The 72,089-nt window shown below is 36.1% G+C and overlaps 2 protein-coding genes and 1 pseudogene across 2 annotated transcripts; 1 reads left to right on the forward strand and 2 right to left on the reverse strand.

Annotated features, from left to right (window-relative positions):
* The first annotated feature begins 5,738 nt into the window (after positions 1-5,738).
* On the forward strand, positions 5,739-7,306 carry LOC150037602 (uncharacterized; annotated as a pseudogene).
* Positions 7,307-24,074: 16,768 nt separating this feature from the next.
* LOC120070743 (neuronal acetylcholine receptor subunit alpha-5) lies at positions 24,075-26,021 on the reverse strand. The gene is made up of 2 exons (XM_039022614.2): positions 25,748-26,021; positions 24,075-24,316 (listed from the first exon to the last, which is right to left on the reverse strand). Exons 1-2 carry the CDS (start codon positions 25,913-25,915, stop codon positions 24,269-24,271), a joined length of 216 nt encoding a protein of 71 aa, XP_038878542.1. The 5' UTR covers positions 25,916-26,021; the 3' UTR covers positions 24,075-24,268.
* Positions 26,022-29,756: 3,735 nt separating this feature from the next.
* LOC120071387 (uncharacterized) lies at positions 29,757-40,555 on the reverse strand. The gene is made up of 21 exons (XM_039023643.2): positions 39,975-40,555; positions 39,681-39,819; positions 39,142-39,473; positions 38,799-38,880; positions 38,415-38,718; positions 37,357-37,415; positions 36,740-36,829; positions 36,237-36,328; positions 36,010-36,108; positions 35,834-35,911; positions 35,462-35,546; positions 35,323-35,381; positions 34,991-35,060; positions 34,786-34,877; positions 34,601-34,663; positions 34,381-34,447; positions 33,317-33,520; positions 31,647-31,763; positions 30,649-30,801; positions 30,211-30,513; positions 29,757-30,129 (listed from the first exon to the last, which is right to left on the reverse strand). The coding sequence occupies exons 1-20, from the start codon at positions 40,382-40,384 to the stop codon at positions 30,418-30,420; spliced, it is 2,691 nt and encodes an 896-aa protein (XP_038879571.1). The 5' UTR covers positions 40,385-40,555; the 3' UTR covers positions 29,757-30,129; positions 30,211-30,417.
* Positions 40,556-72,089: the final 31,534 nt, after the last annotated feature.

The raw sequence follows: 72,089 nt of genomic DNA on the forward strand, positions 1-72,089 counted from the left end.
ATTGCAGAAAACTCTTTGGAAGAGATTCTAGAATAAAACCAACTTGGCTTCTCTCATCCATCATAACGCCGTTTACTTCTGCCATATTAAAGTGAACCATCATGTCCAGGACATGTTCATGAATTGAGGTCCCTTCTTTCATGCGACTATTGTAAATGTATTTGATAGCATCATGCCTCAGGGTGAATGACGGTTGTCTAAACATCCTCCTCAGAGATTCCATAATCTCTTTGGCAGTACTCATATCCTCGTGTTTCTTCGCCAAAACATCAGACAAGCTGGCGAGAATATAAGCATGGGCTTTATCATTCACCCTGATCCATCTATCAAACGCTTCCCGAACAGTTCGGTTGGAATTAGAGCTAGGAATGGATGGACATTCCTCTGTTAAGACAAATCACAAATCATCTATCATGAGTATCGTGTTCAAATTTGATTTTCATGTCACATAGTTATCCTCAATCAGTTTGTTTGATGCCAACAATTGTATAATTGAACTCGTCATTCGAAAATTATAAACAAATTCTATAAATGAATTGTTTTTAAATCCAATCAAGTTTTAGCAAAGTGATAATATACCCATAATCATTATTTTTGCAATGATACTTAAGTAATTTAGAACAAATGCTACCGAGGGGCAGTCAAGAATTCCTTCACAAAAGCAAGACAATTCTTGACCAAATACTATCTCCAGAATAACTCATATTTCGATAGTCATTTAGTTATTGTTTTCGGTCAAGCTCATTACTAACACTTAGTAGGTCTTGTAAGTGTAGACCCGCCATTTTTAGATCTTATAGAACGGTATGAGTATGCCTCCGAAATAGAAGACAATACCCAAGACAGAACTATAAGACCCTATTCATTTTACTGAAGCCTGGGTTGTTCCGAATCCTATGTTACAACCCTCTGAGGGGATCGCCGCAGTTAACGACTAGCTAGTGCTGCCTAAAAACAATAGCAGGTGCAACATAGGAATCTTACGGTTCAAACTAATGGAGGAGACCGTAGGGCAATGCTAAAATATTTCCTTCACCCACTTACTATGAACGACTTCCCTCATTCACCTTGTTATTGACCCATGAAAACACTTTTTGAATGGAGCAGTCGAGGTAAAATCGACACGAAGCCGAGCATGGATCTCACGGTGTGAACTCTGGAGGACGTGAGAGCTAATAACTTTTATTCTCCCACTGAACTATTCTAAATGTTTGGGTAAATTTTATACTTAGGTTCTTTTCAGCTAATAAAAACAATCCTAAGTCTAGATGGTTTATCCAAGTACAACTTTTATAAATGGATTTAAACCTATGATGTCTAGGTGATAAACCATTTTTATTACCCTACACCGCTCACGAATACTCATAAAACTGGTTACCCACACTCAATTATTCGGCCATAATCCCCAAGTAGGAGGTGTTTCGTAGACCGTCTACTTAAGTACCCCCAACCTTCGATGGGATTATATACTGGTTGAGTTTGTAACCCTAGTTTTACAAGTTTAACGACCTATTTTAACTATTAAAACAAGTGGTTTACCTAAGTGAGCATGCAGTTGTTCTTTGTTATGGATTTTAAACGTCTAACCCAATTTTATAATAACTTACAAAATTTTAGACATGCTAAACATCTGCAACATACAACAAAAGCATTCAATATCTAATATAACTATTATATTAAATAAAAAAAAAACCTAACATGCATACTAAATATTATAACATTTTATAATATACTTTCAATGCATGTAACATGCTGCCTATGGTGGGATTTTAAATCTACATGGCATACTGTATGCATATACAAGATTTATTTAATTATAACATACATCACATGTATAAATAATTAAACACAAACTGATATGGCTTTAGTTTTGGCACAAACAAGCAAACAAAAACCTAATTATTAAAAAATAGCTTCTGAACAGCTTCTGAACCGTCTAAACCGGACCAGCCAAGTCTAAACTGGACCATAAGAGAACCGATTAAACCGGCTACTCTCGCTCTCGCTCAACATCTCGCTAAGTCTCATCGTTTAACAATGACGACCATCGTCATGCGTTTTTCCTGATCGTTTAGTGTTTGCGTGATCATTCAATAACTATCGCATAGCTCCTGATCAAACTACACGATCGTGTAGTGTCTTCGTACTATCGCATAGTGTCATCGTCTAATGCCGAAGAATGCTACACGATCACTTAGTGTCCAACACTATCGTGTAGCTCCATCGTTTAGCGCAGACAATTTACTACACGATCAATTAGCGCCATCGTCTAACGCCTGAAGTTGGTCGTTTAACGCGCGCACAAGGTAAGAGATCGCTTAGGGCTATCGCATAGCTCTCAATGCATCACCCAGCTGTTGCACATAGGTAAATGATCGCGTAGTGCTATCGCTGAGCATCTTTACACATCGCTTAGTTGCCATATAGAGGTAAACAATCATGGTAAGCAATCGTGCAGCGCTATCATATAGCTTTTCACCCGAAGCTACACGATCGTGTAGTGCCATCGTATAATAATACAACGCATCGTTTAGCTCCCACAGGTACACGATCGTCTAGCGCACAACACCTCAATGATCAACGCCCAAAGCTATACAATCGTTTAGGTTTTCTTCACATCGTTTAACGCATGAAGTTAAACGATCGTCTAGCTACTGAAGCTCAACGACAACATGAATAGAGGTTGATTTTCTAGAATCTGCAACTCGACCTCTTCGCTTATTTCTTCGATTTACAGCTTAATTCAATTCTAATGACTCCAAATAAATTATAGACTCTTGGGAACACATATAAGCTCATCAAGCAAGAGCCAATTACAAATTTAATTGAGAAATCAAAGAGAAATTAAACGCCAAAACTCAAAGAACTATATCAGTACAGCAGTTTCATATAACTCATATAAAACACCCACCAAACCAAAATTAAACTAAATTGAATGCTTATGTGATGCTCTGATACCAGTTGTTGGAACATACCATCATCTATATATATATTTGTTCATTTTTTTTAATTATTATTATTATTATTATTATTATTAAAAATAAGATAACAAAAAATCCTAAATCTTATCTTCTTCATCTTCCTCACTTATTCACCCCTAAAATCTCTTTTTCACCTTTTCGATAGTGTGGAATCTCATCATTTGGGTATAGATGTCGTTGGTTCAACAACCCTTTTTTGAATTCCATCGTCTAGGCTAGCTTTTGACGACCAACCTCACCAGTCGTCAACCACTCACACACATGTTTCTTGCTTTTGTTTCTACTTTGAATATCGTTTTCAACAATAACATTCTATGATTGATAGTTTTTAAAGTTGCTTTAAAGATCCTATGAGCAAAATGGTCACATGGAATGAAGACGATAAAACTCCTAACAATTGGTTTGATGTCAAATGCAATCATATTTCCAATAGTCACATCGTCATGAAGTTCCAATTCCTTCAAATACTCACTTGTCATCAACAACTTCACTAGTACAATCAACTTTACTCTTTCTCACCTTAGAGGAAGTCCATCATTGTAGACATCCATAAGTTTATAATGATCCTCACCACCTAGTTGTCATTTTTCCTCACATACACGCGTTCTATAGGCAGTTGGAAACATTAAGGATCATATTGGGTGATTTTTAATTTTTGCTTTTGGAATGTTCAGATACTGTGTATTTGTGGTTCTATATTTAGGTAGGGTGGATTTGTGATATTCGGGTTGTTTTTGAAGTAGTGTATCTTTGCATTCTCATTTATACTTAATTTTATTGTTTTAAGATAGCTTTGTCATTTACTAATGAGTATTTTCTACTACATAAATCTGTTTTGCTACTTTTATAATTTTGAAATTTTTTTGTCATTTTTCCAAATGAAATTTTAAATTTTGTTATTTCTTGTCAGCCCAAACATGAATGAGTTTTCATGGGTCTTACATGGGCTTGGACCTAGTTACTCTTGGGCTTAATATCTTCTTGGACACAAATCATAATGGGCTTGAAGTGTTTTGGACTTTCAACCCGACTGATTTTTATTACTCGACCCGATCCAATTTATAATTTTCACAATGGACTTGGGCTTTCATGACAACTTGAGATTAACCAAAATTTATCCTTCAATAAGAGGTAACTAAAGCCCACGGAAAGGGGAATTGGAGTGTATGGCGGTTTTTGAGGTTTCATTCTGAAAAATGGAAAAATCGCCCAAGAATAAGAATTATGGCAACTTATGTGACATGCACATGGCCGCAAATTTTAAGATTCCTGATTTGCCTTTGACTTGTTCGTAGAAGTTGTTATTGACGAAACTACAAATATCGGATAATTCCAAAAGAGAAAACGGGATCGAGATATATGTTCAGGGTAATTGTTGATATTCGTCAAGGACAACTGTCTTCCTAATTTTGCTCATATAGTTAACATAATCTCTATATTTTATTATTATTTTAGATTCTATTTAACCATTTTTTGAATTTATCTCACCTTAATAAAATATCCAGATTTTAAAACCAAATTTATATTTGAAATATCCATATATTATTAAAACTTCTTTCCTAATTTTTCTCATATAGATAACATAATATCTAGATTTTATTATTATGTTAGATTATGTTTAACAACTTTTCGAATTTATCTCACCTTAATAAAATATCCAGATTTTGAAACCAAATCTATATTTGAAATATCCATATATTATTAAAACTTATTTTATCCATATAATTTTTTCAAATCTCTATATTGTTTTTCTCACATTCTTAGTAAATTAGGTGTATATGCTATTTTTATATTATTTTAACGTTTTGGGAAAACAAATATCAATTCCTAAAAAAATGACCATGTGTTGATTGCACAAGAATCAATTGGATTGTTGCTCCATCCATTGCCATAACTTTTGTTACGTACACAAAAAGTTTCATCGATTTAGGTTTTCTTGCTAATTCATTAACTTTTGCTACTGTTTTTCTATGACTTTACAACAGGTTAGACTTCTATTTGATGGTCGATGGGATGAGAATTCTCAGTACCATGAATTTCAAGACTGTGAGGCACATATTCTATCAAATTCATCGTTCCAACAATTTGTGGAATATATCCAAGGTAAACTTTTTCCCTCCAGTGAGTTAACTATATCTCGTTTGACAATGTACCGATTTGGTTCTGCCAATTCGAATCTTGTTAGCATTGTCGAAAATAAAGATATTTTGTGGTTGATGTCAATATTATCAGATTCCCCCCAAATTGATTTATGTGTAGTGGGTGACCATGTCTCATCTATTGCCCCCAAACACTCGAAATACACTGTATTTGAATAATGAATCAGCAAACATTGATCAATCTTTCCAACATTCTGTGGGCAACACTGAAATCGTTGATTTCCAAGATTTTGATGTCTTTCAATCTGGTATTCCCATTAGAGTACATTTACTTTTGACTAGTAAGTCTGTATTGAAGAAAACAATTTATTTTCTTGCTCTTAAAAATAGTTTCGAACTTACTACTACTAGGTCAAACAAAACTTTATTTGAAATTCGTTGCAAGGATATGTCTTGTGGGTAGTATCTACGTGTATCTATATATAGAGGGGTGGTGTGTGGATGGTTCAGAAATACATCGATATCCATAAATGTTCTATTGACATTGTTAAAGATGGTCATCGGCAAGCAACATCTTGGATTGTTGATGAGTGTACAAAGCCATTTTTTTTAAATGAATGACAAAGTCTCATGCCAACCGTGTGATGTTGTAAGCTATATGAGATGACAATATGGTGTAAATATAAGTTATGATAAAGCTTGGAGAGATCGTGAGATTGCCCTCAATTCCCTCAGGGGGGGACTCCTGAGTCCTCATACACCGGTTTGTCACCATTTTCAGCTAAGTTTATTAAAAACAATCCTGGTATGTTTCTCGTCTATATTTAGTTTAAACAATTATATACAATCAACTTTGTCTTGTATAATCAATCTAAATGTTTATTCCTTTCAAGAACATATGCAGCACAAGAATCTGATGGTGAAGGTAGGTTTAAGTATTACTTTATGGCCCTTGTTGCTTCCATAGATGCATGGAAATTTTGTTTTCATATTATGTCAGTTGATGTTGCTAGTCTAAAGAACAAATTTTTTGGGACATTATTGTCTACTTCCACACTTGATGGCAATTCGCATGTACCTCTTGCATTTTTCATTGTCAATTCTGAGAATGATGCATCATGGTCTTGGTTTTTTCGTAATCTTAAAGCTATTTCTGGGGATTCTAACGACCATGTTATTGTGTTTGATGGTCATAAAAGTATAGCCAAGGGTGTTAGTTCTGTCTATGATTTTGCTAAACATGGGTTGTGTGCATTTCATTTGTATACAAACCTTGTTAAGAACCATAAGTCATATCCAATTGAAGACACTTTCCATATGTGTAAAAGAGCATCTACAATTGGTGAATTTGAGTATTATATGAGGCAGATGGATGAGGTTGCTCCGTCCATTAGGCTTGAATTAGAGGATGTTGGCAAATCCAAATGGGCTAGGGCATTTTTTCGGAGGAAAAGATATTTCTTAATGACAACCAATATATCTGAATGCATGAATTCAGCTTTAAAGGAAGCATGTGAATTACCCGTTATTGGTCTCCTTGAATCTATCCGTAGTTTGGTTCAAAAATGGTTTTACAAACGTCGTAGTCATTGGAGTTTTTAGTATTCTGAATCGTCATCGCATGCAGAGAACATTATTCGATCAGTTTAAAGGATAGTAGGTCAATGGATGTAAGTGTTTTTTTAGTTACACAGTATTTGTATTCGATTGAGCCTATTATTCATAGTAAAATTGTAAGTTTATCGTTCCTTTCTTTTCTTTTCTTTTCCTTTTTTTTTATTTTTTTATTTTTTACAGTTATACCCCATTAACCAGTATGAATTTGAAGTGCATGATCGCGCTAACCAATTTGTTGTTAACATTCTAAACCGTACTTGCTCATGTTGGCGTTAGGACCTAGACATGATTCCATGCTCTCATGCATGCATTGCATTGTCTCGTAGGAACCTTTAACTATAATCATATGCACATGATTTTTATCGTGTTTCCAATCTACGTTTGTTATACAGAAAGAAAACGTGACCTATTGGCAATATTCAAAAATTCATTGCAAGTCATGCAGTTGGCAATAATCCAGTTCTTCCTCTTAATGTCAAACATCTAGTTGGGAGGCCTAAGAAAAAAAGAGTCACGTCTTGTTTAGAAAACAAAGCTACAGTCCACTGTAGTCGGTACGGTAAGAGGAGTCATAATTATAGGTCTTGCAAGGATCCAATACGACATTGAATGCACCTACAATGTTATATCTTTTAGTATTGTTTTTCTTTACTTTGCAATTTGTTTCCCTCTTCAAACAGTTCTTTAATGTTCAAACTTAATGCCGTTTATGAAAGGAATTGTTATTTGCATTGATATGGCAGCTTGTTATCTTACTTTTATATAGATAGTTCAGTCATTTGTGTAATACTTAAATGTAATTTATGTTGGTAATTCAGCCATTGTATTATTCAGAATGGGCATAATTAAGCTGAAAGTTTTAGAATTACAGTGTGTTTATGAAATAAATCCAAAATATTCAAATTGCATACCAAAATAGTAATGATATAATAATGATTGTACATGGAACTGAAAGTTAAATAGTACTAATTTATGTTGGTTGTTCAGTTATTTGTATTATTCATAATGGAAAATTGAGCTAAACGTTTTAGAATTACAGTGTGTTTGTGAAACCAGTTCAAAATATTCAGATTATATATAAAAACAATAATGATATACCAATTATTGTATATGGAATTGAAAGTTAAATATTACTAATTTATATTGGTTGTTCAGTCATTTGTATTATTCATAATGGGAAATTGAGCTAAACGTTTTAGAATTACAGTTTGTTTGTGAAATCAATTCAAAATATTCAGATTATATACAAAAATAGTAATGATATACCAATTATTATATATGGAATTGAAAGTTAAATATTACTAATTTATGTTGGTTGTTCAATCATTTGTATTTTTCATAATTGAAAATTGAGCTAAACGTTTTAGAATTACAATGTACTTGTGAAATCAATCCAAACTATTTATTGATATACCAAAACAGTAATGATAACAATTCCAAATCACGTGATATATTCATTGTTCATTTATGTTATTGAGGGTTGGAAATTAAGATGCATGCTTTATAATTACAGTGTGTTTGTTGTTACTAAACTTTATGTGTGTGCAATGTGAAAAGTTCAATTCACCTACAAATAATTTATGTATATGTCCTTTCGACGATTGAGACTTTAACAAGCCCATTTTATCGAGGTTATTTAGTATAAGGCTAGCCAGACAAACTCGTAGAAAACAACTGCCACAAATCCAAAGCTATTATATTTTCAAAATCCAAAATAGTTAAACTGTATACCAAAACAGAAACTATATCTGTAGGATTGTATCAACAGCAACGGAAGAACAAGGATCATCTAAGCATTCAAATTCACTAATTTTGGCATAATATAAAGCATGCTTCTGCAAGAAAATGGGTTTCAAGACATAACTCTTGTAGAACTTCTTCAAAGCTTCTTCTCCAGCTACAATCTTCTCCATATCTTGTTGTAGACCACCTCAAGATCTTCCCTATTATTCTCTTGGTACTCTAGATTGAGTTGTGGGACTCAAAACAAGCTTGAATCAAGGGATGAAGGAGAAAAGCTCACTACAACAATCTTGTTGAAGAACCATTCTTCAAACCAGTTTTTCTCTCAAAGACTCTATGGATTGCATGCCCGATTTTCACTCCAATCTTCTCATTATATTGCAGATCAATATGCAAAAAGAAGAGTTGCATGAGTAGCAGCTCATGCTTGGAGAAGACAAGGCCAAGACAATGCAATATGTGTGAGCTACTTGGTGATGGATAATGGAAAAATCCATTTTTCCATTTTGTGTTTTTGTTTTCTTTTCCTTTTTCAATTTTATCTCAAAATCAAAATTTTGATTTTTAAAAAATAAAAAATTAATTAATTTCATAAATTAATTATTAAATAAAACTTAATTAATTTAATATCAAATATTAAATTAATTTTAACACATATCTATCTTTATATATTTAAATCATATTTAAATATATAAATTCTCCTATTCCGTTTAATTCTAAAATTAAACATAATTATATCTCATATAATTACTAATTCCCTTAATTCTAATTTGAATGTTTCAAATTGACTTATCACGCTATTCTACAACTAGTCCATTACGAGCTAGTAGGGGGACCTCGCGGACTTACAGATCGTGGGCTCCAACGATCCGAGATTAATTGGCTAAGCTCATGTGGACATAATATATCTACAGTGAGAGGAGTGCAACTATTGGCTTTAGTGGAATGACCCATTAGTTAACGAATGGGATTAATTTGGTCTAATGAGCTTAGCCAATTAATCCTCATTCGTTAACTAATGGGTCATTCCACTAAAGTCAATAGTTGCATTCCCCTCACTGTAGATATATTATGTCCACATGATTTAACCATAATCAGCAAGTCGACTCTTCACAGGTTGTTCGTAATAACAGCTAGGTCAAATATCTGTTTTACCCCCGAGATTACATCTTATTCCTCAAGTCCCTACTGATCCTCTAATGAACAACTGGTTTGTGATCCAATCACCAAACCAAACTCTCTCAGCCCAGTGAGAGGGTGGGGCCACTTGTTCAAGACCTAGATTCAGTACTAGAGAAAACAACCTTTCTCCTATCCCTAAATCGGGTAGGCATGAACTCCATCTTGCACCCTATGTCCCCAGCTATCTATTCGATCTTACCCCTGAAATGGGAGTCTTATTGAGTCGGCGCTGTTGAACCAACCCTCAACTATGCAAATCTAAGGGCAATCCCGAATAAATAGAAGTTCATAGTTAGCTCAAGATTAAGATCGAGTTACCTAGGTCATCTAGGTGAAATAGTCAGTCTTAAACAGTAAACAGCGTTATAAAGTAAGAGTGACTTATTTCTTGGTTCTGATCTTATGCAAACTCATTACATAAGACGCCCCCACTCCTCATGTCATAACATGTACGAATTAGGATCACATCGTATGTAGCACTTTACAACTCTTTGTAATAACTACAAAGTGGGCCGCATCCAATGGTGTTACCAGAATAAGGTACCCAACCTCATTCATGTACCATAGATCATTTTGACTATTTACTCGAACCTAATCCACTCTTATGTCTCCACATAAAGTTCAAATACTCATACAATAGTCATGGGTCTTAGTTTATTGGATTTAGACTTTCATACAATTTATGAGATCAATAACAAGTATATTGATAATAGAAAATGTTTATCATTTTACAAACTGCGAGTTTTTAGGACATAAAATCCAACAATATCAACATATCCAAATCATTCCTTTCATTCAATACAGGAACCAAGACTACTAAAAAGTTCTAAAGTTAAAATATATATCAAAACAAGATTATAGAATTCGCCCATATAGCTGGCACAAAATCTAAATGTATTTTACTTTCAAAATCCAAAACAGGAATGACATAAAAAGCCAAAATCCCTTGGTTTACTCATTGCAAGATCAGGTTGGCTTAGGTGCAAGTCAAATGATGGGCCATCCGGGGGTGTATTTTCATCTGAGGTTTTCATATTATCCCTCTTGCTGCATCTATCCATATGCTTGTCATTGGTGGACTCGCATCATTCACTTTTGGCAGTTTCCTTTTTAGTTCCCGTTGCCTTGATCTTCTCTCCTCCTCTTGGTTAGCCATCATGATCAACTTTTGCTTAATTACGTTTAATTAACAACATTTAATGACCAGTTAGTTGTTAGGACTTAATGAATTATAATAGTGATCAAACTTACAAGATCAGTTGTTCTTACATGTTTGAGTATGATCCTTGTAGCAGGGTTATTTTCATCAATGTTGTACAGCTTATCAGTCATTTCCAACTTCATTATGACCTTTAGTTAGTTATTAAAGAGATAACATTTGTTATAGATATGTAGAAATACACATTATATGTTCAAGATCTACATTAGTTATAGTATTATACCTCTTACTTTTTTGGTTGTTGGGGTGGACCCGTGCACCACAATGGATGTACCTTTTGAAGGATCATAGTTGTTGAAGTTTTAGGAGTGTGATTCTATTAACATGTTAAAAAGTTCAAATAATTTATTTAATATGGGGTTAAAAAATAATAATTACCAGGATTGTACAGTTTTAAAGAAACATACCAATATTGTTGTCTTTCACTTGTTTGACATCTCATGCTTCTTGTAAATCTCCTGTTCATCAATTGATCAAATCACTTCGTTGATTTCTTCATCAACGCCTTGATTGTCCTATCTCAATCAATTTTGCTAGTCAATTTCCATGTATTGTTAAAAGGTATATTCTGCAACATGCTTATATCAACTCACCTTGACCTCTGGTTCTTTACTTCCTTTTTCTTCAGACTCCTTGTTTTTATCTCCATGGCATGCTTCTTTGTGTACTGTTGATGGTATTTTCAATCCATGATCCTTGTTTTCTTGGCCTTCTTCGTCCTCGTCATCATCTTTTCTTCAAACTATTGTGGGAGCATCAGAAGCATCAACTAACTCCTTCTCTTCTTTTTCTTCTTGTTTTTTCTCAATACCATCTAGTTCCTTTTCGAACTGAGATGCAGGCTGCTTCCATATAATTCATAATAAGTTTGTACTATGAAAAACAATAAATACAGTGTAGTTAGTTTACATATCATAAACAGATTGCTTGTTGATGCGTGTGATTGAACAGCCTGTGTAGTCTTTATGTAGTCAATCAGTTTTTTAACGACTCCACCAAGTCATTTATCTTCTTCGTCAAGATTTGCTTAATATTGTTCATGGCATTAAATTTTTCATTCATCCTTGTGTTCATTAATTGTGTTATTTTCTCTATTCCTTCAAACGTTTTTTCCATTTCATCTTTGTCATATGATAAACCGAGTCTTATATTCAAGGATAGTTCAACCACTCTCTCTCAGCCTATATCTGCTCATTTCTTTTTCGACCTCTTGCAATACCCTTTTTTCCTCCTCAATGAATGGAGCAAAATATGGCATAGTCATTTCCTGTGGAGTTGCAAGTAATGGACAAATTTCAAGCTGGCAAGTGAACAAGGAAATAAGATGTTAGTTTATAGTTTAGAATTTAAAACTCTATGTCTATTTTGTTTGTATAGATATTTATACCTCTTTTAAATCAAATACTTTTCGCTTGAGATTCTTCCATTTGGGTTGACTATCTGCAACCCAATTTACTACCCTTTGACCATTGTTAGAAACCTTCCTGGCAAAGAAATTCTGTGATGAGCTCAAGGTGGGTATGGCCTCGTATGCCCATGCTAAGATTGGGAATATGAATCCCCCCATTGATATTCCTGATTTACCTTTGTTGTGTATTTCTTTATGCATAACATCAATAAGTAAATTAGAAGCAACCCTTCCCTAGGGGTAGTTATCAAAGAGGACATCGTCATCGACCATCAAGATGTGGTCTATACCCACATTCACCAAATCTTGTTTTGGGAGAAGAAAACTTTCCAAGAAATACAACTTCGCCATTTTTATCCTGTCACTTTCACATCCTGCCTAGCTAACATTAAAAGTTATGTTAAGAAAATACCTAGTTACAGTTTTCATATCCTCGAAGTACATTTTTCTTATATTATCTCCTCCCTTTATCCCACTTTTATCAATTATTGGTAATTCACCATAGTTTAGACCAGTTATCAATGCAAACTCTCTTAAACCAAATTTCAGTACTCGACCCCCATGAAGAAATTCAACTGGGATGATGACTTTGGTTTACACAGTCTTTGTATTAGGTGTAACAACAGCTAGGAAGATTGATTTGTAATGGAAAAATCAAGGAAATGTCCAAAAATAGTTTCTCTAAATCTCTTTGTACCTCATTTAAATTCTCCTTGATTTTATCAATTACAGAAGTCTTTGTTTGCAAGTTTATTTTAAGTAAGAATACCTCACATATATCCATTCCATAGATGATTACCTTTTTTTTCATTCTTTGTTTCCATCCTCTTGTTTGACTGTCCACTAGATGATCTTTTTTCTGATAGTGTTGTTTCCCCATGACTTTGTAATTGTTCTTCTTCATTGTCTTTGTTATCATCTTGCACATTTTCACATGTCCCTTCAAGCTTCTCTTCTTCCTCTTCATATTCATTACTATCTTGTTCATCTTGTTTCATTATTTAGTAATTATATTATGTATATACTTTAACAAATACACTGAAATTAATAGATTATTTCATAAAATCTACATTATCATACCTTTCCCTCTTGTAGTTCATGTTGCTCTTCTTCTTCTATTATGTCCTTTCTCCCTCTCTTGTTTGGTTCTATCTTTTTTTTTTTTACAGCCTGCATCGAAATTTAGATCTATAAGATCTTCAACCCTTAACATTTCTTGTTGACCATGCTTTTTTGTTTTCAAATAATCCTGACCTTGCTCTTTATCTTTGGTTTGTTTGCTTGAACTTTGACCTCTAGTGTAGAAGCATCGCACTTTCATTTGTTGCTAGTTATTGGAGTTGCATGTTTTATGTCTGATCCCCCTGCCATTATCTCCATTTTTCCCTGTTTTACATACATGATCAAAATTTGATGTTTTCAAATACATTAAAATAAAAATAAAAACATACCTCGTCGTCACTATTAAGAACTATTGGCCCTTTGCTTGTTTGTTTTTTTCTACCAGTTATTCCAGGTGCTCTTAATCTTTCGTTGGCTCTGTTTCTTCCTTCAACTTTCTCTTTTTTCATAGCTTGTAATGTTTGATTAATCGTAGACTTATCCGTTTTATACAAACAACCAAAGGGCGAGATTTTATATCATTTTATTTAATCGTTTCTATTTTCAACTCCTTAAAAAAAGGGTGTTATCTTATATCCCAAAAGATTTGAATCTAAATATTTAACAATAAAACCAATATTAAATCTTTGTTTATTTTTGAAAAAATAATGGAATATTTATATATTATATATAAACAGTTTTGGTCAGCACTGTTTTCATCTCTTCAATGTGCAAACAATATGTAGACTAGATTGCAATGCATGGATTAGAAGAAATTTGGGAATTGCAATGTTATCTGAAATTAAAAAATATAAGCAGATTCCAGACCTAAGTAGATTGCATTCAAGAAAATTTAAGCAGTTTGCAATCAGTGAACAGCTTAAAGTAGGCGCTTAAAAGGACTAGAAGCAAGTATTTAGATTCAATACTGTGGAGAAATAAGTGCAAAAGTCCCTTGAAGTTGTTGCTTGAAGCTATTTTGAAGGAACTTCAATGTTGAAGGTCAAGCGCTTGAAGTTTCCGAGAAGGTATTTCTTCTCTTGAAGTGAAGGTCTTTTTCCGTCGAACCCTCTCACCTTTCTTTTTGCGTTGATCGATTGTTATGTAATAAACTTTTTGTTAGGGTTTTGGTTTAAATTCATTGATTATCGTGTGAGGTGTGATAGTGGATTAGACCCCTTGTCAGAATGGAGTGTGTAGTGTGATAGGAGTAGGTAGAGTGTATTTGTTGTTTACAAATGATTTTGAAACACTCAAACCTTTAGAATTCCATTGGGGGTAGTTTTGACAATTGCTAATCTTTTTTTTTTTTTTAATTTTATATTCCGTTTGCTATTTTTACAATTTTAAAAAGTTTTTGCTATTTGTCCAAATAAAAACTTAAATTCTGTTATTTATCTGGTCAGCCTGAAAGGAAAAGAATGATCCAATCCACATTTACAATATATATATGACTGAATTTGCTATTCCAATTATAGCAAAGCCCTAACCCTTAACTTCTCCTATTTTCATTTCTTATCACCCTCTATCTATACTAATTTAAAGTATACCCTCACCAACGAAAATTGGTATTATGATTGAAATTTTCCATCGCCTTTTAATTTGATTATAACCGAAAATTTAGAACTAAATGATCATTGAATAAAATAAAATAAAATTACCAGTTACCAATATAATGTAATTATTATTCTAATGAATGCTATGTATTATAATATTAAAATATTGTATATGAGCTTAGGGTTCGTCGCCGCTTCATCTAGGGTTCGTGAGGGGTCGCCGCCATTTTGTCTAGGAGCCTAGGGTTCACTGCTGCTGATACGTTCGATACGGATAGGGGGTCACCGTTTCATCTTCGTCGGTCGTTTGGTCATCGGCATTTCCTGGTGTTTCATCTTCGCTGCTGATACGGTCATCGGTGTTTTTTGGTCATCGTTGTTTCGTTTCACGATTGACAGAAGCTGGGTGTCGTTTCGCATTCGCCGGTCATCGAGGTTCCTGGTGTTTGATGGCCGCCATCAACTGACTGGTAAGCTCGCAACTTGTTGACTGGTAGGTTCGAAGCTATATGGTTTTTTGTATGCGACTAGTAGAGATGTTCATGGTTGACTGGTGAGGTTGGGTTCTATTGGTTGGCAGACGATGAATCTTATTGAGGTGTGGGTTTAACACGGTGAGAGTTGGTAATGATGATGCGTAAGCGGTCGCCTCTAAGATTGAAGGAGAAGAATGGAGGGCGAGTTGCTCGTCAACCTTTTCGTCTGCTTAGACCAGAGATTGATGTGGGAGTTGGTGCTCGTTCTTCAAAGGTAAAGGGTTTTAGATTGTTTGACAGTCGCTCTGAGGATGGTGAAAGGTTTGGTATGGGGAGTGTTGGGTTGAAGAAGGAAATTTGGGTTGTGAGGGTTGAACCGGGTGGGCTGGGTTTTGGGTTGGTTGATGGGCAGGAAGTGAAGGGGGTGTTTGGGAGCCTTGAGGATGTTAGGGGCCCGGATGAAAATCGGGTTGTAATGGGTGTTGAGGTGGTTCTTAAGGGAGCTGGATTGAGGGTGCCTGATGGGAGTGGGCTGAGGCTGAGTGAAGGGAATGGTATGGTGCAGGACGAGCTGTGGAAAGGGTCTATAGGCGTGGGGGCATTGGTGGGTGGGTCGCATGGTGCTGAGCCGGAGTTGGGAGGCTCGGGGGGGCAGAAGTCAGACAGTGAGGAGGTTTCGAAAGTTGGGCTTGGTGGAAGTGAGGGGCGATCAGTGGACACTCAGAGTCTTTGTGAGCGGAAGACGTCGGTTCCTAAAATCGGTTTAGCTAGGGGCTTTGGTCCAAAGGTGGTTCGGTTGGAGGAGGGGTGTGGTTGTGGGGGTTTTGGATCTGGTGTGAAAGGGGAAAATTCGTGGGCAGGCCTTTTTGAGTCTAAGTTGAGGGGTAATTTGGAGTTCATTCCTCCATTGGTTGAAAATGATAAAGTTATTGTTGAACCTTGTGAGGAGATTATTGATGAGGGTGTCTGTATGTGAGAGAAATCTCTGGTTGGTCAGTTTGTGGAGGCCAAACTCCCGTATTCTGTTATTTTTCGTCTTATTTAGAGAATTTAGGGATGTGTAGAGATGCCAACTATTACCTTGTTGGATAACGGTTTGATTATCTTTAAATTTCAGAAGGTAGAGTCACGGGATTGGGTGCTGGAGAATGGTCCGTGGCACTTGGGTGGCAAGCCCATCTTATTACGACAGTGGTCTCCAGGTATTGTTCCTGAAATCTTTGTTTTTTATTCTGTTCCTATTTGGATTAAACTGGAGCGTGTTTCCCTGGAGTTATGGACGGATAGGGGTTTAGTAGTGTTAGCTAGTATCATGGGTAAACCTATCTCTTTTAATGTTGCAACAAGAGAGCGGCGACGGTTATCGTATGCAAGGGTTTGTGTTCAGATGGATGGTGATTCGTTAATGCCTCCCTCAGTCACTGTTAGAATGCGGGGTCAGGAGTTTATTATTCCAGTTGTGTATGAGTGGAAACCTCGTAGGTGTTCTTGCTGTGGTTATTTTGGGCATACTAGGGAGGTCTGTGAGTAATAGGGTGTGGAGAAGGGTCAAGAGTTGTGTATTGTGGCAGTCAATGAAGGGTGTTTGGAGAAGAATGAGGAATTGAGAGTGTGAAGAAGGGGCAGGACTTGGGTATGGGTGCGAAGGGAGCTGGCCTAGTGGATGAGATTAAGGGCATGGGGAAGGTTGAAGAGTTTACTATGGTTAGTCGGTGTAGGTGTGATAGAAGAGGTGTAGGGCATAGGGGTGGTAGTGTGTCACCAAGTACGGCGCCCTTAAAGAGCAGAGTATTTTATGGGTCCCCTGGAATAACGGGGTTTGTAAAGCATGTTGATGATCGTAATCAGTTTGATGTTTTGTGTGATAAGGGTGAAGACTCGTTGGCATTGGCACTAGTGCATGCAGATCCTGATCCAATGTTTGTTATGGATGGGATGTGCGGGAGTTCTTGCAAAGGCCTAGTGGGAAGTGGTAGGTGTGATCTCTTGCAAGATTCATGATTTGGTGTTCCTGGAATATTAGGGGGTTGAATGACCTTGTCAAGTGTAGGGTGGTGGCAGACTTTCTAGCTTCCTCATCTATTACTTTCTGTTGTTTGCTTGAGACGAGGTTTCGTCGTGAGAATTTTGGTATGGTGATAGGTAGGTTTGGTGATGCTTGGAGTTGTGTGTGTAGCTATAGTGTGCAGGGAGTTGGGAGGATCTGGGTGATATGGCGGAAAAGTGTCTATGATTTTTCCATTGATGTCAGTGGGGATCAATTCATTGTTGGAACCTTAGTGGATGTTGTATCTAGTGCTAGGGTACATATTGGTGTTGTATATGCCTCTAATCACGTGAGTGAGAGGAGGAACTTGTGGTCTCAATTGATTGATGTGTGTGCCTCATGGCAGCTTCCTGGAGTTGTTTTGAGGGATTTTAATGTTATTCGTAGTAGCTCGGAGGATTTTGGTGGTTGCCCTAGCTTGAGGGAGATTGAGGAGTTTGATGGGGTGTTATTGGAGGCGGATCTAGTTGAGTTGGGTGTGACAAGTAACTGGTTTACCTAGACTAGTAAACTTTAGGGGAATGGTATTTTGCGCCATTTGGATCGATGCTTGTCCAATGAGGCGTGGAAGATAGCTTTTCCGTATTCAGAGGTTAGAGTTGGTCAGTGGGGGATTTCTGATCATAGCCCTCTTCTGGTTTCTATAGGGGAAACGAGGAGTAGGCCGCCTCCTACGTTTCGTTATTTTTCTCATTGGACGGAGGCAGAGGGTTTTCTTGATACTATCAGGTCTGTGTGGAGAAGGTCTGAGGATGTGTCTCCTATGGTTAGTTTTGTGCGAAATTTAAAGGTAGTGAAGCGGGTTTTCCATGCTTCGTTTGATAGGTGTATCTCTGTGTTAGCTGATGAGGTACGGGCGGCTAGGTAGGTTATGGAGGCTGTTCAAGTTGCGGTAGAAAGGAATCCTTATTCAGTGTCAATGTGTGCGGAGGCGACTCGAGCCACTAAGGTGTTTTGGTCAGTGGCGAGATTGGAGGAGGCGTCGTTCCGGCAGAAGGCTAGAGTCAAGTTAGGTGATATGAACACAGCTTTTTTCCATCGTTGTGTCCGTTCTCGTCGCAGCTGCAATGGCTTATTTATGGTCGTGGATGCTGGGGGGGACTCACCAGACGGTGCATGACAGGGTGGCAGGGGTGGCGATAGAATTCTTTTGGGGTTGCTTAGGGGCTCTGCGTGTGAAGTATAGGGATCTTACTGCCCGAACTGAGGATATTGTGCAGTTTAGCTGGCCCAAGGAGGGGGTGGAGACACTTGGTTGGCCAGTGAGTCGGAAGGAGATTCAGAAGGCTTTATTCTCGATGAAGTCTGGGAAGGCTCCTGGGCCTGATGGGTTTTCAGTGGATTTTTATAGAGCTGCTTGGAGTGTGGTTGGAGATGATTTCTATGACACTGTGCTGAATTTTTTTAGACATGTTACTTGCCTGGTGGAGTTAATTCTACTGCTATTACTCTCATCCCTAAGAGGTGAAGAGCTGAATGTATGGAGGAGTTTCGTCCTATTTCATGTTGCAATGTTATGTATAAGTGTATCTCGAGGATCTTAGCTGAGAGATTGCAATTGTGGTTGCCTGATTTCATTAGTGGTAATCAGTCTGCGTTTGTTCCGAGTAGGTCGATTTTTGATAACATTTTATTGTGTCAGGATCTCGTGGGGAACTGCAATGAAGGCAGAGGGAAGTCGCGTTGTGTGCTAAAGGTAGACCTACAGAAGGCTTACGATTCGGTGAATTGGGATTTTCTATTTGGTGTGTTGTTGGCTATAGGTACGCTCCTTCCGTTTGTTAGTTGGGTGAGGGCTTGTGTTACTTCACCTAAGTTCTCTGTGATGATTAGTGGTTCCCTTGAAGGGTTTTTTCCTGATAGGAAGGGATTAAGGCAGGGGGATCCGTTGTCTCCTTTTTTGTTTGTGATGGTGATGGAGGTCTTGTCTAGGTTGTTGAATAAACCTCCTGTGTGGTTTAGGTTCCATGATCGATATAAGCGTTTGGGCCTAACTCATTTGGTTTTTGCAGATAATTTGATGATCTTCTGTGTAGCTGAGAGAGATTCATTGGAGTTTGTGAGGCAAGTATTGACAGAGTTTGCAGAGCTATCTAGGTTAGTTGCAAATGTTAGGAAGAGTTCCATGTTTGTTTAGGTATGGAGTCGGGGGAGGCGGAGGAACTAGCTGCATATATGGGTGTCTCTCTTCGTTCGTTGCCTGTTAGGTATTTGGGCTTACCTTTATTGGTGGGTCGGTTGAGGGTTGTGGATTGTGCGCCTTTGATACAGAGGATTACAGCTCGTATTAGAAACTAGGCAGCGAGGTCCCTCTCCTTTACTGGGAGGTCGCAACTTGTTAGGTCTATTTTACAGTCCTTTCAGGTTTTTTGGTGTAGCATCTTCGTGTTACCTACGTGTGTAACTCATGAGGTTGATCGTCTGTTACGTAGTTATTTATGGAAGGGTAGTGTGGTGAGTTGGGGTGGTGCACGGGTGGCGTAGGATGAGGTGTGCATGCCGTTGGGAGAGAGGGGGTTGGGTGTGAAGCATGTGGCCTCTTGGAACCAGGCTGCTATTATGAAGCTGCTCTGGCTTATTTTAATTAAGTCAGGGTCACTTTGGCTGGCGTGGGTGGAGGTGTATGTTTTGCGTGGGCGGTCGTTGTGGGCTATTCGAAGTGAGGTTGGGAGGTCTTGGTGCTGGAGGGCTATCTTGCAAAGTAGAGATAGATTCAAGCATCTGGTTCGCTTGATGATTGGCGATGGACGGTCTTGTTTTGTTTAGTGGGATCCTTGGCTGCCGGCGGGCACGATTTTGGACTCATACGAGTCTACGGTGGTTCATGATGTAAGAAGAAGTTTGGAAGCGCGGTTGTTAGAGTTCATGGATGGTGAGGGAGGGTAGAGGTGGCCTACAGTGTCTTGGGAGCTGTTTGAGATCTGGGGTTTTATCTAGGCAGTGGGGCCTAGGGTGAGGGGAGAGGATTATTGGGTTTGGGTTTCAGATGCTGGTGGTTGATTTTCTATCACTAGTGCTTGGGAAAGTATACGTCCTCGCCGTCCTAGGGTGTCTTGGGCTGGTATTTTGTGGGCGAGGGGTGGTATTCCGCGTCACTCCTTCTGTGCGTGGTTAGTAATGAGGGATAGATTGGGTACGCGGGATTGGTTAAGGAGTTGGGGTGTGTTGTCAGAGGGGGGTGTCTTCTGTGTGGGGGAGGTGTGGAGTCGCGAGATCATTTATTTTTTGAGTGTGGATTTGGGAGAGAGGTGTGGTCTAGTATGTTGCGTCAGTTGGGTTCGACGCATCGGGTGGCTGGTTGAGATGTAGAGCTGAGTTGGTTGTGCCGAGTGGGGTAGGGTAAGGGGGTGCGTAGTAAGTTGTTCCGTATTTTTTGGTGTGCTTCCATATACTACATCTGGCAGGAGCGTGATCGGCGGCTCCATGGAGGTCGACCGAGGTCTGTGTCTGCTCTGGTTCACCTTATGATAGGGGTGTACATAGTCTGGGTTGGGCCGAGTTGGAAGATTTTTGTAAACCAACCCAAAAATTCGGGTTGGCTAATAATGAACCCTATTAGTTCTTTTTTGGAGGGTCAACACAACCCAACGCAACACAAAATTTTCGGGTTGGGTCGGGTTGGGTCACTGGTTCTGTTTTTTTTTAATTTGTCTATTTTTTTTCACTTATACATATATTCGGGTCGGGTCGAGTTGACCCGACCATGAAATGGGGTAACCCGAGACCCAACCCGAATTTAATATTTTTAAAAAATTTTAACCCAACCCAACCTAAAATAAAATCTAACCCAACCCAACCCTTGCGGTTTGGGTTGGGTAGTCCGGGTTGGTCAGGTTACCGGATTTTTTGAACACCCCTACCTTATGGTCTCTACGGTTCGTGCTCGTGCTACTTCCTGGCGGGTTGACCTTCTTGGTCTTATCTAGTGTGTGTACGGATGTTTTTTCTTTTTGAACTTCACGTTGTTCTCTGTTTTGTTGTAGCCCCTAGTTTATGGGGTTTTGGGTTCTTTTCTCTGTCTTTCACCTTGGTGGTTTGCGAGTTTGCATTTATGTGTTGGTTCTGTTCTGGTCTTATCCTGTTGGTTTTGTTTTGGTTTTGTTGTCCTGTCTTTGCTTGTGCTTTGTTGCTTTGATGCCTTGATCCCGGACTGTGGGATCCCCTTTGTTGTTGTATAATAATATCACCTGTTCTAAAAAAAGATATTATATATGAGCTTTAAAATACAAGAGTTTCTAATCAAACTCTTCAAATCTTAAAATCCATGTGAGAAAGATGGGCAGGGAGGAAGCTTTGAACAATAAAACTAAACCTTCATAAACTTGACTTAATTAGCTGCAGAAAGAGCTATGTCTTTGTCTTTTTAACATGTACATTTTTTTATTTTTTCTTTAAACATGTATATTGAAATGATATGTAAATTAATAACTTCACAATCTTATTAATGAAAGTAAATTTAGTTAGATCAAAATTATATACATTGAAAAATTACATGTACAACAATATTATGTTAAATATATGTTTTAATTTAGTTGATATTGTTTGAGATTTTTAGTTGAAAATATTTCAATTTAGTCGTTATGATTTCAAAGTTTAAATTTAATTTTTAATATTTTTATTTCATTGCTCACACTTTTCATTTTTTTCTTTTCAATTTAATATTTTCTTATAGATTTAATAACACTATTCGCACGTTCTTACATCACACCATTGTCACTCTCAACCAAATAACATCAATTTTCCCATACTCTAATATTATACCCACAAGTTTAATATTATTGTTTTAGCCCAAATCATATTATACAAACCGAAATAAGCATCATTCAATTGGCATAGTTGAGCTAGATACTATCATTTTCGAAGTTACAAATTTGATTCTCTTACTCTGCGTGGTAAAAAAAAAAAACATTATTATACAAATTACAAACCAATTAGATCAGAGAATCTAACTGATAAATGTTGGTTCGTTGCATTAGCTATACCAGATGGTAATATGAGAGAGAGAGAAAGCTTAGTGAACAACTTAAATGTAGAGAGAGAACATATGTATATGTGGTGACCGATAAACAGAGAAAATGAAAAAGAAAAATGGAGCATAAGCATAAACTTTAATAGATATGAAAAATAACATTAGAAGAATGACAAACAAAAAACATTGATAAATACACGATTTTGAAAAACATATTAGCTGCAATTTAAGAAATGCCCATTGTTTTAAAAAAATCTAAGAAAAGCACAAATTTAATCAAGACACTAATTGTCTCAAATAATAAATAATAATAATAATAATAATAACAATTTAAGAAAATCATTGTTTATGAAAATCTATTAAATAATACAAATTTAAAAACTACCACCCTTGACCCTATGGGGAAATTTTTTTAAAAAAATCTTTACATGAAATTTATTTTACCCATTATGTTTGTATTTGTATATAAACTATAAAATAGTTACATAAATACAAATTAAAGGTCATAAATATTATTGTAATGATTGATGGTAAAGGCTGGAAACTTGTGCACCTAAAATAAAATTTTGAATTCGTTTAAATAGTGAGTAAATAAATTAATTTTATAATTATAGGGTGAAGGGGAAAAAAGCATATAATTTGACAAATAATTAAACCAACAAATTTTCCAATTAGCACTTACGTTGGCACAAAATAATTACATCTAAGCACACATTAACCATTCACATGTATATACTAAATATGCATGAGTTTAATTATGAGTTATATGGACTTTCAAAAAAAATAAATAAATAAAGATTTTATTTACACAAAATAGTAAAATTTTAAACTCCTTTAATAGATACGAATAGAAATATCTATAAACATCTACCCATGTTTTTTTTTTTTTTTCTATTTCTATAGATAGTTTGACATTGTGTTTTATATGTGAAAATTCATCTAATATAAATCAAGCAAATATAAATTGATTTATTATATCAAAGCTAATTAATAATTTTATTTTCATTGGTTAAATTTAAACATTAAAATTTAAATTTTCATTTAACGCATTTTTTTCTTCCTTATTTGCTTGACAAATGTAATCTTGCCCCAAGACTTAAACTTATATATTTCTCTTGAACATGAATCAGACTTAAAACTTTATAAAAACAACTTAAATCCTCGCTCTCACAGTTACAACGCTTATTCTAAAACAAATTAAAATTAATATTTAAGATACTTGTACCAAATTTAAATTAATGAGATATAGAATATGCAAAAGAATTATTTGTCCAAATAAATATAATAAAAGTACAAGAAAATATAAAATTTATATCTCAATTCATTTTAAAAATAATTATACTTTAAATATTCCACTCAAAATCATTTGAAATGTAAATTTGGAAAAGAGCAATATTCAGGAAATCATACCGTTTTGTGCTTAAAAAATGGATTCCGAAACAAAACCTCTGTTTCTAGATTCAACAAGAAAAGGCAACAACATACCTTATTTTCTAAAAAAAAGCAATATATAAAATAACAATTATCACCTATGAGTTTATAACCAGTTGTCACAACAAAGCTATGACATTCTTGAGCTATTCTAACTGGTGATAACAAGCACCCCCAAGTTAAGAAAAAGAACAAAAACAAAAACAAAAACGGTCTATATTCATGATAAGTTTGAAAGGCAGGACTTTAGACTGAAAATACTCAGCATTTACGAAATGTCATAAAATACAGTGTAAACTTGCATAGCATCACTTCTACAACTTCAAAGAAAGTTGCAATATTGTTCCAGAATCCAAATTGGAAGGGTAGGGTTCAATGATCACATAGATAAGAAAGGTTTTATTACTCCAAGAAATTATTGCGGCGCTTGGTGCGGTGCTCAAAAAAACTTCCGGTACGGTCTGCCTGCATCTTCATCTTGCATATGCTGTCAACACAAACCAAGTTGTCTTTCAGAAGAAATCTCAATAAAGAGTGCACAGCACCTTGAAAATTACAGACAAGAAGGAAAACTAATATAAATGAAGAATGACAAAGAAAAACTACATACAAATTTTAATGGAAAAGAAACGAGAATGAGAAAAATCACAGATGAAAACAGTCACAAGATGGGTCAGACCACCAACATCCACAATATAGTATTACTGCTGAATAGCTCAGCTGCAAAACATGCTATAGACATAACAATGTTATTTCCTCCAACGAAGGTTCTATGAACAATGGAAGCATTATTTCCATTAGACGGAGAAACAAATATCATCATGCGTGATCCTCCAAAAACACAAGAAGAGCCATCTCATAGGATTCCCTAGAAATCTAAAGTTGTCAGATTTTAACTCACCATCCATCCACACATTATGACGGAAAGGTAATAACAGAAATTCCTCAATTTTTTTTTTTTTTATTACCACGAAACATCCCAACAAAAGATGTTAATCACACTTTCTAGTCCAACAAATGTGGGGATGGAGTCAAGACACAAACATCCAACCTCAAAGAATGGAGTAGATTCCTTAACCCCTAAGCTAAGCTCAAGTTAACCCAAAAAAATAAAAAGTTCAAGACCGTTTCTAATTCTTCAAACCCATCATTTCTTATATTGATTTCAGACTATTGAGAAGAAACCGATTTTATCTCAACTAGTGGACAAACAAAAGGAGTTTTGCCATCTCCCCCATCTTGGATGTAGGATCATCCTTCCTGTCACCCCTTTTTTTGCACATTCTCTTCAGGTAATGGAAGTCTTACTAAGATAAAAAGTTAGATAATAATTCCATCACAAAGCCAATTGCCAATAAGAGAAGTAGCCTATGTATCTATAAACATTGTGAAGTACCTTGATTAAATCAAATGGGATCCTCAACACAGAAAATTTAAAACACACAACTTCCAGCAAGTAGACGCGGCAATTCATTGGAACAAGTATCTAAGTAAACTGAAAAGCAAACTCAAATCTATCCTTTTAAAAAAGAAAGAATTGCCGAAGAAATGCTCCAAGTTAGTGCCAACCAACATTCACAAAAGGACCCGGTAAAAGAATCATAACTAACCGTAACAAACAAAACATGTGAATTCCAGGCCCCAAGAACAAACGAATGACGCAGAAATAAATTGCCCAATTGGAAAATCATCAGGGCCAATCGAGAAAATTAGGACCAACAAGTTCACTTCTAAACAATCAAGTGTGAAGGGATCCAGAGTCGCAAACAAGCTAAAAAATGGAAACCCTAAAAAGAACAATTTCACCCCGAGTGAAATACACGCTGTGGATGGGCGTCAACGGATCATGAAACAAAAAGATCGAAAATAAATCAAACGATATACTAAGAAAGAAAAAGATCGAGAGAAATGATATTACAAATTCTCTGACGATGCCCTTGTAAACAAGGAGTGGAACGGCAATGCCGAAGAGACCCACAATAGCGAAATTCCGGCGAGTCCAGCGGAAGTTATGCTCAAGATTTTCTCTAGCAGTACTCCAATCCTCAATAAATCTGTTCTTGTGAGTTTCCATACCTCCGCCCATTATCGCTCTGTTCGAATTTCTTGCTCGCTCGCTCGCTCTCTCTGAAGTTTACCCTCGTCTGTCTCTCCACTTTGCCTTGTGGCTCGCTCAGTGAGGAATTTTCACCACCCTTTACAAATTAATATGTATATATTTACCCTTTTTTTTTATAAACACATTATAAAACTAAATTATTTTTAGATTAAATTATCGATTTAATTTCCGATATAGTTTTGTTTATTTAATAGGCATTTTATGAGTAATTTTGGAGCGGTTAAATTCCATATTTTTCAGGTTAAAATAAATCCTAGTACTATAAAAATTCGTTTACAAATATTGGTTGAATATTAAAATGTTGAATTGAAGGAAAAATATATGTATATTATTAAAGTTTAATAAAATAAATATTTAAATAATTTAAGAAAAATTGTAATTTCGATGTTAAGTAGGTTGGCTTTTTTTCCCTAGTCTCAAATTTAATTAATATTTTGATGATGATAAGTCTATTTTTATTTATTAATAATTTGAGTGTTTTAAAATGTTGTATATAGCTTAGAACCGGTTTCAATGCTATTTGAATCACTTAAATCAGAGTTCAAATGAAGAATATATAACCAAAACAAATTTAACAAAAAAAATTCTCAATTGATGACATGCCATAATTTTTCTCATCAAAGTAGACCGATTGAAAGGTGTCACTTGAAACAATCGAGGAGTAACATTGACTTTTGATTTTTGGATTGGTTTAAAAAAAACATATTTTATGTTTTTGTCTAACGGTCAATTTTGGACACATGATGGATTTTTTTATGAGTTTTAAAGAAATAACTTTAAAAAGATATATATTATAATATTATTTTTGTTCGTCTCTAACCACTAGTTGATTAAAAAAAACAGAAAACCTCCACCATTAATTTTTCTTTTTCAAGATCTAAAGGTCCAAAATTGAATTTAGTTTTTACCCTTTCCCTCTCTTTTTTAACTCTTCACCTTCCCCAAAATTATACAACAATTACATTTTCTTTTTTACCATCTTCAAAGCCATCATTGTTATCTCTTCAAGTTCTTAATTTTTTTTCTTTTCATCTTATTCTTGAGAGATTTATTGTATAGTGAGTTTAACAATGATAAATCAACTCTATTAAGAGAGTTGTAAGACTGTTTTTAAAATTTTCCAAATTTTTGTAAGGGTTGCTATCGATCTTAAAAACAAAGTTGTTGTAACGGTTTGATCCTCAATCAAGGAAATGAGGTTTGTTCTTGCTCCCGAAAAAAGAATATGGTAGTGGTTCGACTTTAAGCCATGGAAAGAGTCGAGTTGGTAATGACATATAGCTTGGAGAGTGGATATAGGCTGGATTGTGCCAAACCACTATAAAACAATCTCCAATTTCTCAATTTCTCTATCTCTATACTACTCTAATTTTGAAATTAGTTTTCTATTAGATTTTATTGCTTGAAATTAATTGTAATTTTCGTTCTTGAAATTAATGGTTCATTTTAGTATATTTTGATTGATACCTTTTAACTTTATATATTAATTATCAATCTTGTTATCAAAATCAAATAGGATGCTTTAAAGTATTATTATTAATTTATTTTATTTCTTGTTTAATTCAAAGTGAATTTATTTTCATGAAAGTATTGTTTAAATTACTTATTAGGAAAAAGTACATTAATTTGCTAATTGAGCCCACATTAGAAAAAAAAATTATTAGTTTAAATAAATCTTATTCACTCTCCCTTTAGAATTGTCATACCGATGCTACAAATTACATTGATTGCTTTTGACTTAGAGTTTCATACTGATGCTACAAATTACATTGATTACTTTTGACTTAGAATTTCTAAAATAATTGAATTTTATGTACACGTCAAATTTAGGGTTTTTTTTTTTTTGAATTTAAATTTTAGGTTTTCGATAGTGATACTCTTATAATATATAAAGTTTGATTTATTTGATCTATAAATATAACCAATTAGGCAAAAAGTCATAGATATTATTTCTATCCCAATATAGGTTGTTTCAAATGCAATATTTACAAAAATTCAACCTCGGAAAGATTTATTAATTAATTAAATTTTAAGATTTTTCAAAACCATAAAAGAAATTCAATTAAGAGCGAACTGAGGGAGATTTATTTTTAAACTATTTAAATCTTTGAATATAACTAATAAACTCTAATTCAAAATTTTTAGAATTTTGTGATAATCCTCTAAGTTAAAAAGATTTCTTCTATATTTTTTTTTTATTTGGATGATTTGGTTACCTCCTAATATCAAACTTTTATTCAAACAAAAAATAGATATTTTAAAAATTCATGATAGTCCTCGTTTAAAAAAAAAAATTGTGGATACTTTCTCTTATTTTTTTTATTAGTTTGAATGATTGGGCAATCCTCTCTTATTTAAACTTTGATTTAAACCCAAAAAATAAGTTCATTTTGTGATAGTCTTCTCTTATATAAAAAATATGTACTTTGTTTTAGATTTGTATCCATGATGAACTTTAATTTAAACCAAGATTTAAAAAAAACAAAAAAAAACAAAATTCATGATAATTTCCTATTTACAATGTTTTTACTTTAATTTAGATCATACTCATGATAAACATCTACCACTAATAATAAAATCTATCACGGATAGAAATATACCATTGATAAACTGGTATCAATCAGGGGTGTTCAAATAATCCAATAACCTGAACAATCCGGACTACCCAATCCAAAATGTTTTTCTATTTTTGTTGGATTTGATTCAACTTTTTCTAATTTTGTTAGGTTGGATCGTGGGTTGGTTAAAAAAAATTGGGTTGACCCAACCCAACCCAAATTTTATATATATTAATAATATATATACATATTTGTTTAAAATTTGATTACTTTTTATTATATATAAAGTTTGATTACTTTGTATTGATTACCTTGTAATTTTTTAATATTTTTCTTTTAAAATGTTATGATATTTGTCTCTATTTAAAATTTACAATAAATACCATAAATATTTGGTATCTAACATTTGATTTTTATGAGATTTTAGTTATTAGTCATGTGTTGTATATAAATTTACATATTTTTAGTTAAAAAGAAAAAATAAGTCATAACCCGACAACCTGACCCGACCCGAATTTTAAAGGTTGGATTAGGTCGGGTTGAAGACCTTATTTGGGTCATCTGGGTTGTCAAACCAACCCGAATTTTCAAGTTGGTCTTAAAAACACTTTCAACCCAACCTAACACAACCATTATACATCCCTAGTATCAATAATAGAATCCATCATTGATACTCTATCATGAAAAGATTCTATCACTTATATGAGGTATCATCAATAAACTCTATGTAATTAGAGTGTACTACTTTTAGGCTTTGGAAAAAATATTGTGTCAAATTAGTTTGAAAAAAGATATTACATCAATTGAATATTTTGTTGAGTTATCAATGAAAGAGATGGAGAAAACAAAATTGGAGGAAGAAAGTGAGTGAATGAAGAAACAAAAAGAAAAATATTTTTTGAAATCTACCAATGACAGAAAAGATAAGATATATGCTAGTTATATATTGTAATTAAAATCTATGCATCGTCGCAAACACGAGTATAATCCAACCAGCATAAGCCATCAACAAAATAACAAAAGTTAATCAAAACCAAATATATCTAAAGAAATAAAATATTGTACGAATTTGTGCATATAATAAAAATGAAAGAAAAAAACGACAAAATTGAGAAGAAAAATCCTAATATTAATTAAGGAGATATAAGATGAACAAAAATATCAAAGGAACTCTTTTAAACCAAGAGGTCACATGTTGATCTCTGGGAAAAAAAAATACAATAGGAATAAAAATAAAATAAAGAAGGAGATTTAAAAAAAAAACTACTATATTCATAATGCTTTAAATTCGTAAATTCATTACAGTTGTAGCTTGCAACTTTGTAGTTGATGGATTAGTATTCAACATAGTATAGATGATGCCAACATTAGACATTTACCAGTTTTTGCCATATAATTCTTGTAATTGACATATACTCCCTTTAATATTGAAGATTTCCAAACCCCATTGGTTCTACTTAAACAGAGTATTTGTGTATTTGATAGATTTATTTTTGTAGCAGAACTTGAGTCCATTTTTCAGTAGTAGACCATAAATTATGAAAATTTAATACAAGACTGGTCTTCTGAAGAAGTTTTGGCGTTGTTTCTAGCAGACCCTTCTTTGGCCTCCATCCACACTCACTGATGAAAAGCAAGAAAAAACTTCTGTAAAGAGCTAAAATTTTAAATATAGAGCGGAGGAGAAAGGTGGGGATGGCTCACATCAAATATTTTCCCAGTTCCTCTCACATTTGTGATCCGTGCAGGTGAACTTTAGACTTTGGCAACACTAGACATGAAAGAAGCTGAATTGCCATGAAAGCAGTACAAGCCCGTTTCTGATCGAAGAGATCCATACTCGGAGCCATCTCATGTTGTATAATATTTTGACGAATGAAGTGTGTGTATTGCAAACTTCTTAATAAGAACTCAAGAGAGAATAGAATTAGATTGCAATCTTGTCTTCACTTCATCCAGGCAAGCTTCAAGATCCCTATATTCTTGGGTGTCTGAGAAGTTCACAGCCTGAAAATCAAGTATTGTAATTAGATCTTTATAGGACTAGATTATCAGAAATGGCACTATGATCAGAAATTCGTTCTAGTACTTCCTGCAACCATCAATGGAAAAGTTAAGGCATCTTAAACAAAATTATCTTGCCTGTTTTACTGTGTTCTTGAGGTGCATCTCGGCTGTATATAATTCTCGCTGACTATTCGTAGTCGATGAGACATGCATGTAGACCCTGCAAAGTTCTAATGAAGCTTGTGCAAATTTTATGAACTTATCCTTATCTTTCCAAAGATCAGAACCCTGAAAAGGTCAAGTATGATTAGTCGATCCCAAATCCTGATGATAATTTCTTGACATATGTTTTTGAAAACACGTCAAACATAAGGACACCTAAAGCCATTATGAAGATTTAGAGGCTAGTATAAGACACAAATGCACCAACCAAGCATGAAAGGAAGTTTAAGCCTAAGGGCTCACTATTTCTAAAGAATGCTTCTAAAGTTGTAGACTAGATCTCAGGTGGCATCGCACTACAGAGGCAAATTTAGAGCAGGCGATATAACAAAGTAGTCTAGGACCTGAGACACGTCATAAGATTAAAGAAGACAAATCAACTTCTTTCATTTTTTTTTCTGTTGTTGATTTCATCATCAAAAAGAAGACGAAATAACTTGCACATCCTCTTGAAAATAAACAAATTCTTCGGTTCCCAAAGAGATGTATACTTCTAAGAATTCAATATAACATATAACAATGGTCTTTGAGAGGTATGACAAATGGACAAAAATGTTGACTCGATAGCCTTCCACAAATGGTACAAACTTTGAATGGTACAAACTGTGCAGTAATGCACAAAACCTGTTGCATCAAGTCTTACAGGAAATGTGTAATATGAAGATAATCTCATTCAAGGCACCCAAGGGAAAAAAATGGTCACAAAATAAGGGGGTGATGGGGATTAAAATGGCCTTCGTCCATAAGAAACAAGAATTTGAAACCAACACTTATGCTCCATAATTGAAAAGGGTACATGAGATCAATTACTACATAGTCATAAATTAGTTCGTGAGACAAATAGGAGTTGCTACATCCATCTGTTTAAAAAGACATTAGCCATTCTAGATTTCAGGCTTTATAGTCCATACCTGATATGATCTAACTTGCTTTAGAAGGGCCTCAGAGCACATTGTGAAGTCTCCTTTAATTTTGTGCCACCTTGCATATATGCCCCATATGTCTGCTCCAGTCCCACCTCGAACAATCTTAACAAGAAAAAGAAAGCACAAACAAATAATGATTACATATCTCAATTGTCAGATCAATTGTAAGAACAATAAAATTTGAAAACAAAATGAAATTCAAACATATAGCCAGTCAATTGTGGATTTTCTTGAGAGGTCTATGAGCTAATTTTTCTTTCATATTTGTGAATGTTTAGGGCTAGAATGTGCACACTTTAACTATTCCCAATGGACAACCACATGGGCCTACTAAATTCAGTTGTCAAGAAAAGTCGTAGGATATTAAATCCTAGGTAGTTAACTACCATGAACCCATGCCCTCAAAACTCTTTTATTTAAATTAACGTCGTTAACCATTAGTCATGAGGTGGTTGAGAACCTAGCACTAATTATAAGCCCACAGTAATGGAAACCCGCGCATGGTTCTTCAACCTTATCGGCGCAGTCTTTGTATGTCAAGAAGAGGAGCTGCTAATCATATATAAATATGTAGAAATTGATCTGGATGTTTAAGTAAAACTTTACGACCCCAAGGACAGCTCATTATGGGATATCTCACCCTAGACAGACCATGGGCCGACCGTGACCGCTACGTACAGTCGAGAGGGAACATTGTTATATTGTCTGTGTGGGGCAGGGTTCATTATCTGAGATTTTGTGAAAGAACTTGCAGGTTCTTTAGGGAGAGATATAAGCCCTCTTGAATTAGCTTGGGTTATCTTTTGGTTAGTCTTTTACACTAATCGTCGGGTTAGAGTAAGAACTTTATTTTGCTTGTAATCGTCAACATGTATATTCAGAAATACATATTATAGTAAGGAGTATTCTTACATAATAATAATATAAAAAAGAGAAAAAGGAAATGCACTTCGTAGAGTGCAGGAGGAAAGGTGTTCCCTTGCTCACCCTTCTCCTTTGGGTATCAATTCTATGGGTTTTTTTTAATTAGCCCCAACTCCAACAATCAAATCAACAGTCAAAAAGAAGCTTAGCACTGAAAACAAAAATCAGTTGTCTAAAATATAGTGTTTTTCCTTTTTCTTTTCTTTTGGTTGAGGATCTCACATCAAAAATGTGCAAAAACCTCATTATTCATAAGATACAAGGATTACTCTTCTCATTGTCGATTGGTTTTGAGATAGACTTTCATGTTTATCTAATATAGTACCAGGGTCCACAATGTCCAAATGGACATTCAGTCCAAAAATATTTGAATTCGATCTAAAATGGTGAACCTAAAGACACCATCTAATATGTGGGGTGGGGAAGCGGGAATCCTGCCACAAAGCTTCCCTTGGGCCAATAGGAGGAGTGGGGATTATAAAGAACCCTTCGGACTGCATATACCAATATGCAACATTTACAAAATCAAAGACTTCCTTCATTGTCCTAATTTTTCCTTACAACTAGATAACCCAGTATCAAAGTCCATCTTTTCAGCTTAATCGAATACTTCCCACTTACAACATAATGATGAGAATGAAAATATATATATATATAAATTTTAAATAAAGCTAAGATAACTTCGTACTATAGGATCTGAAAGCCAAGTTTTTCCTTTTCTTTATGTATACCTGACGCAGAACATTTCCAATTAACTCCACCATATGATTAGTTTCCCTACTTTTCTCAACAACCAAGTCTGCTTCACAATGATGCGATTCAGAATGGCTATTTGAAGCTCTCCTTTCTACCTCTTGCATGATTCTCTCCAGCAATTCGGCATCAACTCTTCTATTATTGGTCATATCTATCACCTGTTGTACCGCTTCCAATGCCTTGAAAGAAAGAAAACAAAGAGCTATTATTAATTCATGCAGAATGCGGTTTGTCTTGGTAAATGGCTTAAAAATTTCCCATTCAACAAGATAACATTTAGCACAATGTTAATAAAGAAAATATGATAAGGAAATCCTTGGATGCTGAATGAACGAAGCCAAAAGATACAAGTAATGGAGAAGATTTTTTGTGTTTCTCTAGCAAACGTGTGGCAGAGAATTTGTGTTTCTAAACTTATTAAGGGAAAAAGAATTAAATTATGGAACATGTTTGTGTTGGTAAGAATGTACCAAGTGTAACAAAACTGTACCAATCAAACAGTATTCCTTACAGCACAAAAATGTACCAAGTGTAACAAACCCTTTGGGATTAAGTGCAATGTGCCAAAAAAAAAAAAAGGAAAGAAAGAAAGAAAGAAAGAAAGTAAGTATGCAAAAAAAAAAAAAAAAAAAATTAAGGCTTTTAAGAAAGTCTGGCTACAAGTAACTTCTATCAGAACAGGGAAATTCTATTCTTTCCCTTTTACACCTGAAAAATCTCTAGGTTCCTCCCAAGTTCATTGCATTCGGAATTACTATCGTTATCACATTTGATAGCAAGAGAACAATAGGTATCCAGATGGCCTCAAAGGATATCTATTTTCTTTCTTATATAAGAAACCCAAAATCCCCAAAAAATATCAAACTTATGACATCTGGTGGTTCAATCTAAAGTCTTTCCTATAGTATCTAACCCATCTTGTGATGGATGGAAGCATCTTCATATGAATACATTAAAAAAAAAATTGAACAAAAAAAGAAAGAAAGATAGAAAGAAAGAAAGAAAGAAAGAAAGGGAACAACGAGATAAACAAGCATACCTGCCCAATATTGCCTGTATCCAAAGCAACATGGCTGTAGTTCTCCCACAATTGCCAACTACTTCGTCTGTCATGAAGTTCACGCTTGGTCACTAAGAAATCACAATCTTAAATAAAGATGGAAATCGCTGGGATTTTGAGATTTTGGTTGATATTAAATATCCAGATATGTTGCAGAAAAAATGTTACTAGATAAGAAACAAAGACAGAGAAACCAAACTTGAATTTCAAGGCTTCTTTGAATGCGATGAAGGCCTCTTTATTCCTTTTCTTAATCATATGCCTGCATCATATGTAAAGCGCATAAGCAACAAAATACACATAAATTGTTAATGAACAATACAGAGAAAGTGGTTGCATTATTAAAGAATGAAGTAGAAGAACAAAAAAGATAGAAAAACGTACAAACAAGCAATATTGTTCCAAGCCTCCCCATTTTCAGGATCAAGTTGAACTGCTCGAGTAAAACCATCAAGTGCCTTGTCAATATCCCTTGCCTGTATTTTTCAATAAATTGTTTCAAAAAAGACTCTCAATGGATTTTTTTCCAAGACAAATAAAATCTGAGCAAGATTTACAGAATTACTAAGGAACCTAGCTTATAAGTTACCTTCAATGCAGCAGCACCAAGTGCAAACCAACCATCTGGATACATAGAATTCAAGGCCATTGCAGACTCCCTGTGCAAGAATTGTACATTTGACATAAAGAAAATTAAATATGGAACAAAGGACCATACAATGGCTCAGAGTTGGAATCATAACATGCATGGGAAAGTCCAACGGAAAAATAGTTTTAGATGCAGAGAAAATTTTCAAGGAAAATGAGATAATATGCCTAGCACATTTCATCATGCTGTCGATGAAGAATGAAAATAATGGAGATTAATGGACCACGTGTACAAAATAATGATGATGATGATTCACAGTAAAACAAACCTACCACAGGATTTTAGAGGTCTCATAGTCCCCTCTGTTGTATGCACTACGAGCAAGAGACCGCTGTAAAATATAAGAAACTAAATAATCAAAACATGAAGCATACTTGGGAAGACATTTATATAATGATGGAATCAAATCACCTTAGCTCGAGCTGATCTGTTATTTGAAACTTCCAAGGCTTTCTCGTAATAGGCATCACTATTTGTAACATCACCCAATGAGCACCTACGATTAAAATTTTTTACATGAAAATGAGGACTGAGGAAGATAGTTTGAATCCATATTACCCACCCCTAACCTTACCTTCCCAACCCAAAATTATGACAAACAAATAAGTTACAATAATTAGTCGAGGGAATAGGATTTTCTAAACAAAGAACCACTTGACAATAACAGGCCAGAAAAGCTATTCTAACCAAAAAAATAAACATAATAAACAACCAGACAATGAGGACTAGTGAAACAGAATCAACCAAAAGCCAAGGTTAGAGAAAGACAAGTTGATCATTTACCAGAGTTTGGGATCATTGGGCATTTGAGAAAGTCGACTTTTGATGAGATCTACCGCCGCTGCTTTCTTCTCTAATAAGCTGTTATTTTAATGAATTATCGTGAGATTTTAACCAGGAAACAAGGAGTAAATATGAGATGCAGGTGCAGTTGATTATTGAAAACATAATCACCATACCGGTAACAGAAGATTAAGTTATCCCACAACTCCAACTCCTCAAAAATTTTAACTGCCTCTCCAATCAAACCGCAGCTCACTAAAAGTTCACCATATTCTCTGAAATTCAAATTGAGCACCATAACTGACCAAGATGTAACAAGTTTGACATACTGGGTACGGGATTTGAAATTTAAAAATTTCAAACTTCAATAACAATCATGACAAAGGGTGAGAGAAAGACTTACTTCCGCAAAGCAGGAAAAGTAGGAACATAAACCCCGCAACAGAAATACATCCTTTGCACCACTCCTGGATAGGAATCATAATAACCCTCAACCTGAAAGCAAAGAAAATTATTGATGGCAGACATCACACTAAACATAATGAAGATGATCGATCTGACTTCTGGTGTACAGCAGAAAGCATATTTCCTTTTCTAAAAGTTTGTGCCCACTCCAAGGCAGCAGAAAGCACAGTGGCACACTATCAGACTCAGAAACTAAGAGGTAAGAAAACAAAAACAAATAATACCAAACTCACAGTCTCACTCGATAAGATAGAAACAAAAGTTCAAGACTACAGACTGCTTACAGAGTCAAGGTTCTAGTAACAGGCTAACAGCAGGCAATCAAAGGAGAAGAACTTGAGTAGTAAATAAATCAGATAACCAACTAATCAACTGTAAAGTTAGAAAAAGTTGTAATTGAGGAAAACGGATGAAATTGGAAAAAGAAAATGCACCTCATACCAATTTTTCCATCATCACTAATGCACGCTCCTTTGTACGACTACGACTTGACTCCCATCGAACTCGCAAGATGTTGCAGAAAAACCTCACCTGAAAATGATTGAAATTATACATCAGAATTAAATCAAGTAAATGAAAAGGTTAAGTGCAAAAGGAACAAATCGGTCAATTGAAAAATTCCAAACATTTAAAAGGTCAGGATTGTAAAGTAACAGAAAAGAAATGAGATTTGACAAACTGCACGTGTATAAATTAGTAAAACTTGAAAGATCACCAAAGTAAAACAAAAAATGAATAATTTAAGAGTACATATATAATTAAGAACCTCTAAGAAATAACCTGCAGTTATCAGATGAGAGCAACTGACCTTATATTTTCTAACAATAATGTACAAAAATAGATCTAGGCCAAAAAGACATAGCTCCACAAAAGTTCATTTTTAACAAACATTTCAATAAAAAACGGAAGATACAAAAAAGGCAAGAGAGTATATCCAAACCCTGTAATTAACTAATTAAGTAGGAAAAAGATGTTAAGAAAAGCTCTCTAATGTATCAAGATTAAAATTCACAAACATCTTCCATAACAGATGAGTTGGGTAATAAGTTTACTCTCACCATAAACAATGATGACTGCTGAGTGTCAATAGCTTCTATATATGGAGCCATATCCCACCCTACATAAAATAAAAATTGCTCAGAATACCACAAAAATGAAAGGTCGAGAGATCAATACTGACTTTAAGTAGATTCAGCAAGCAACTACAAGGTACGAATTGAAATTGGTGTCAGATTACACATGTCCGACCCATCATGCAAATTTAGAGTACCACAATTGAGTTCAAACTTCAAATCACTTTGCTTAATATTATGACAATATGGCCCAAATAAAAAAGTTTTTGAATGACCATTTCCAGTCAATATTTAAAAAAATAAAATAAATAAATAAAAAGGTATTTTCTATATATGTTCTAGTTGTTGTTGACTCTACATATATATGTTCTAGCTGTTTGTCAATAACTTTGTTTCAAAAGTTTATTTTAGTTTAAGAAGAAAAAATTGAATTCCACTTCAAAAAATAAAATAGTATGTCTTTCATAAATACCCCCTCCAGTAATACAATAATTGTACGGAAATTAAACAGTCACGTGCAATTCAGGCAAACCTTATCGCTACAAGCTTCCAACATTATCATGAAAAAGAAAAGTTCATATATCTTATCAAAGGTGCAGGTCGATTATTTTTTCAGTTCATTCATCATAATTAAGGCCATAGTTCATTTGATCCATGGGGGTATAAATGCAGTTAAACTCACAATCCTTCACTGAAGGAGATGGATTATTACTCAGAAGTAAAAAACAATCAATAATCAACGTTACCATCAACAATATCAGGTCAAGTGAATTCTTAAAGCTTCGTTCATTACATAAGCTTCACAGATTAGGTTGTTTAAATAAAACATGCATAGTAAGAAGGCCATAAGGCTACTTGTATTTTCAACTCAAATGTTCTTTATATATATTTATATATATAATTTAAATTTAAACAAAAAGGGGTTGTTAAAGCTTCCTAGAATTTGTCATGAGAGCTGAACTCTTGGTCGAGTCTCTTAGTCATTATTATTGCAACCAAGAAAGATAGTCAAAGCACATAAAATTTCGACATAATATACTCACGCTGCATCTCATCAGATCGAGAACTCTTCTCAATTAGAAGGCATTTTGCCAAAATGATTGCCTGCTGAATTGCCCTAAGATTAGAAACAGTGGAACTACCATTCTGAACCACATCTCCTTCAATTCCAGACACGTTACCATTATTTAACAACTTTGGCGTGATCAATATGTCAGAAGTCTCAAAAGTTTTGGTCTGGGAAGGAAAATTATCCTTATCAATTGTAGAACCATGCACCTGGTTCCTAGAGTCACCCCCTGACGAGTCTGTATTTGCAACAAGCACCAATTGTGCCTTTGGTTCCACCTACAATAGAAGATTATCTTTAAGCTGAAAGTGACTAAAATTTCAAGGAACCTCTAAATTGTATTTTGTAAGTTGCTCACCTGATATGAAGTGCGAAAACCAAGAACACCCGTAACAGAAAGCTGAAGACCAGATTCCACTTCAGCTGACTCAAAACGTTGCCTGCCAAATTACTATCTCAGCAAAAATTAAATTGAGCAAAACAAAATGGCAGTTGTGACCAAAACATGAAATTCAGTACGTGATTAGATTACCCTTAAAAAATTTGAGTTATTCATGCATGGAACACTGATGCAAGTATGAAAAAACTTCAAGATAAGAATGTACAGAAATTAATGCAGGTAGTTCATCAAGGCTGAATCATGCATTAGACATTTTAATGAATAAGATTTTGACAGTTTCTCGGGGTATTTTAATTCTTGCCTGCATGAATCAACTCTTCCATAATAATATTCCATTATCCCAGCTTCCAAGTGAACCATGGAAACAATCGTTGAAGCCTCTCCTTCTTGTAAATTGGCACCCCAATAACTCTTTACATTTTCCAGAATGCCAAAATCTACTAAGGCTTCACCCATAAGGACTTGCAAATGATCAAACAAAGAAGACGACCGCTCATCTAAAATTCTCTGTTGAAAAAGTAGTACTCTGGCAAGCCACCAAGAAATGCTTTTCAGCCCATACATTGAACTCACATGTTCCTTAAATAGCACATCTTTGATCCTTGTGAGCAGCATCTTTGCAAACACAATATACTACAAGACACGAAGAAATGCTATCTCAAAAGCACAGCAAGAAAAATAATGCGAGCAGATCATGACTGGAAATTCTAATATGATATAAACAAACACATACATATACATGTACATGAATATATGCATTGCTCACGCACGTATATACACGTGTGTATATATTGTATGTACGTCAATCCAATACGTCAAATCAGAAATTGTTTGGTCTACCTGAATATTAGTGAATTTGCCAAATAAATCGGACCCGGTAGACATCAGCTGGTGCCTCGCCCAATTATCCCACTCCACAAAATCTTCAAATTTGGACTCTATGACTGCCATAGGAGATCTAGCCAGCCCCCCTAACGGTCTACAAAATTGTATACACAAAATAAAAGCATAAATTAGAAACAAAGATAACGATAATTAAATCCCATCAGCTCAAATCTCTAAGATGAATAGTCAAAGAGCCGCTACTTAAGAAAAATAACAACTTTAAAGGCGGAAATCGTTAATTCGGCTCACCCAGTCACGTTACTCTGAGTAAATGCGAGAAATGATGCAATTGCAATACAAACCACGATCATCAGTCTATAGAATCCATCTTCCTCATTTTCAAATTTGCTAATTACAAATTTCTCAGCGCACTCGAGCAAGTCAGTGTACACCCGCTCGGCGCACTCGGTCGAATCAGTGAATTGACCCGGCGACTGATTGACGAGTCCAAGCACGAGTCGAGCAGCGTCGGAAGAAAGGGCTTTCTGGTAGTCGCCGGATACAATAGAACTCACGAAGCTGTCAAGAGGTTCGTGGAAACGGTTGCGTGAAGTTTGGGATTGAGAAGCAGCCGGACGATCAGACGGCGGAGAAGAGAATGTGCAATGGAGGAGACGGAGCTCGTAAGCTCGAAGAATCTCCGGCGCCGATTCCGACATGTTCTTCAGGTGGCAGAAAGTGCAATGTGAGGGTTTAAGCGGTGGCGCCCTGCGCGTAAGGGTGGCAAGGGTTTATGGTTTAGGAGACTAATCGGAATTTACCAATCTATACGTTTGATCTTTTTTCTTTCTTTTTTCTCTGTCTTTTTCTTTTATCTTTGTTTGGTTTTTTAAAATAGCAGGTAGTGGCTGAAAATACTCGAGAATATCCGCAATCAATTTGGGGATGAGAAAGTTCTCTTCTTTTGTCTTTTCTTTTTTCATTTTTTCTTTTAAAAAAATCGACAATTGAATTTTCCAGTGTGATTAATTGAGATGCATATAAGTTAATCTAGATTTAAAAAATATCACATTTAAATGCCTATAAACAACTACATCATCTTTCTGGTGGGTCAACTAAGGCTATTGTTGAATGACAAATTTTAGATCAATCACAAACTGCAACATTATTTTTCAAATTAATGACAAAATTATAAATGAATTGGGGACTAATTAAAGATTGACATGTGTCCCTAATTAAAATTGAAGATATAAATTGGAAAACCTCGATGAAGCTACATGTTTTCATTGTGACCATTGGATTGAATCAAATTAATTTGGTCCAATTTTATATTAATATTTGGGCTAAAGTCAAAGTGAGTCCAAGAATATGTGGATTCAACACAAATGTCAAGTAAGACCCAAATCCAATTAGTTGGGCTCAAGGGGCTAGGTCTATGGAGCAACCAAGGCCAAGCTCATAAAGCCCACCAGAAAACTCTATAAATAGAGAAGTTCTCTTCATTTGAGATATCAGCAATTTTACATTCCAGAGAGCCTAGAGAGAATTTTCTATATTCAAAAGACTCCTTGACTCCTAAAGACCATATCATTTCTTGAAGCCCAAGTTTTGAAGATACAAAGATTCTTCCAAGACTCCAACTTCAAGAACATTGTGTGTTCCGCTTCCTCAAGACAAACACACGCATTCAACTAAGAGAGAATCAAAGGATCAAACACTAGAGAAAAACCACATCATATCAAATCAACACAAACACAAGTTCAACTCCACGAAACAAGTTTATCCAGAAACCTCGTGCAAACAAATTGGCACGTCCGATAGGACATCTCTACCTCTCATCTCTCTCGTCGTCTAAATCAACAAACCAACAAATGGTACCAAAGAAAACTGCATCCAAAGCAATTGCTACAAGCAACTCTTATATGGGACCTATCGCTCAAAGTCACTTAAAAGGGATTTTGCATGAGTAAGAACAAGGCTTTATCATCGCATATAAAATATGGGAATAGCTGACGTGATTTCCTAGAGGCGAGATCATCATCAGAGAAAATCCCTTGTTTCATAATTTTACCTCTACTTATGATTGATCAAAGAAAGAATCACATTTTGATGTAGTATCTGTCATGATGGCAGATGTAACAGTCGATGTGGCCATGACAGAAAATGAGAGGAAAATAAATTTCCTAATGAAAGTTGTTGAGGAACGAGATCATTAAAGCATTGACTTAAGATCAAATATAGGCTCGTGAAACTACTGAGTCGAGCCAAACTCCTGTTGTCAAAGCCAATGACAAAGGAAAAATCGGTTTGCAAGAAAATTTATCATAAGAATCAACTTCTTTTGCCTCCTTTTCGGTCTAGCAACTGCAGGATATGATCACTAACTCTCAGAGCTCAGTATGGAGGCCCGTCTCAAACTTATTTTATGTACCCCAAGTCGTACACTAAGAGAATTGACAACTTGAGGATGCTTTTAGGTACCAACCCCTAAAGTTCCAACAATACGATGGAAAGGATGACCCAAAGCAATACATTGCCCACTTTGTTGGGACATGTAAGGATGCAGGAACCAAAGGAGATCTGTTAGTCAAGCAGTTTGTCTGAATCCTGAAAGAAAACATTGTTTATTGGTACACTGATCTAAAGCCCGAGGTGATCGACAGTTAAAAGCAATTTGAAAGAGAGTTCCTGAACTACTTTTACAGCACTAGGCATATTGTTAGAATGATGGAGCTAACAAATGCCAAGCAGTGAAAGGGAGAGCCGGTCATCGGCTACATCAATCGACGGAGAGCTCTGACTCTTAACTGCAAAGATAGACTCACCGAATTGTTTGTTGTAAAGATGTGCACCCAAGGCATGTATTAGAAACTCCTCTATATTCTACAGGGGATAAAACCTTGGACGTTTGAAGAGTTGGCGACTTGCATCTACGATATGAAATTGAGCATCGCTAATAGGGGAACTAAGGATTTCCCGGTCCTTGAAATGAAGAAAGATAAGAAGGAAGTAAAAGGCACCAAAAAGATCGTGAATAGTTCCACAAAGAAATCAATGATCGTTGATATGACCCCGCTGAAATTTTCTTCCAAATGAAAAAGAGAACAAAATTGAGAAGATGGGCGATAGAGGCGAAAGGCATCGCCTAACTCTGAAAGAAAGGTAGGAGAAGGTTTACCCGTTTCCTGATCTTGATGTTGCAGATATGCTCGAGCAACTGCTGGAAAAGCAACTTATTCAACTGCCAGAAGGAAAATGATTGGAACAAGCAGGAAAAGGGGACAATCCTAACTACTGCAAGTATCCAGGGTCGTTAGTGTTGGGGTTGATGCCCTAAATCTCGTAGGGTCCTGTAGTTTGTAAACACTTATATGAACAAGCATTTTGTGATTTATAATATATGATATTTTATTCACTTCAGTCTATGAAATATTTGATATTTTAGTTGCATTAACCACAAATCAATAAACTAAGATCTATGGTTATCATTGTAACTTAAACATGTATGTGGAGACATACAAGTGGATCATGTTTTAAGTGATAACCTAAATGGTCTGTAGTATATGGATAAGGAGGGATACTTTGTCCTGGTGATACTAGCAGTATGGCCCGCTTTGTAGGTGTTACAAATGTTGTAAAGTGCTATAAATGATCTGATCCTAATCATTCATGTATTAGATATACGAGTGGGGATATTCTATAAAAAGGAGTTTATATAAGACCGGACCACGAAACGTTTAGTCTCGTTATATAACGCCGTTCATAATTGAGACTTTCATTTCACTAGGATAACCATAGGTAACATGATTTTAATCCTGAGTGGGTTGTGAACTCCTGCTTATGAGGGCAGTCCTTTGATTTGCATGGGTGAGAGTGGCCAGATCGCTGACTCAACAAGCCTACCATTTTGGGGATTCGTCTGATTGGGAAGCTGGGAACTCAGCACACAAGATGGAATTCACTCATTCCCCGAAGCAGGGATAAGTAGATAAATTACTCCCTTAAAGACTGATTTTGGGGCTTGAACAATGTGGTGCCACACCCTCTCTTGGCCCAAGAGGGTTTTAGTCATAGTGGGACTATGATCTATTGTTCATTAGAGGAATCGGTGGTACTTAAGGAGTTAGATGTAACTATAGGGGCAAAATGGTAAATTGGCCCAGTTGTACTTACGAGCGATTTGTGAAGGGTCATCGTACTGTTAAATGGTTATATCCAATGGACACAAAAATATATTTGTAGTATGAAGAGTGCAACTGTCGGTCTTTAGTGGAGTGTCCGACAGTTAACAGATGGTGGATAATATGAATAAAGAATTTAGTCTATTCACGTATCGTTAGAGCTTCAAGCTACAAGTCTATAAGGTCCCCTTGGTAGCTCAATGGATTCAAATTGAGAATCAGTTTTTGGATTAATTTGAAATGTTCAAATTAACAAGAGGGAATTTGATTATGATATAATTAAATTAATTCAGGTATATATGATATAATTGATATAATGTATTTGATACATAATTGTTTGATTGGAGGAACTAATATTTGAATATGATTCAAATATGATTTCTATGAATTAGATTCATAGTTATTAAATTTAATATAAATTTGATTTATATTAAATGCCATAAAATAAAGAAAAATAACTATGGTTTATATATTGTATATGATGCAATATTAAAACTATAGATTATAAATATAATATGCAAGTTAGTTATCATATTTATTAATTATTTGATAATTAAAAATATTTTTCACCATAACCACCCTTAGTGGGTAGTTGCATGGTTTTATAACAATTGTGGGATAAAATGAAATTTGATTTTAAAATCTCATATGACTGATATTAGACTATCGAGTTTACTAGACGATAGCTTGAGAGACTAAATGATTGAATATCTAGTCTATGCGATAGACTTCATCTTCTACACGATAGTTCATTCGTTTACTCGATCGTCTTCCTCATTCACTTTAAACCTTCCCTCAAACTAGAATAAGCCAGAGCCTACCACTCTTGGATTCTCACACCGAGAATACCATGGTAATGTTAGATTTTATGTCCTAAAACTCGTAGTTTGTAATATCATATTCTTGTTCAATAAAGCTGTTATTGAAAATCTTTAGTAAATTTAAATTCTATATTCATGAATCCAATAAACTAAGGATCCGAGGCTATTAAGTTTAAGTTTAAACTTTATGTAGTGACATAAATGTGGATCAAGTTCAAATATATAGCCAAAATTGTCTATAGTATATGAATAAGGTAGGGCACCTTATTCTGGGACACTATGGATACGGCCCATTTTGTAGTTAGTACAAACAATGTGATACTAAATCGTTCATGTGGAGACATGAAAACGAGGGCATCCTATGTAAAGAGTTTACATAAGACTTAACCATGAAATAGTCACTTTTTACGTTCTAAATGCCGTTTAATGTATAAAACTGACTATTTTGTTAATTGATGACCTAGGTAACTTAATATTAATCCTGAGCTAACTATGAACTCCTATTCACTCGAAATTATCCTTAGATCTGCATAGATGAGGGCAGCTCATTATCGCTGGCCTAATAAGCCTCCCATTTCAGGGGTAAGATCAGGTGGATAGCTGGGAACATAAGGTGCAAGACGGACTTCACTCCTACCTGTTATAGGGATAGTAGATAGGTTGTTCCCTTTAGTACTAAATCTATGTCTTGAACAAGGGGCCCCACCCTCTCCTTGGCCCAAGAGGGGTTCGGTTTATAGGTTTGACATTAAACTAATTGTTCATTAGAGAATCAGTGGAACTTAAGGAATAAGTTGTAGTCTCGGGGTAAAACGGTTTTTATGACCCAATCGAGATTACGAACAACCTGTGAAGGATTAGCTTACTGATCATGGTTATATCATATAGACACAAATATATCTATAGTGAGGGGAGTGCAACTACGGGACTATAGTGGAATGACCCGTGAGTTAACGAATGTTGATTAGCTCCATCTAAAGAGTTTAGCCAGCTAATCTTGGATCGTTGGAGCCCATGATCTATAGGTCCATTAGGTTCCCCTACTAGCTCATATGGAATAAACTTTAAACAGTATGATAGAATAATTCGAATTGTTCGAATTAGGTGAAGAGAGAGAAACCGACAAGTATATGTGATATAGTGGTCGATTTTTTCAGTTTAGAGATACAACTTTAATATTTAAATGTGATTTAAATATCAATAATATGAATACGTTCATATTCGGAAGCTCGGAAATAATGGAAATGGTCAAAGATGTAAAAAGTCAAAGAGTTGACTTTTGACTTTGAAAAGTCAAACTTTGACTAACCTTATATTCAAATGTGATTTGAATTTCGAGAAAATGAATGCAGATTCATGCTCGGGAGATCAAAATTAGTCAACACGAAAAAAAATCATAAAAAGTCAAAATGTTGACTTTTCGGTCAAAGTTTGACTTTGACAAAATGACTATTTTGCCCTTTGACTAAAGTTAGTGGGAAAATCCAAACTTTTGTTGGATAATTCCACTAACAAGATAGTGGGCTAGGTGTTGGCTTATAGTGGAGACATCAAGCCCACTTAGATAGTAGATTTTGAGGTGTTGGATTTTTATGAATTTGTTTCATGCAAATTTTGCATGACTTTTTTCTATAAATTTGGGCTTTCAATTTGGAGAAAAGACTTTTGACATTTTGCCAAAATTGTTTTCTAAATTTAGGCTGGAAAAAATCACTATTTTAAGGAAAATTCAAAACCCAAACCCAACCCAAAAATCCATCTTCTATTTCCATCTCTTTCTCTCTCTCGGGTTCTTCGTCCATCGAGTCCCACAACCCGGTTCTGAGTCCAGAGGATAGTAGATCAGCTCTAGTGGTTGTCCGGTTCATGTTCGAGCGGAGATAGAAGAGTTTCGGGAGCTTCAAAGGTAATACTTCAAAAAAATCCTAATTAATTAATTTAGGATTGTCTGTTTAATTTGTGCAATTAGAGTAAAATTGATTCTCATTTCCGTTGCGCATGCCTATTTTTCTTACAGGTAATCTTATGGTTGTGTCCATTTGTTCGAGGATTGAGTTTTCACTCGTTGTTATCTGAGGGAGATTGAGTTCTTGCTCGTTGTGTTCGTCACTGATCGAGGGATATATCTTGAAGAAGTGCTCTTCAAAGGTATTGTCTCTCTAAACTTTGTATTTATTTCAAGAAGCATGCTATAATTTATGATTTAATGCATAATTTGTTTAGTATGACTGTAAATGTATGAGTTCTTTCACAATGGAGTTTGGACGATCCGCTTCTGTTCATAGGCCCTCTCTAAATAGAGTTCCTTCAGTTAGCCACCTAGTTGAAAAATGCTTTTGCTTTGAATGAGTTGATTCTAAGGTTGTCTCGTGAGAAGAAAATTGAACTGGATCTGATGAAGTAGATCAAGAAAATCACGTTGTAGTCGACTTCAAGTGTTCCAACATCAACTATACTTTATGATGAAAGGGAAAGCTTGGTCTAGTTTGGGATCCTCGAATCTATAGTTATTCGATTTCAGCAAGCGATCCTGACGACAAATTCTAACAATAAAGATGAGCACATCGATGGTGATGACGATGAGGGATGAATCCAGTAACTCGTTGAAAGAAAAGAAAGTCGAGTTCTACTTAAAACAAGTCATGCTCCTATTGAAGGTATAAAAGAGGGAACAAGACTCAGAAAAAGAAAGGAAAAAGGAAGGCTTGGAAGCCAAGATTATTAAGAAGGAAGATGAGGATTTTTCTCAACCCAAGTGATAAGTAACTCTAGCAGATTTCCTTCTAGGGAACTTCTACAACAACTGTTCGAATAAAGCATTAAAAATCATTGCGTGTCATGCTGTCAGCATGGTAGAAGTTGAGGATACTCCTTTGAGTTCATTGGAAACGGTGGAAGAATTAAAAGACTTACCATTGTTCAATATAAATGACTTGTTGTCAGTTCCTTCGATTATTGACGCATTTTTAGATTTAAATGCATCTAGTGCTCTGACCTCTATGACGTGCATATGTGCCTCTTGTTATACGTGTATAGGTTTCTCAGATGAAGATCTACTATTGGGATTAAAGCTTCATAATAAGCCATTATACATCTCAGGATATGTTCGAGAACAGAGGGTTAGTCGAATTCTCATCGATAATGGATCAACCATCAATATAATGCCTAAGTCAACTATGAAGCAATTAGACATTCATATGGAAGAACTATCAAACAACAAGTTAGTAATTCAATGCTTCAATCAAGGCAGTCGAAGGGCGATAGGCATGATACACTTATAATTTATCATCGATGACCTGAAGGCTGATGTATTATTTCATGTCACAGAATTGAGGACCATTTATAAGTTATTACTGGGTTTTCCTTGGATTCATGGAATTGGGGTGATAACTTTAACACTGCATCAATGTTTTAAGTTCTATTAAGACAACATTAAGAAAGTTGAAGTAGACTTTAATCCATTCTTAGAAGCTGCGTCTCACTTCGCAAACGTGAAGTTTTTCTTGAAGAGTGATAGTGTCAATGAAGTTACACCTATGGAGACCTCGTTAACAAAAGGTGGGGATGAACTCAAGTCTAGATCACAAGCAGATCCAAGGAAAGAAACAAGCGATAAGGCAACTGTCTCTAGCTCTAAACAGAGTGAGGGGTCCACTGGCACGACAAAGACTACAATTTTAAAAGATGAAAAAGCTTCGAGCCCTCCAATCTTACATTATGTTCCTTTATCGAGATGTGGGAAGGGCAACTGTTCCTTTGTTAGAATCGTACAACAGAAAAGCTGTACAATTTCAAAAATACTTGCTAATGCGTCGCTCTTTACATCTACGATCGATCACCGCATGCGATGTAATTGCTTCAATCTTTTTATCGATTACCGCACACGGTGCCGATGCGTTGATCATTGGCGTCCATCATCGATCGTCGCATACGCTGCAATTGCGTTGTTCTTTTTCGTTCTCGATTGACCGTCGTATGTAGTGCGAATGCATTGTTCATTTTTGTCCTCGAGCGATTGTCGCATGCGGTGACCTGTTTCTTGCAAAACAAAGACTTGGACATTCCATTTTTCCATCGTAATGGGGTTAGTGGGTATGCTTACGAAACTTTACAATTTTCGCGTTTCTAAGCCAATTTCTATACGGTCGATGCAACTTTTCCTTATTTTTGCCACATAATCTAAATAAAACGGTATAGATAACTTGTATTTTTACAAGTTATCACACCCCCAAATTTAGATATATGCTTATCCTCAAGCGTATCCTCGACTAAGGCAATTCAACTCAAATCCTATCCTAACTTTATGTCGATCGGCTACTCCGAATGCTCCACCTCTACATAATTTCTCAAACCTACAAGTTCCTTCTATCCTCTGATCATTTCTTCAACATTCTCTACTTTATTCTTACCTAAGGCAAACCTCTGCTCAAAGTTCTCTTCTTGTTTTGAAAAGAATGTTTTACCTATTTTTGTTGAAACAATAAAGTGCACCTTTTATGCGGTGGCCTGGTTTGCGTCATCCTATAAAGAACATTGATCATGGTTACACCCTTCATTTTGGCTTACTCCCACGGGTGTCATGCAAGCATCCAACTTCGGTTTTGTACCAAGCTCAACTTCAACTCTTGATCCTTAGCCAAGTTTTACTTTTGCTGGTCAGTGGAGTTGTCTCTTTTATTCTTATTCTCTCTCTCTCTCTCTCTTTCTTTTTGTATTGCGTCGATCCTGGTAACCTACCTTCATTTTGGCTTGCTCCCATGGGTGTCATGCGAACATCCAACTATGAGTAGGTTCCTTTCACGACTTAACTCTTATCAGGTTTGGATTTTCTCTTGCGCTGACAACGAAGTTCTTTTTTTTTTTTTTTTTAACACTTAGTCAAAATTTTGAAAAGAAGATTTGAGTAGATTTGAGCAGAGTCTTGTAATAGAGAAGGTAAAGTAGAGCTATTGCGATGAATTGTCTAAATGTTAGGCAGAAATTGCAATGTATAAAGAAATTTTGCTAAGGTTACACATTATACTCATCATGGTAGTGCAAATAAACAACGCAAAAGAAAAGAAAAGAATTACCGCAATAAATTGACAAAGGATGATAAAAATATAGAGACCAACGCATATGGAAAGAATAATTACTTAGTTGTATAAAAATTGACTATGTACATAAAGAATTATAATTATCGCAAACAAAAAATTATGAGTATGTATAGAATAATACAAGGTATACTATCTATAAAAAAAACGAATGACCGTAAAAAAAAATGCAAAATTGTGGAGAAGGTGGTACACCTCCAAATTTAGATTGCGGTGGGGGCTCTTGGTGAGGAGGGTGTTACGGAGGAGCTCTTTGTGGCGCTTCTTGAAAATGCAAAGGCTGCTGTAGATGTTGAGGCACCATGGGACCATGTAAATAGGCAGTTAAGAAATTGAAGTATTCATGGTTGCGTTCAGACATTTGTCTTTGATTCTGGCGAATGGTAAAAATGTTGTGTTGAATATTGACCCTCACCTGTCGCAGCTCTGCGTTGCTCTCTTGTAACTCCATTAATGAATGGTGGAAGAAGGCTAGCTCTTGAGATAAGAAGCCCTGCATATCTTTTAAGGCAGCAGCAAGGGATGCGGTGGAGGTTGTGCCGTCGATGTTTCACCAGCATCGATTTGGGGTTGAGCGGAAGGGTATGCTCCCAAACCGTGTGGGTCATCAACATGCAGCGATGTTGGCGGTGAAAAGTGGGGTGGAGATGGATGGCAGGTGGATGCTGCTAGAGATGCAGGGTTGGAGTCGAGGGCAAGGAGGAGATTGGTGAATTGTTCGGGAAGAGGGGAAAGGGGTTCAGTTGGTGGGCTTGGTGGGTGAATGACTAAAGGCAAAGTGTCTAAGGGTAAACTGTTTTGCTTCTGCGGTGATCTTCCTTGGATGATTTCCTTCCTTTTATCATTGTGGCGCTGCTTCTTTGGTCTTGGTGGTTACGTCACATTTAAATCAATGAGGGGCCGTTTCGGTGGAAACTCAGGGCAGTGCGGCGAATCCTTGAGAAGCATTCTCAGGATTTTGGTATTGATGATGCCGTGCACTTCTGGCATGGGTTCTTCTTTAATGCCTCCACCTACAGATAAGCATAGGCTCGAAATTGTCCATGGGAAGAAGTACTAACCTCTCACACGGCCAACAAAACCTCGAATTTGCTTCGAAAGAAGCTGGCCCACATTAATCGGAATGTTGCGCACTATGCAATATGCAGCCAAAACTCGATCCCTTGAAATGGTCTTGTCATGCAAAGTTGGAATGAGTCACCTTTTCACCAAATAGACCCAAAGGTGTGCTTTTGGTAGCAGCCAGTTGGAGGCGAGGGTTCTTATGCCGGTTAGGGACACCGTCCATTTGGTGCCCGATTGCGTTAATACTCTCAACGCATCCTCCGTATGCTCTTTTTCAGGATCATCAATCAGTTTGTTACCCGATGCTTTCGGGAAATTTTTCAACTTGTAGAGTTGATTGATGTCCTCTACGTTGAACGACACTACCCTCCCTTTGACGATCACCACATCTTTGGTGTCGTGAGCTGGCCATGGTAGAAGACCCCTCACTACCGATGGAATTATGATGGATGGACACTGGTAGAAAGCTTCCCACCCATGTTCCACCACAACGCTGATGATAAGATCCGGTAGTGGCGCCAATGCAGGAAAGAAGCCTATTTCCATCCACAGATCATCATTTTCCTTTTTGGTTGTTGGGCGCCTCCTAGTCGATGCAAGTTCGCTGCTCTCCACTTTTGCTTTACTCTTTTCCTGAATAGACGCAAGGCGGGACTTTTGTCTTTGGGTGCGTTCCCTCACCTTGCGTTGCTCTTCTTTTTCCTTTTCCCACTCTTCCACTTCTTTTCTCTCCCCTCTCTAACGCGCTAAACATTTGCTTTGCGGCTTCTCTCTTTTTCCTCCTTTTATGCTTCTTCTTCTTCTCTCATTTCCTTTTCAAATTGCTTCGAGGCGAGCGTAATGCACTGCTCATCCTCAAGCCTTCTTCTTTCCTCTTCTTCTGCCCTTGCGTTGTCACGGCGAACCTTCTTATCATTAAGCTTTCTGGCCGAATCGCTTGATGCGATGATTTGGCGCGCCAGTGACATTTTCTCTTCCTTCTCCTCTCATTTTCTTTTTCTTTCCTCCTTCTCCTCTACTATGCGTTGAAAAAATGTTAGGTCACTTGTGGATCCTTGCGGCACATTCTCTTTGCGACGCTGCATTAGAGGGGAGATGTCAGGATCTTCTTTGTCGTCCGACGCAACTAATCTGGTATGTGGCGATGAAGTTGGTAGTTGCGCCGATGATTTAGCTTGGGATGACACCCCCTCTTCCACCCTTGTGGAGGTTGATTCTCTATCGACATCTAAACTCTTTGCCTGTTTCCTTCTTTCTTCCTCCTTCTTCAGGCACTTATCTTCTCGCCTGCACTGTTTTCTTTTACTTCTCTTCTTTTCTTTCTTCTCCTTCTCTAACTGAGCGACTTCATCTTCTTCCACCCATTTTTCTTCAACTTTTCTCTTTTCCTTCTCTTCAGACTTCTCCGTCTGCTTCTTCGCCTCCACATCCCCTAAAACAGCCTTAATGGGTCCCTCATTGGAGTCTGTTGGGGCAGTCTTCTTAGGATCCGAAATGGTCAGGGTCATTCTCAGCGAAGCTACTACTAACTCCTCCTCTGACGGCAGGGGCTGGTTCACTACTCCGGCCCACGACAACCCTCATCTCTTTCTAAATGGCTCAAAATACTCCCGAATATCTTCTTATCGTCTTTAGTTTCAGTTCACTCTCGGTTGAAGGTACTGGGAGCGCCACCTCAGGTCTTGTGGCAGGGGCACTCTCCGTGCTCGGCCCTTCACGGTGGGTGGGTGATATTGCGGCTACAGTGGTTTTTCGTCTGGGTTTACCGACGAATCTAGGGGATGGCTTTGGCTGGGCGGCGAGGCGACGGCTGGCAGTGAGAAAGGCCGCCTCCTGCGCGGTGACGGGGGCATGGGAAGGGGACGATGGCTGGGAAGAGGAATGAGATGATTGTCCGGCCATGGCTTTAGTTAAGTGAAAGAGGTTGGAAATTTTTTTGTTCTTCAGAAGAAAGTTCGGAAGGGGATGATAGTATGTAGAGAGAATTTTTTGCTTAGGGTTTTTTTTGCGAAGAGACGAAAGTGAGCTCCTCGGGCTTAAGAAGGTGCAATTTATAGGTTGGGCCTTGATGAGCCCAACGCGATCGCTGCGTGGCAGGCTTTCGTATTCCAAAAAGCCTGCCGCGCCCCACCCATTATGACTTAGCAGGAAAGGACTTCCTTTCGTCTACTGAGTAATATTTTCTCGGGAGCTAAAACGTTTTGACTACTCTCTCCGCAAATATTTTATCATTTTTTTATTTAATAGGACAGGCGCAATGTTAAATTGCTAACACGATACATTTGTCAACGCAAATGCATATTTACAAAGGACGGGCACAACGTATGTATTAGCGCAACACAACTATCAACACAACACATTTCTGGAGGATGGGCGCAAGATATTTCTACCAGCGCAACACATTCGTTAACATAGTGCGTATTTGCGGAGGACAGGCATAATGTACATACGAGCACAACTCATCCATCAATGCAATGCCTTTTTGGAGGACGGGTGCAAAGTGTATCTATTAACGCAAGATACACCTGTCATCGCAATGCATACCTGATGTTATTATGTATCACCAACATCGCAACGCTTATCCCAAATCCAAATTGATAAGACGTTGCGGTGTTCACTTATAACATTCATTCACAGAAAATTAAGATCAACGCATGCTGAGACAGAATTAGAAATAAATTCAACTAGGCAGAAAAATAAATTAATGCAAGCTGAGATTGAAGTAGAAATAAATTCAAGTAAGTAGGAAAAGTAATTTAGAAAGCAATAATAAAGCAGTAAAGAAAGCGGTAAAGATAGATAATAGGAATGTTGTTTAAAGAAGGTTCTTCACGGTTACCGCAATCGCAACCCCGCAGGCAATCAGACTTACCTGCCTAATGTCACTTCTGACATTGTTCCTTCCCATTCGATTCATGGGCTTTTGAGTTACTGGGCAGCGTACCAAGAGTTCTGTTTCTAAGCTCGACCGTCAGCTACCCGACCTGGACCTCCAAGTTCCTTATGGAAGATGCTTGCGATTGCATGATCGCATCATTTTTTTTCTATATACTGCTTGAGCAGAGCTTCCAAGGACGACGGATTTGTTGAGGTGTTGGAAGAGGAAGGTTGGTTGTGCGATTGCCTATTCTGATAATTGCTCTGATTTTGACCCGGATGAAAATTCGAAGGATTGCCTCGATTCCCAGACTAACTGTTCTGTAGATTCCTTTGGCCTTTCTAGTCGTTGTTCCCTCCTCAACTGAAATTGGGGAGATTCTGCCAACCTGGGTTGTATGTGTTGCTAAACGGGTTGTTCTGGATCGAGTACACTGTTTGTTGGTTTGATGGGAACATTTCCACTGATTGACCCCTTCCGTATTGTACACAACTTATTACTGCTACTTGCGTTAGCACATTGGCTTGCGCTGCGCCCTGGGAGAGAGTTCCTTGATTAATAGCCATCGTTTGGAGAAGCGAGGTAACTGTGACCATTTGGGTGGCCAATGTGGTCATTGTATCAGCTGGTACAATGGTGCTTTCTGTTTTTCTTCACTCTGGGCCTCTTCCTCCATACCTATCATCTACCCAGTCATCTGTATTTCGCTAAATGCGATCTCAGATGACTTCGGCTTCAGTGTACGTTTTATCCATAAATCCTCCTGTCGCGAAGGCATCAGCAACAACTTGCGTCGATCTGTCCAGGCCATTATAAAAGGTTTCCATGAGAACGCAATCGGGAATCCCGATATACGGACAGTTCTTCACCAGTCTTCTAAATCGCACCCATGCGATGCTCAGAGTCTCATTCTCCATTTGCTCGAAATTTAACACGTCCCTTCATCTTCTTGCGTTGACCGCAGGCGGGGAAAATTTCTTCATGAACCGCTCAACCAACTGATCCCAAGAATGGATTTCATTTGGCTTCAATGAATGAGCCTACCTCTATGCCTCATCCTGAAGTGTATATGGGAAGAGATATAGTCTTATTCCTTCAGGAGTCACACCAGGGATGGATAATGTATTGCACATCTCTACAAAGCTGGTCAAATGTGCATGCTGGTCCTTTCCTTGTAGACCTCCAAACTGCCCCGCATTCTGAATCATTTGTAGCATGACCGGCTTAATTTCGAATCTTGCATTCTCCTTCACCGCAGGTCTTGCAATTCCGAGCGAGAAGTCGTATAAGTTCAGTGCCACATAGTTTCTTATGGGAATATTGTGGTCGGCGACCAGAAAAACTGGATCTTGTACCGACCGATTAATTCTTTGATTCCCCTCAGGCCCATCATTGTTATTTATCGTGTTTCTTCTTCGCATTGTACAGTTCTGACGTGCTCTTGTGCGAAAGGTTCGCTCGATCTTGGGTCGGCGTCGAATTCTGGTTCAATCCCAGTACTCATACACCGTCAGCCTGCTCTTCGCGTAAATAGACTATACAACAGAAATCTGTCCTGCAAAATACCACAAAAATATTCAGCACTAAAAGTTGTCAATCCTTGGCAATGGCGTCAAAAACTTGTAATAAAGAATTTATGAATTGATTCGTTCGTGTTAACAACTCGTGAGTTACTGACTTATGCGCTTTGCAATAATGATAATATTCGATACTACGTTCTAAATGATATATGAGAAGATGCTTAGATGCTTTCGTAGTATGGGTTCATGTAGTGTGCGTATGTCACAAGTTTTCTTATGCTAGAACTAAGTATAATTCCAACGCAAGTTTCTCAGAGTGATATGAGGTCGAACACGGGGATTGCGGTGATTAATGTGATACTAATTTGATATATGCGACCGGGAAACAAATAATAATGAATAGTGTTGGGAAAATAAAATGCGGTAATCAGTAAAATGCGATAAAGAATAGAATGCGATGATAAATAAAGTGCGACAATAAATTGCTATGATAAGTAAATTGCGGTGATAAAATAAGATGTGATAGTAAAGTAAAATGCGGTAACAAATAAATGAATAAACAATTAAATATACAAAGTGAGGACTGGCTGTGAAGATGTGCAAAAGTATCTGATGAATGCGGTGGCAAGTTTTATGAAATGAGTTAGAAAGAGAATGGGTTGTGGGAAAGGACAACACAAGTTCGTCAATCTGGTTGAGGATACAACTAAGGTTCCGCTTTCCCTTAGCTTACACATTTCAATGATCGGTCGCGTTCCCAGATGTCTATGGTGAAATAGGGATGAACGTAGTAAATGCAAGGTTGTTTCCATCTCTGGAAATACTTCTCATTTTAGTTAACACATTCTTCCAACCTTCTTTCGAGAGGCGGAATAACATCTTCACTTCTGCTCTCACAGGTGAAGATGCCGTCGAGCATGCTTTAGCTAAACTCAGCTAATTTCTTCAATGTCTTGACACGGATCCCGATTGGAGATGATTTTTTTACTGGCGTGTGGTAGGAATGTAGTGGAGAACTTCCCTCTCAGGCTTGTTTTCCAGGTAGAAGTGATCTTTGAACAGAGCTTCTTCTTCAGGAATGGGAATGAATTGCTTGCTCTAAAGACTTACCTTTCGGTCTTGTCTCGTCTTTCTCCCCGGATTTTCTCTAAGTTGTCTCTTTAGACAACCTCTTTTCTTTGAATTTGATGTAGCTATTTATAGACCTTGGCACCTTCTGCATCAGTGGTCCCACTCTGAAAAGTTGATTTTTCCTGCCATGGCTTAGTGGAAACGTCCGCTCTACTCCACATTTAAGTTGTCAGAATCGTACAACAGAAAAGCTGTACAATTTTAGAAATCCTTGCAAATGCATCGCTCTTTACATCTACGATCGATCGCCGCATGCGGTGTAATTGCTTTGGTCTTTTTATCGATTGCCGCATGCGGTGTCGATGCGTTGATCGTTTGTGTCCATCATTGATTGTCGCATACGATGCAATTGTGTTGTTCCTTTTCGTTCTTGATTAACCGTCACATGCAATGCGAATGCGTTGTTCATTTTTTTCCTCGAGTGATTGTCGCATGCGATGACCTGTTTACTACAAAACAAAGACTTGGACATTCCATTTTGCCATCGCAATGGGGTTAGCGGGTGTGATTATAACACTTTACAATTTTCGCGTTTCTAAGCCAATTTCTATACGGTCAACATAACTTTTCCTTCTTTTTGCTACATAATCTAAATAAAATGGTATAAATAACTTGTATTTCTACAAGTTATCAGTTTCGCTCATGATGACAATCTCTATTTTTTTTTGTTTGTAAAGACGAAGATTGTATTGATGATCTAGTTGATGAAGGTCTCACTAGTAAACAAACTATTTGAAGCATCTTGATGGGAATTATATGGAATCTAACAAGGAATTATGTCCTTTCAGGCCAAAAGGAACTAAGAGAAGCCTACAGACCATTAAGAGCCCAGACGAGTAGTGAGTGACTAAAATAAACTTAATATTTTCAATGTTTCGTGCATAAAAGACCGTGTTGTTTTCAATGATGTTTGATGATAAGTTTATACATTCTTGAGCAACAAATGTTTTATGAATTACATGGCATTTGTTCTCCAGCATGTATATGTTTTATCGCATGCCAAGGTTATATGTTAATTCATCACAAAAGCTAAGTTTTTATGATGAAGCATGCATTTTTTAGATAAAGGCTATGATTGAATGATTCTTAATGTAAATGTTTTACTTTTAAAGCTTGATTTGATTCTAGAGAAGAACCTGGTACTGAAAGACTCGGAGAAGGTACTTGGGTAATAGTACCTAAGGTGTTGATGGTACTTAGTAAACTCTACATGCACGTAGGTAGTTCTGAATGAGGGGCCGAAGTATGGGTCTCCTAGGCCATATACCAACAAAGAGAGGCCGAAGTATGGGTCTTGGCCGGATTCAAACATTGGGAGCTAGAGCGATGTATGCTCATTCTCAACTAAGGTTTATTGATGTTTATTGATGTTTAATGAGTTTTCTTCTTAAAAGCTTGATGTTATGACTATGTTCATGTTTTAAAGGAAGTTGCTTGAAATGTTTCTCAGTATGTTTACATGTTTTATAATAATATGAAGCATGGCATAATATGATTTCTATAGTCACTCACTGGGAAATTAGCTCATAGTTTTCCTATGTTTTCCTTTCCCAGGTAGCAATTAAATTCCTCAAGGTTGATCCTGCTGCTGCTTGTCATTGAAAGGCCCAACTAGTTAGAGGAATTTAGGTTGATAGTCTATATCTATGTACACATGTTTTGAGGGGAATTAGGGTTTTGTTAGTAAAGTTTGGGTCCAACTATAAATATTTTATCTATAGATATTGTGTCATGGTTGTTAAGCAAGTGATCATATAAAAATTATGTTGAGCCTTTTGGATGTGAGCTAATTGTATAAGTTAATAATGTTTATCAGGTTGGCACTTCAGGAGTGAAGTAAGAAGGTAAAGGTGGTAGGTGCTGGCGATAGGGCTAGTAACTGCTACCGTCACATTTTCTTCCAAGTTAAGAAGGTAATTTTGGAGGGGGTATGACACAAGCTGCTAGCGAAAACAGGTTATGATTTAGCAATTCACAGTAAGTTCAAGAGCTTGAAGAACTATGAGCGACTTGAGCTTTCTCTTACCTAGAAAAAGCTTTTGCAGGAAGGGCATACTATACTTGCATCGAGAAAAGGACTTGGATATAAGTCATTAGAGTCAATTCGTATAACCAGAAGATTGAAGGGAAAGGTGGTCGACAACAATCATATAACTGCAGAGGAGGTCAATGATGCAAAAGAAAATGAGAGTAAATATCAAATAACGTCAATCTTTGACCACATTAGATCGTCTATCACACTTGCTTTAGTCTTTGAAAGATTGAGCATGATGGTAGAAGAGAAAGAAAATCAGCATCCAATGTCTAGCTTTGGTCGATGCTTGGCCTTTCGAAGGTTGACCATGCCTTCAAAAATAGAAAAAGGTCGTTTGTCAAATGCCAGGGGGAACATGACCATTGGATTTCGAAAGATTAAGTGTGGCTACAAAGAAAAATGGAAGAGCGCCTCGGGTGTCAATTTTTGATCGTCTCAAATGTAAAGATGTTAAGAATTTCTCCAACAAAAAATGGTCCAATGAGATAAAAAGTGAAGAAGAAATGTGCAGCAATGTTGCTAATGTAACTATAAAACAGAAGGAATTGATATCTTGCGCGTCAGTTTGGCCTCGCCTTATGCATAAGAACATCGAAAGTCAATCAGGTGAGAAGTCATCTTGTGAAACAAAGGGCGATGGAGAAATTCATAGTGTTGTTCCTTTGCGAATGAAAAGAAAGTTTTGGTTTATCTCAACACAAGTGAAGGTTTGCTAATGGTAAAAAGACGTGACATTATCTTCACTAGTTCTGAAAATGAAAGCTTAGAAAAGAAGGAGGTGAAACTTCATGTCACCATACATCCATCATCAAAGACTCGGAAAATGAAATGTCCAAAGAAGATATGAAGGATGCCCCACAGACACTTGAAGATGGTGGTTAATCCACTGTGGATGAACTTAAAGAAGTGAATCTTGGTACAGGTGTCTCCCATGATGGGTTTGCATTGCAAGCCACCATTGAAGCAATTGATGGTTAGATTCCTATAAAAAAAAAGACTAATCGTATTAATTAAGGAAGCCAACTAGGCTTTTAAAGAATTTATCACATCGAGCTCATAAATCCCTGCCACTCTGGATGCAGACTATTCTACTAGCCAGTTATAACTAGTTGCAGATATATCCTCAAGCAATGCTCGAGTTGTTGGTGTTGATAGTCAACATGTGAGAGCAATCAGGATCTTAAGCACTTTAACTACATTAATTTTAGATCTAAAGCATGCATGGTTAGAAAAATAGAAATAAGGTTTCAAGTAATACAACTTTTGATGGACTCTTCAATTGATCCAATCTTTAGTTGATATATCCTCTCAATAGCTTGTAGACCACTACAAATGGCTTCCATACTATCCTCTGGCTTTAGATTGGATTGCGGGATCCAAAATGAGCATCAATTTGAGGGAATTTTGGAGTCAAAGAACACGAGGGAAAATTTTTCTCTCTCAATTCTCAGATTGCTTAAATCAAAATCTGCTGTCAGTCTTTCTCTTTTAAAGAACATTAACATGCAACAAGATTTCATAAGAGTTTGACATTAATCCTCAACTAATTTGAGTGGAAATGTAGGTGAATCAAGTGAGAAAATCCCACTTAATCTTAATCATTCATTTTCTTAATTGATTTTTCTTTAAATATCAATTTAATTTAAAATCATAATTTCAAATTTAAAATGAAATTTAATTTTATAAAATGTTAATTCAATAATTAATATTTAGACAAAATTTAATTAATTCTAAATAAAATTAATTATAATAATTAATTTTAAAATTAATTCTAGATAATTAATTAAACTAATTAAATATCAAATATTAAATTAATATAACACCTATTCCATATATGAATAATCCCTATTCATGTAATTAATATTTAAATCATATTTAAATATTTTCTAACTCTGCAATTTCATTTAATTCGATAATTAAACGTTTAATTATATCGTATATAGTTAATAATTCTCCTGAATGGAATTTGAACGTTTAAATTTTCTCATATACTATTTTAAAGTTTCATTTATAAGCTAGTAGGGGGTCCCAATGGACCTATAAACATTGAGCTCCAACGATCCAAGATCCAATGGACCTACAGTTCATGAGCTCCAACGCTCCGATATTAATTGGCTAAAATCTTTGAACAGAATTAACGAACATTTGTTAACTACTAGGTCACTCCATTAAAGCCTAGTAGTTGCACTCTCTTCATTGTAGATATATTTTTGTTCACTTGATTTAACCATGATCAATAAGTAAATCCTTCACAGGTTGTTTGTATTTGCATCGGGGTCAAAATTACCGTTTTACTTGTGTAATACATCTTGCTCCTTAAGTCTCCATTGATCCACTAATGAACAATTGGTTTATGATCCTACCAATAAATCGAGTCTCTCTCAGTCATAGAAAGGGTGGGACCCCTTTTTCAAGACTAGGAGTCAGTACTTAAGAGAACAACCTATCTACTAACCTTGAAATCGGGTAGGAACGAATTCCATCTTGCAGAACTATGTCCCCAGCTATCTATTGATCTTACCCCTAAAATGGGAGGCTTATTGGGCAGCCCTGTTGAGTTACTCTCACCCATTAAAAGATAATCCCAAATAAATAGGAGTTCATAGTTAGCTCAGGATTAAGATTGAGTTACCTTAGGTCATCGAATTTAAATAGTCAGTTTTAACGATAAACGACGTTATAAAGAAAAGTGACTATTTCGTGGTCCGGTCTTATGCAAACATATTTTACATAGGATGTCTCCACTTGCATGTCTCCACATGAACGATTTTGGGATCACGTCGTTTATATTAAATACAAAGTGGGTCGCATCCATAGTCTCCCCAAGATAAGGTACCCAACCCTATCCTTATACTTATAGACCGTTTTGCCTATATACTCGAATTTGATCTACTTTTATGTCTCCACATAAATTTAAAGTATTCATGCTATAGACAGGGGTTCATTAGTTTATTGGGTTTAGGCTTTAACAAGTGCAATTCACACATTCAATAACAACTTTATTGAATAAACCTAAAAAAATATCTTTATTGTAAATAGAATATGTTTAATGTTTAAAACTGCGAGTTTTAGGATATACAACCCAACACAAGTTGCTTCAACAGTCTTGGAGAAGATTGAACCACCTGCTGCAGGGTCTAGAATAGATTTCGTCAAACTGGTCAGTCCATCGTAAAACAATTGGATTTGGAGCCAGTCAGGATATCCATGCTGGGAACACTTTCGTAGTAATTATTTATATCTCTCCCAAGCCTCGAACAATTTTTCATCCTCTCTTTGCCTAAATGTTCCAATTTCAGTTCTTAACCTGCTTGTCTTTAATGACAGAAAGAATTTGTTAAGGAAGGCTTGAGCGAGTTCATCCTAATTGGTTATGCTTCCTAGCGCAAATGGCTTCAACCAATCTTTTGCCTTCCCCTGCAAAGAAAATGGAAACAATCTTAAACGAATAGCATCGTTAGAGCCCCCATTTAATTTTACCGTTTTGCAAATTTTTAGAAATCACGAATATATTTATGCGGATCCTCATTCGATGTTCCTTTGAATGCACCATCTCGCGCCATTTGAATTTACTAGGCTTTAATTTGGAATTTTTTGCATTTATCAGAGTTTCAGCGATCCCATCCCGTGACACAAGAACAGTTAGCTGGAATATTCTCGAATGGTCATCTCATTCACTTATTCTCCCATTGTTGCAAATTAAATTCTCAAATTCCTCCTAACTCTTCTTAAAGTCCATTCAATTTTTGGATCCAAAGGAAAAATGTTAGATTGCCGATTTTTTTCGCATACACCAAATACTTTAGACAAAAGAAAAAAAATTAAAATAAAATACAACCCAAAGTAAGACTAGCTTCGTTTTATCAAATAAAAATTCTATTGCCAATCCCTAACAATGATGCGAAAAACTTGACAGACACACAAGCTTACGTTTCGTAGTAATAAATCCTGAATGGGGTATCGTCCTCAAGGATTGGATCTGAAGAATTTTTGGCTCGCTATTGTTATTTATGAGATAATTTTATTTGGATAATCAACAGTTAAGGTTTGTTGTTGCAATTTAATTAAATCTGAAAGCAAAATGAACAATTTTACAAGATAATGGATCTAGGGCGTTGCTTCACTATGAAATTCCAATCAACTATTAACAAATGAATAAATTGTTTAGATCAAATGAGCCAAAAGTCTATAATTATGATATCCTTTTTCAAATTCAACCCGTTCTAGCATAATTATACCAAATTGAATCTCTTCCTCATTGTTATAATCATGCCATATTATGTTCCTTCATTTTCAGCCCCTATTATTCTCTAATCATTCTCATGCATTATTGAATAATAGATTAATTACTTAGTTCCAGCCAAACTTCTTTTTCCCAAGTAGAAAATTCAACATATATAACATACATCGTTCAAAGGTCAATCAAACAAATGGATTCACATGAAGGAATTAAAATTCAATCACCATACAATTGATTCAAACATCAAAAGTCTATTCAAGAAACATCATAACAATAAGAACACCCTAGAATTGAGAAGTTTAGCTACTCATGTTTCTGGAAAAAAAAAAAAGATTTAAAACAGAAAATCATCATGGTTGATAGGTCTTGAAAAGAGCTATGTTTTTTATATTAAATCCCTCGATTTTACTCTATTCATTTTCTTTATATGTCAATTTATAGGTAAAATAGTCCCGAGAGCATTTTGGAGTCAATACAAGAAAATTGGATTAAAAAGGAATAAAAAGGACCAAGAAGTTAACATAATTGAAGAAAGTTAAAATGTTTATCAAAATGCCACTGGAGATAGTGTCGTGACCCTCCAACCAGCATTGAGCAATGTTGAAAGGCAATAGCATGCTTAATTCGGTCATACAGGGTAGCATTGCAATGCCACCTAACAGCATCGCAACGCTATAGACTTTGACGAAAAAATAAAAATCCATGCATGCGCGCCTTTGTGCAAGTGAGCGTTGAACCAGCATCGTCCCAGGGTCGCAATGCTGCGACCTGTAGCCATTAAGACTCAGTTTTTCCATAATTTTTCGAAGGAGAGACCTATTTTTACGATTGAGAGATCAGTTTTTTAGAGAAATTTATGTAATTTATTCGATTCTTGTATCAATTTCTTGTAAGATTCAATGGATTTCTTCAAGAATCTACCACTTCATGGCTAGGTAATCTTCTTTCTTGGGGAAATTATTAGGTTAGTAAAATCTGATATTTCTTGTATTTTCATCTTGTGTAATTGATTATTCTTGAATGTTCTTGATTTTAATTTTAATAAAATTTGATAGAAATGAGTTGACACCTCAAATTTGTTAGATTTTTGTATGCAAAATTACATGGCTCTATAGCATAATTGTAATGAAGTTGCAAGAACTAGAAATCTTGAATGAAAATTTGTATTTTTTTGAAAGCATGACTAGTTTAGAAAATTCAAATAAATCATTCTTGAATTGACTCTATAGTATTTCAAGTATATCATAGCCTAGAAAACCCTAGAATTACTGCAATTTAGTAATTTGATGTAGAATGTCTTTAGGAAGCATCTTAGAACTAAATTAGGGTTAATTGACAATTTTAGGTTAATTAACTAATTGGGATATTAGGGCATGTCTCTAATGGGTTATGGAACAATTAAATTGCACAAGTAAAATTAAGCCAATGATCGAATTAGACTAATCGACGTAATTCCTCAAGATCTTTTACATTGAAATCTTAGTAAGAATTCTTTGTGCTCTATACTATTAGTCTCTTAATTCATATGAATCATAGTTTTAGTTTTACTTTGTTTTTAAAAATTCAACCCCCTCCCCCCACAAAATTGGAATTCAAGAGTCAAGTTTGTTAGTATTAGTAATTGTACGTTGATAACTTGTAGAAATACATGTTATTTTGGCTCTTAAGTTGGAACAACTAAGGTTTTTAATGATAAATTCTCCTCATTTTTAGAAGAAACGCATGGAATTACTCAAACATTAGCAAACTCATGCAAAAGAAGTTTTATTACTAAATACTGCAGCACTAACGCATTGTATTGCAGGATTTCAACAAGAAGCTAACGCATAATTAAGAAGTGTCGCAGGCAAAGTTCAAACGCATGGGCCATGCGTCGAAGGGATTCAATGCAAAGAAGATTCATTGATTCAGGTTGTTTGTGTCAAATCACCACTTACACGTATGGGCACTTGCAACAGGTAGCGTCTGAAAAGCTTCTGAGTGTCAGGCGGCTGACCAAGCCATGGACTTTAATGCTGCCCATCACCAAGCTGGAGATGACCAACGCCTATAAATAGATAAATCTCTCAAGAGTTCGAAGTTCAAAAATTTTCAAAGTTCTCACTCTCTATATTAGAGTAGTCATAGTTGTAGATCTTTAGAAGTTGTGTTGTGGTGCCAAGAAGATCAGAAGGGAAGAGAACCACCGTCACTGCCGATCAAGGAGCGGAGGAAGCCAAGCTCGGGAAAGACACTTCGTCCGATTCTTATACAAGTGATTGTACACAACTAGAATTGATCTAAAGAGATACAAGTGATTGTACTCTGTGGCTTGACTCAGTTCCTTTCATCTCATTTATCGCTTTCATTTAATCTGATTAAATATTGCTTTTGTAAAGACAATCTGCTTCTTTATAAATTCATATATTTGATCCATCATACTTTGCCAATGTTTATTTCTTGTTTATGTTGAATGCATCTATACTTTATGCAAAACTTCATTTCAAACGTTTAAGCCAACTTGATCAATTGGTAAAAGCATCCTTAGCTTAGGTTATTCGAAAGAGTAAATAAGCCAGCATCAAGTAGAACGTCTAGTACATCTAGAGATAGACTGACTGGTGTTTATTGCATTATGTGTTCGACGCATGCATCCTAGAGATAGGTTTTGTATGTTATTCGCATTGAGAAGTGTCGAATAATAGTCTAATGCATAAACAAAGATAAGCAAGCCACCTCATCCACATCATATTCTGGTTCGTGTACATTCATCTTAGATCGATGCATACCACTTACATTAAAATCCAGTTTCGCATGATTCATCACTCACTACTCAACTCTTTTGTATCTTCTTGCACAAGCACAACACCTTAGTGTAAATAACACATCTCTCATACATTTAGGAAACCCCTACAATAGCTACAATGCAAGGTTTGCGTTAGCTTAACTGAATCCCTAAGCTCGACCCTGGACTTACTAGGAACTTAAATTGGATTTATACGTGGGTCTAATTTAGGAAAACTTGAACGTCAATAGGAGGAGTGTCGTGTGTTCTATTGCACATCTCTAACGCACCAACGCGTTACAAATATATAAACGCATCAAAGCATCAACACATCATTTATACTTAGAACTTATTTTTCCATTTTATTTTATACAATACACTCCCAGCTCGAATCACAATAGCAATGAACATACGTGTTTTACAAATTTTATTTGTTTAGAGCTAAGCTTGAAACTAACGACATCATTATTTTCTCAGTTTCCTACAATTAACATAAAAAAAACATCATTGATCTCAATTTAAGCATTAAACTAACTGAATTTTAAGCCCAAAGAACACACTTTTGGAGTGTGTTTCAGTATTCCCCATCGTGACAGCTAATGCGAGACAGTTCTCCAATGGTTTGATGGACAAATTATGTAAGAAATTCAAGTTCAAACAATACAAGTCATCCATGTACAATGTAGCTTTAAATGGGTTGGCAGAGGCATTCAACAAAACGATGTGCAATCTATTGAAGAAAATTGTCTCTAAGTCGAAAAGATATTGGTAAGAGAAGATTGGAAAAGCATTGTGGGCTTATCGAACTACTTATCGTACCTCTACAGGAGTTACACCATATTCTCTTATTTATGGAATGGAAGTCGTTCTTCCTCTAGAAAGAGAGATCCCATCACTGAGAATGATAGTATAAGAGGGTTTGACCATAGAAGATAATGCCAAGTTACGCCTTTAAGAGTTAGAAGCACTTGATGAAAAATGGCTAGAAGTGCAACATGTGTTGGAATGTTACCAAGCACAAATGTCCAAAGCCTTTGATAAGCATGTGAAGCCTCGATCTTTTCAAGTTGGTGATCTGGTACTTGCTGTAAGAAGACCTATTATCACGACGAGACATACATGAAATAAGTTCGTACGAGTGAATTTCGTCTTGCACCTTATGCATAAATGGGATGGACCCTACCTGATCTTACCCCTGAAATGGGAGGCTTATTGAGCTGACGCTATTGAGCAAACTCTCATCCATGCAAATCTAAGGATAATCCCAAATAAAAAGGAGTTTATAGTTAGCTCAGGATTAAGGTCAAGTTACCTAGGTCATCGCTTTGAAATAATCAGTCTTAAACAATAAACAACGTTATAAGTAAGAGTGACTTATTTCTTGATCTGGTCTTATACAAACTCTTTGCACAAGATGCCTTTACTCGTATGTCTCCACATGAACTATTCAGGATCACATTGTTTGTACTAAATACAAAGTGGGTCGCATCCGATAGTGTCCCCAAGATAAGGTACCTCGCCTTATCCGTATACTCTAGACCATTTTGGCTATCTACTCGAACTTGATCCACTTTTATGTCACTACATAAAGTCCAAGTCTTCATGTAATAGCCATGAATCTTAGTTTATTAGATTTAGGTTCTTTCTAAAACGAAATGAACAATTCATACATTCAATAACAACTTTATTGAATAAGCATCGATAACATTTTTATTGATAACAGAATAAGTTTATAGCTTACAAACCACGAGTTTTAGGACATAAAATCCAACAATGAGTTCATGTTATTAACTCATAAAATAAAGAACTCACCTCTCAACGTTTTTTAGCCACATTTACCCCATCTCTAGGACGCATGCTCAAGTTAATTTCAGACAAAAGGTTGACTTTATTTCTAAAGCTACTTCTTTCCCCTACTTAATGACGTCCACAATCACTTACATTCTCAAGTAGTTAATTTTTTTTACTTAAACCGATTTGTCAAATGGATTTAAGCAATGCCTTTAATCACACATAAACAAGATGAACTTTAATGATGCAAAACTTGTGAAGATGGTAGTTTAATCTCCTCAACTCATTAGAAATTTAGTTGCACATGATTGAGGAAAGATAAGACATGGATGGATGAAATATGATAGAAATATGGTTTATATTAAGAAATAGAAGTTTCTCAATCTTAACTATTTTAATACAAACTGAAATAACAATAAAAATGGAATAAAGATTAGAGATGAAATATGTCAAGCTGTCGGTCACAATGTCTTACTTCCTTTAGCTTTAATGGAGGTTGCTTCAAATGTGTTTTTTATGGAGTTACAGAGAAGGACTTTCTGACTGACATAGAAGTCCTTCTTCACAAGAGATCTATCATGAGTAAGCTTTGTCTTTTCTTTATAGATGTGCCCTCAATTCCTCCAACTCTTGGAATTCTAATAGACTCTCTTTTTTGACTTACTTCAAATTCATATTACATTGCTTGACTGCCCAATATGCCTTGTGTTCAATTTTGATCGAAGGTGGTACGCCTTGCCATAGACTAGTCTAAAGGGGGTTGTACCGATGGGTTTTTTTACAGTTGTCCTACATGCCCATAAAGCATCGTTTAGGCACATACTTCAGTCCTTCCTCCTCGGGTCAACTGTCTTTTCCAGGATACTTTTCACTTCCCTATTAGTTATCTCTACTTGTCCATTTGTTTGAGGATGGTAAGTAGTAGCAACACAATGGTGGACTCCATATTTTCTCAAAAGTGATTCTACAGTCCGATTGTAAAAATGAGAACTTTGATCACCGATAATAGCACGAGGAATACCACACCTGCAAAAGATGTTAGTCTTGAGGAAACATGAAACAACAATAGAGTTATTAGTCTGAGTGGGGATAGCCTCGACCCACTTAGATACATGATCTAATGCTAAAAGAATGTAGAGATATCCAAAAGAGAAAGGAAAAAGTCTCATAAAATCTATTCTCCAGACATAAAAAATCTCACATACTAGAATTGAGTTCAAAGGCATTTCATTTCTCTTAGAAAGTGACCCTGAACTTTAACATTTTTCACAAGATTTACAAAAAAGCATAAGAGTTGGCAAACAATGAATTCCAAAATAGACCACTATCTAAAACTTTTCTAGCAGTTTTCTTTGGGCTAAAAGTGTTGGGGATGATGTCCTAAAGTCTCGTGTCCTGTAGTTTGTAAACACAGTTTTGTACGAACATTTGTGATGTATATATATGATATTTTCTTCACTACTTGTCTTTGAATATTGGATGTTTTATTTGCTTAATCACAAACCAATAAACTAAAATCTTCACTACTTGTCTTAAGTGATAACCAAAATGGTCTGTAGTATATAGATATAAGAGGGAAATCTTATCCTGATAACACTACGGATGTGACTTGCTTTGTGGAATAGTTACAAGTGTTGTGACTTGCTACAGATGGTCTGATCCTGATCATTCATGTGGGGACGTGCGAGCGGGGGCGTCCTATACAAAGAGTTTGTATAAGACCTAACCATGAAGTGTTAACGTCTCGTTATATAACGTCATTCATGACAAAGACTTCACTTCACTAGGATGACCATAGGTAAACCTCAATCTCGAGTGAGTTAGGAACTCCTGGCTTTGAGGGCGATCCTTTGATTTGCATGGGTGTGAGTGGCCAGGTCGCCGACTCAAACCTACCACTTTGGGGATTCATCTGATTATGGAGCTGGGAACTCAGCTACACAAGATGGAATTCACTCCTTCCCCAAAGCAGGGGTAAGTAGATAGATTGCTCCCTTAAGGGCTGATCCCAAGGCTTGAACGATGTGGCATCACATACCTTTTCATGGCCCGAGAGGTGTCCACACATAGTAGGACTATGTTGTATTGTTCATTAGAGGAATTAGTGGTACTTAAGAAGTTAGATGTAACTATAGGGGCAAAATAGTAAATTGGTCCAGCTGTACTTACGAGCATCTGTGAAGGGTTATTGTACTGTTGATTGGTTATATCCAATGGTCACAGAAATATATCTGTGGTAAGGAGAGTTCAGCTGTCGGTCTTTAGTGGAATGCTTGACAATTAATGGATGGTGGATCTTGTGGCTAAAGAGTTTAGTCAGCTATTCATGTACTGTTGGAGCTTCGAGTCATAGGTCCATAAGGTCCCCTTGGTAGCTCAATGGATTCAAGTTGAGAATCAGTTTTTGGGTCAGTTTGAAATGTTCAAATTGACAAGAGGGAGTTCGATTATATATGATATGATTGTACTGGTTAATTATATTTGATCTGATTGAATTTATGTATGAGATACATTAATTGGAGGAAATTGGATATAAATAAGATTTATATCTAGTAGAGGAGAAAACACCATGGTTTATATGTGATATTAAACTATAGGTTGATGAATATAAAATGATTATATTTATTATTTTATTTTGACAATTATAGGATAATTGGACGCCGTTTTCTCCATAATCGTGTGTTAGTAGAAGTTCCCATCAGTTTTTGTAACTGAAGAATAAAATGAAAATCATTTTTATTTTGTAAAATACCACAAAATTCGCTCAAGTGAAGTGTATAATGCCCATAGCATAGTAAAATCAGAGACTATACGATAGCTCGAGTTTACTACACGATCGCTTATACGCACGCACTTCTTTCTAAACGATCGCCTACATCTTACTAAATGATCGCTTAGCGCCGAGCATTTACTAAACGATCGTATAGACGATCGCTGCCTTTTTACTACACGATTGTGTACACTCTTCTAAACGATCAAGCATTTTGTCCATATGATAGACTAAGCCTTCTCCCACTTGCTTGATCGTTGTATACGATCCTCTTTTCTTCCTTCCCTCTACCAAATCCGAACAGAGCCCACTCTTTGGATTCTCACACTGAGAATACCGAGGGTTCCAAATGGTGGTGTCATCCCCATCTTTCTTCTGTTCGTGTGGAGGCCGTTCGTGGTAGACGATCGGGTGTTGGTGAACGATAGCTTGACGTTCGAGACACCTGTTCCCTTCTAGAGAGCGAGATTTGCCGAGGAGAAAAGTTCTTCAACTGGTAAGTTTGCTTGTTCTCTTATTATTTAATCTTAAAGCATGTCGGTAATTTACAATATGATGCATATCTATTTGTCTGAATGTAAATGTGGTAATTTTGTCACGGTGTCTTTGGAAAGATCCGCTTTCACTCAGAGGTACTCTTGTATAAGAGTTCCTTCGATTGGTATCAGGGACAGGTTTCTAATATTCCAAATTCATGATGCAAAGAATTGCATTTACATTCTCGGTGGGTAAAACATGTCTACTCTTTGTTTAATCGTTAATTCATTTGTGGATGTATGGATTAATGGAGTTTGTAGGATGAAACCTCTAGTTTGTTTAAATTCTTTTACATTTTGAAGTTAATTGTAAAGGCCCTTGCGTTTTTGGGCATATTAACTGCTATCGAGTCTGTAATTTCAAAGAGTTTGAGTATGTGAGTAATTCGTGAAGAAGCTCATAGCAAGGGTCGCTGTTCTTCGAGGATGAAGACGACCAAGCATTGGTCGAGTCGTGTAAACGATAGGATAGACGATCGTTGAATATCAAATACTCGGGAGCTGTTTTTTGCGCACGCACTAGACGATCGTATAGTTTAGCAAGCTTCATCACTTAGTTACTGACTATACAATCGCGGAGTAAATCGTTTACCTTTCACATGTTAAGTGATCATCTAGATGATCGGGCTTCGCGATTTCGTTGTTGTCTAAACGATCGTTTAGCATCTGCATGTTTTCGTCTTGTGCGCTACACGATCATTTACCTGGCGAGCGTTTACTAAATGATGGGAGCTTCGCCCAACGGTTCAAGACCCGGTTCGCCTGTGAACTAATTTTTTCGTTGGAAAAATGTAATGGATAGAGTTTTTCTTTCCGATTGTTGAGGTGGTTCATCCCCGTCCATTAATCTGTGTTAATATAAAAAGAATGTACGTTTTATTTATATGTCATATGGTATGCCACATAGAAAAATCCCATCTTAGGTTATGTATTGGTCATGCATCATCTCTTTATTATAAGTGTTATGATTTAGAGAAGCATGATTTAATTACGTAAGAACATGCTCATGCATCATATAATATAAGAGTTATATCTATGCATGCATAAAGCATTGACATGCATCATCTTTATATTATAATTGTTATAGTATAAGGGTGTATGGAAAGCATGTGTGCTTGGTTGTTACTTGTATATAAAAGTTATGTATAGTAATGACCGGACATTGCATGAAGCATGATACATAGGATAAATTTATAAATGTTATAAATACCTCGTTGTGTGGCAATGTATGTTTTAGTTGTTTCTTTTATAAAGGTTATAAAAGAAATTAGAACTAAAATCAATAAGAAAGACATGCATGCCAACTTAGGTTTAAATCATGGTTTTAAAATTGTTTTAAAACTTGGATGAGATAGACTTAAAATCACGGTTCTAATATGATTAACAACCTTAGGCTTTCATCGTTTAATCAGTTTAATAGGATTAAATTGGCTATCAGAATTTAAAAATATTTTCAAATTTTAATTCAAAAAACAAAACTGAAACTTTATTAATTTTACAAAAATTAATTCAAAATTAATTTTTCTAATAAAATTAATAATTAGTAATTAATTAAACCATTTAATTTATTCTATTAATTTAATATCAAATATTAAATTA

This window comes from Benincasa hispida, chromosome 2 (assembly GCF_027475165.1).
Source record: "Benincasa hispida cultivar pf3 chromosome 2, pf3_genome.v1.1, whole genome shotgun sequence".
In the NCBI taxonomy this organism is placed as follows: domain Eukaryota; kingdom Viridiplantae; phylum Streptophyta; class Magnoliopsida; order Cucurbitales; family Cucurbitaceae; genus Benincasa; species Benincasa hispida.

Excerpts from the sequence above, each read along its gene's own strand:
- LOC120070743 (XM_039022614.2), bottom strand. The coding sequence starts at position 25,915 with ATGGGCGGAGGTATGGAAACTCACAAGAACAGATTTATTGAGGATTGG. Across the intron at positions 24,317-25,747 it reads AGGGCATCGTCAGAGAATTT|CATATGCAAGATGAAGATGC; the intron begins GTAATATCATTT and ends TTGTGTTGACAG.
- LOC120071387 (XM_039023643.2), bottom strand. The coding sequence starts at position 40,384 with ATGTCGGAATCGGCGCCGGAGATTCTTCGAGCTTACGAGCTCCGTCTC. Across the intron at positions 38,881-39,141 it reads GGAAGAGTTGATTCATGCAG|GCAACGTTTTGAGTCAGCTG; the intron begins GCAAGAATTAAA and ends GTAATTTGGCAG. Across the intron at positions 34,878-34,990 it reads TTGGTGCTGCTGCATTGAAG|GCAAGGGATATTGACAAGGC; the intron begins GTAACTTATAAG and ends TGAAAAATACAG.